Consider the following 72,089-nt stretch of genomic DNA (forward strand, 5'->3'; position numbering starts at 1 on the left):
TGTAGGTTACGTGGCTTCAGTAAAACAAAAATGTTAATAGTCCCTAGTGTGCAGGATAGGGCTAGTGTAAGGGGATTGCTGGTAGGTGCAGGTTCAGTGGGCCAAAGGGCCTGTTTCGCGCTGTATCTCTTAGCTAAACTAAACACACACTGGGAGAACACTGCCTGCTGGAGAGAGATAGACAGAGAGAACAACTGGGACCCCAAAAACAAAGAAATGCAGTGAATAGAGTCACATGATCAACACATGAGTTGTCAAAGAGAGAAAGCTGGTAGAAAGACGTACAGGGATGGGACCAGAACAGGCGAGTGATAGGTGGATTAACGCGAGGAGCGATGATTAGCAGATGCATGGAGGTACTTATTCACAAAATGCTAGAGTAACTCAACAGGTCAGGCAGCATCTCGGGAGAGAAGGAATGGGTGACGTTTTGGGTCGAGACCCTTCTTCAGTCTGAAAAAGGGTCTCGACCCGAAACGTCACCCGTTCCTTCTCTCCCGAGATGCTGCCTGACCTGCTGAGTTACTCCAGAATTTTGTCAATAACTACCTTCGATTTATACCAGCATCTGCAGTTATTTTCTTACAGCAGATGCATGGAGAAAGTAGCAAAGGCTAGAAACGAAATGGAGGCATAAGAAACTGCAGAGGTGCAATCAGATAAGGAAGGAAGAAGAGGAGTGGAATGTAAAACCAAAGGGATGGATGGTGTGTGGAAGCCAACTTTGTCTGTGCTTTAAATGGAACTGCTTTTCTTCTGCCTGAGCAAAGCTGGCATGTGGAAAGATTGCCCAGCCTCCGAACCGAGTGCCCTGTGGAAATGTGTCTTCATGGGGTCTCCAGTGCACAGGAGCACCCGGACAGGAGATGCTGCTGCTGCTGGCTGAAGCCCACACTAGTACCTGGCACTAGGACCTTCACGGAGATATATGGACAAGTCCCAGCAGTAGTGCTGGCAATGGATCGGAAGATCAGGGCTAATGGAGTGTCATTGCCGTAAGGGCTGGGAGTCTCTTTTCTACGAACAGATTAATTATCGTATAATTGATGCGAGGATCTTGCAACAGCTGCCATGTCCAACAGTTGTTGGACGATGAGCACATATTTAGGCTTCTGTTTGGGAAGTTTTCAACCGCATGGTAATTTGAACTTCTTAACTCGTGCAAATTGCAAAATTGGCAAATAAACCGAGGTGTGATTTTCACTGAAGGTGATTCTGCAACTGCCACTTCATCTGGTGCACCTTTTGATAAATTAGATAACTCCTGATATTTAAGGTTAGAGTGGAAATGCATTCTGTGAGAAGTTGAAATGTTAACCATTCAACGTTGGCAAAAGAATTTCAACATCTATACACTAAAACTCATTTGTTTATTTGTTCCTGAACTACAGCCAAAACGGTACACGATGGCACGACAATTTTAGGCCCACCTTACTCACCGTCGTCCCTTTGGTGCTAATGGAAGAAGTTTCATTGAAATCGGTGTCATATTTTTAAAGTTATTCACATGTTAAAGTTTAAATCTATGTCCTAGGGAGTGAGGGAGGAAAAGGGAGGTTGAGGGGGGGGGGGGGGGGGGTGGAGGGGGGTGGAGGGAGGGGGAGGGGAGGGGAGGGGAGGGAGGAGCCAACAGGTCCACTTGGTCTAGTTTCCTTATAAACAGAACCATCCCATCACCAACTAGAGAGCGGTCCTGACCTACCATCAACCTTATTGAGGATCCTCAAAATATCTTTTTATTCACAAAATGCAGGAGTAACTCAGCAGGTCAGGCAGCATCTCGGGAGAGAAGGAATGGGTGACGTTTCGGGCTTCCCCTCCTCCATAAAAGGGATGAGGTGTTTCACACTAGGGCTTCCGAGATGTCCTCGTTTTTCAGAAAACGGGGCTTCCCCTCCTCCATAAAAAAGCGCCCGGGATGAGGTGTTTCACACTAGGGCTTCCGAGATGTCCTCGTTTTTCAGAAAACGGGGCTTCCCCTCCTCCATAAAGCATGCTCACTCAAAATATCTTTACTTGGACTTTACTGGACTTCATCTTGCACTCAACGTTATTCCCATGATCCTGTTTTGTACATTATGGACGGCGTGATTGTAATCATGGATAGTCTTTCTACTGTAGTCTTTCGCACATAACAAAAAAGCTTTTCACTTTGCCTCAGTACACGTGACAATAAACAAAACTAAATTAAACTAAACCAAAAGCTGCTCCATTGCAGGTAGATCATATGGATTAATTTTCAATGCTTATGGGCAAGGCTGCAAAGGATTAGTTTACGCTTTGAAATTTCATTATACTTTCAAGATTGTCTGCAAACTGCTTAATTAAATGAAAACTCGTTTCTTTCCAGCCAACCAATATGTCTTGCGGAAAATCGAGGAGAGGAGGTGATATGGTTGAAAGACTTCAAGGCGGATTGACTGCTGTGTCATTACAGGTCGGACATTTAAAATGAATATCCTGAGTAGCAGACAGGGGCTCTCAGTGTCAGGTGCTGAGAGCAGGTGAAAAGTTGTCTATCTAGGGGGCATTTGTTACCTGATTCGGTCAACCTGATGACTGGCTTCAGAAGCTCTGATGTTGCTGGGTGATTTTATTGCCACTGGGGTCCATTTGAAACATTCTATCTCTCAATACAACAGCCTGATTGTTCTGTTTGATGGAGGATCAATGCCTTCTATCTGTTTGTTAATTGCCAACCATTGCAGCTCTTTATAGACAATAGACAATAGGTGCAGGAGGAGGCCATTCAGCCCTTCGAGCCAGCACCGCCATTCAATGTGATCATGGCTGGTCATTCTCAATCAGTACCCCGTTCCTGCCTTCTCCCTATACCCCCTGACGCCGCTATCCTTAAGAGCGCTATCCAGCTCTCTCTTGAATGCATTCACAGAATTGGCCTCCACTGCCTTCTGAGGCAGAGAATTCCACAGATTCACAACTCTCTGACTGAAAAAGTTTTTCCTCATCTCAGTTCTAAATGGCCTACCCCTTATTCTTAAACTGTGGCCCCTTGCTCTGAAAACTTGTTTCTTTCCAGCCAACCAATATGTCTTGCGGAAAATCTAGGAGAGGAGATTGTCTGTCTTTCTGTCTGACTTAGCTCCCCCCTTCTCTGCTGTATCTCATTCGCAGCTAGCATATAGGCACGTGTGCAGAGATACAGTGAAATGCTTGTTCCACATGCTATCAAGTCAAATCATACTCTACACATATACAATAGTACTCGTACCCATTCCTTCTCTCAAGGCTACCCGAAACGTCCCCCATTCCTTCTCTCCAGAGATGCTGCCTGTCCCGCTGAGTTACTCCAGCATTTTTTGTCTATCTTTGGTTTAAACCAGCATCTGCAGTTCCTTCATGTGCTATAGATCCTCTTCTGGAACAGCAAGGCAGGGTGTTGCCACACTCCAGCGCCAACTTCCAAGCCATCGAAAAGTCCGATCTTGGTCCAAGAATATGTGCAACGTCTTATTTTCTCACTTTAAAGCCCGGTGTCCTGGCGGCACTGGATCGATGAGGAAGGGGCCGGCCCTCCTTCACCTGATGCCTCTCCTCCCCATTTGCTGCAGCTCTCTCCCACTGCTGTAGTCTCCTGCTGCCCTCTGCATCTTTCCAACATCTGCTACAATGGTCCCCTGCCTAATGCATCTCTTCCTGTTTGATGGAGCCATTCCCATCTCTCCCTGTGTAGGAACGGACTGCAGATGCTGGTTTAAACCAAAGATAGGCACACAAATGAAATGAAAGATATGCAAATGTTATTGTAACTCGTCTTCATCTAGTCCACAGCTAACAATGGACTGCTTTCCTTATTATTGGTTCCTTTTTTTGCATATCTTTCATTCATTTGTTCTATATTTCTCTTTATCACAAATAGACACAAAATGCTGGAGTAACTCAGCAGGACAGGCAGCGTCTCTGGAGAGAAGGAATGGGTGACGTTTCGGGTCGAGACCCTTCTTCAGGCTGAAAGTCAGGGGGAAAGAGAAACGAGAGATATATATGATGATGTAGAGAGATATTAAAAAAATTGAATTGGCCTGGTAAATGTAAAAATTGGCCCTATTGTGTGTAGGATAGTGTTAATGTGTGGGGATCGCTGGTCGGCACGGGCCCGGTGGGCCGAAGGGCCTGTTTCCGCGCTGTATCTCTGAACTGAACTAAAATAAACTTAAGTGATGAATGTCTTTGAGTCAGAAGAAGGGTCTCAACCCGAAACGTCACCCATCCTTTATCTCCGGCATTGCTGCCTGACCCATTGAGTTACTCCAGCACTTTATGTCTATCTTCTGCATTTCATCCAAGTCTTTTGGTGATGCATTGATAGGCGGGTAAGCAAGAGGTCAGGAGGAAAGTTAACGTTTGGAGAGGGCTGTGGGGAGGTAAAACCTAGAGTTAATTTACACCAATGGAGCATCACAACACCATGGACTAAATGTCACAGTTTAACTCAAGAATGAGTGGGCAAAGAACAAAAGACGCCAGTCCACCTCCATTCTTGCTGCTCCCTACAGACACTATTCCTTCTTAGGTACCTGTGTTCGATCCCTTCACCTGCCAGGTTTGCTAGTTGTTTTTTGCTTGGTACCTTTTCATTAATTCACATTGTATCTTGCCATTGTAACTCTGCTCTGATGCCACTGTGGGCAGTGGGCGGGTGCTATAGACCTGCAGGGGAAGGTAGGCGATCCCGCCCCCACGAGTCTCGGGCAGATGAGGCTCGTCAGCCTGGGAAGGCAGTCCATCCAGGAGAGGGAAACCCCTGATCTAAAACCTCCACTGCCTTGTGGCCATATCCAGTCACGGAAAAGGCTTCAGGAGTAAACCTCAAGAAAAATCCAGTCCCTAAGGCAGTTCGTCGTTGTCTGCAACCTGGTTCTGGCAGCTCCTGCGATGGTGCTGGTTCCAAACTGTAACGGCTCTGCTGTTCCTTTGGATCGATCAGCGACGTGGAGAGGGGGGACGTACTGCATGGGCAACAGCCTGTCCTTCACATGACATCGCCCAGGCTTGCATCCGACCACACATCACTGCAAACCTACACCTAAGGAGGATACCACTGTCCAGGGCTCCAGACACCCTTATCCCACAACAAAGACTGGAGCGACTAGGCTTGTATACACTGGAATTTAGAAGGATGAGAGGGGATCTTATCGAAACATATAAGATTATTAAGGGGTTAGACACGTTAGAGGCAGGAAACATGTTCCCAATGTTGGGGGAGTCCAGAACAAGGGGCCACAGTTTAAGAATAAGGGGTAGGCCATTTAGAACGGAGATGAGGAAAAACATTTTCAGTCAGAGAGTTGTGAATCTGTGGAATTCTCTGTCTCAGAAGGCAGTTGAGGCCAATTCTCTGAATGCATTCAAGAGAGAGCTAGACAGAGCTCTTAAGGATAGCGGAGTCAGGGGGTATGGGGAGAAGGCAGGAACGGGGTACTGATTGAGAATGACCAGCCATGATCACATTGAATGGTGGTGCTGGCTCGAAGGGCCGAATGGCCTACTCCTGCACCTATTGTCTATTGTCTATTGTCTATAAAGCAATTAGTGTGCAATTCTTCCAGTCTGATGGATTGAATTCACCATTCATGGTGTAATCTCCTTGACACAGTTGAAAGCAAACACAAATTGGACCACTGTTGTGCCACAAACTTTTCTTCCATCTGTAAATGAGAACTTGATTCCCTCGTGGTCTTTCAGCTCGCCTCTTTTTTTCCTAATCCGACCTGCAATCAGTCACAATGGACACTTCATGGACAGGAGGATTTTATTTTACCTCCGTCCGGCCTTTCTGCAAGTTTGTGGTTTTGAGCACCAACTGTAATAACTTCAAGCCTTTGTACATATTACCAATTTCTCCCTGGCACTTCAAAAAGACGCAGTGTGGTTGACGGGCATGGGAGGGAGGTGTTGGGGGAGAGGGGGGTCGCGGGGGATGGGGGAAGGGCAAAAGGATGAAGAAAAATGCATTGAGATTTCAGTTGAAAAAACCTTTTGCAGGATTCTGCTTTTGGGCTGGGATTGGGTTGAATAAAAATTCAGTGGACTGGGACACCATTGGGAACTTGCGATGTTTTTCTCAAGGTTAATCTTTTTTAATCCTCTCCAATTTCATGTAAAATGTTCAAATTTGCAATATCACCGTTGGCTTTCATTATGACATCTGATAGCTCCAGAGAATTATCCTCCTCCATTGCTTGTCCTTTCATGCTGTGAGCCTCATGTCTATATGTCCTTGTATACAGGGCGACTGATGCTGTGTTATACCGTGACAATGTGAGTTCCGTACACTAACTCTGCCAGTGCAAATGTTTCTTTTGTGTCCTTTGAGAAGGCAGTAAAAATGTAATATAATCCTTGCCAACATACATATTCATTGCCTTTACACTTGATTCATTGATTGCTTTCCTTGCTACTGTCGCTGGTTCCACCCTTCGCAAATTTCAATTTATTCAGGCAGTTATTACATTTATTAAACTACAACAGAATCACACTAACTGGAGGGTTTGACGGCACTGGGCCTGTACTCGCTGGAGTTTAGAAGGATGAGGGGGGGACCTCATTGAAACGCACAGAATGCTGAAAGGCTTGGATAGAGCGGACGTGGAAAGGATGTTTCCACTAGTGGGAGAGTCTAGGGTGGAGGTCATAATCTCAGAATTAAAGGACGTTCTTTTAGGAAGGAGAAGTGGAGAAATTTCGTCAGACGGAGGGTGGTGAATCTGTGGAATTTTTGCCACAGAAGCTGTGGAGGCCAAGCCAGTGGATATATTTAAGATACAGTAGATGGATTCTTGATTAGTACGGGTGTCAGAGGTTACGGGGAGAAGGCAGGAGAATGGAAATTGGAGGGAGAGATAGGTCAGCCATGATTGAATGATGGAGTAGACTTGATGGGCCAAATGGCCTAATTCTGCTTCTTAGGCTCTTAAGAACGACAAACCTACCTCAGCCCCAATCCACTATAGACTGGTTTGAGTGTACCACATTCTTCGGTTTTCCACTATTATGGTCTGGTTACCTAGTATTAGATGTTCATAGATTCACAAGTTCTAGTAGCAGAATTAGGCCATTCAGCCCATCAAGTCTTTTCCGCCATTCAATCATGGCTGTTCTATCTTCCCCTCTCAACCCCTTTCTCCTGCCTTCACCTCATAACCCCAGCCAATTAAAATCAGTATTTTACTTAACAAAGGTGAGAATTTCATTTAAATTATTTTTATTATGTCTTACATTTGTCAAGAAGTACCACTTGGGCCCAGAAAAGATATGTTTGGTTAGAAGACACTTATTGACAGTATCGTGCATTAGGCAAGCTTGTGTGGGAGTCTCAACCTGCCATGTTTCATAGCTCATGGATGAAGATCTTGTTCTGATACAACAATGGAGGAAATAAAAATGGGAGTAGGCCATTCAATCCTTCACACCTACGCCGCCATTCTGTGAAATCAGAGCCACTTTGTTGTACAGCATAGGATCAAGCCCTCAGCTCACAATGTCCATGCTATGTTACTCTCCTCTGTCTAGCCCATGATCCATATCCCACCTTTACCGACATATCTGATAACGTATGAACTTGTAAGCTTATGAAATCCCACAGTTTGCTTTGCCTGTTTTCACGAAATAATGGGACACATAAAATTGACCAAAATGGAGGCAAACGTCTTGGATGAGCTCGATGTGGTATTGACATTTGGTACTGGTTTATTATCGCCATGTTGTACTGATTTACGTTTAAAAAAACCTTTTGTTTGCCTGCTATCCAATCAAATTAGATAATACAATACAATACAATACAATATATCTTTATTGTCATTGTACAGGGGTACAACGAGATTGGGAATGCGCCTCCCATACGATGCAATAATTTAATTAGCTAGTCAGTATTAATTTGAACAACAACAACCCAACAAAACAGGTTGTAACAGTTTTAAGACAGATTGCATAATGCTATAATACATGAATGCAATCAAACCATACAGATATACAGCAGGGAGAGAAAAGAAAAAAATACCAGTGTGTTGAAAATAGTTTCTCAGCATTGTAGCTTTACAGTTCCAGGTAATAGTCAAATGTCCGCAATGAAGCAGGTTGTAAAATAGGGACTGTGCTCTGGCTTACAGAAGGCCCAGAGCGAAGTCTGATAACAGAAAAGAAGAAGCTGTTCTACCTGATCTCCCGGTTGCCAAACACTTTAGTTCCCTTTCCCATTCCCACACTGACCTCTCTGTCCTGGGCCTCCTCCATTGTCAGAGTGAGGCCAAATGCAAATTGGAGGAACAGCACCTCATATTTTGCTTGGGCAGCTCACACGTCCACAGTATAACTATTGATCTCTCTAACTTCAAGTAACCCTTGCATCCCCTCTCTCTCCGTCCCTCCCTGACACAAGTAGTTGTACTGCCTTCAAAGTCATCTTGTTGAGTCTCATTGTCTGTAACTCATTTTGATCTAACGCACAGCAAACAATGGCCTTTCCCCTTTATCATCGTTTCATTCATTTGTTCTATATCTTTCTATATCACTGTCCATACCACTTGTTTCCCTTTTCCCAGACTCTCAGCCTGAAGAAGCACCTCGACCCGAAATGTAACCTATTCCTTTTCTCCAGAGATGCTGCCTGACCCGTTGAGTTACTCCAGCTTTTTGTGTCTATGCTGTTCTTGCGTCTGGTTTAGTTTAGAGCTACAGTGTGGAAACAGGCCCTTCGGCCCACCGAATCCGCACCGACCAGCGATCCCCATACATTAATACTATGTGATAACACTATATTCACACACTAAGGACAATTTACATTTATACCAAGCCAATCAACCTACAAACTTGGATGTCTTTGGAGTGTGGGATGAACCTGAAGATCTCGGAGAAAACCCACGCGGTCACGGGGAAAACATACAAACTCCATGCAGACAGCACCCGTGGTTGGGATTGAACCTGGGTCTCTGGAGCTGCAAGCTCTGTAAGGCAGCAAGTCTGTCGCTGTGCCACCGTCTGGTGGCACATGATGTCTGCGGCACGGTGGCGCAGCGGTAGTGTTGCTGCCTTACAGCGAATGCAGCGCCGGAGACTCAGGTTCGATCCTGACTACGGGCGTCGTCTCTACGGAGTTTGTTCGTTCTCCCCGTGACCAGCGTGGGTTTTCTCCGAGATCTTCGGTTTCCTCCCACACTCTAAAGACATACTGGTATGTAGGTTAATTGGCTGGGCAAATGTTAAAAAAAAATTAAAAATTGTCCCTAGTGTGTGTAGGATAGTGTTAATGTGCGGGGATCACTGGGCAGCGCCGACCCGGTGGGCCGAAGGGCCTGTTTCCGCGCTGTATCTCTAAATTTAAACGTTCAGAATATAAGGGTGAGATCTGAGTACAGAAACTAGGCAATGGAACAATGACAAACTTCTTCAATGTTCTGTTGGGAGAATCTAGCAGAATGCACTCACAATATCCACACAAAGGAATAATCTCTTGGGGCAGGCAACTGTGTTCTGAGCGGTCCAGAGAAAGGATTTTGTTGTGTACCTGTTCTCCTTTAATTGACAGATGAGATGAGGTTGATTTAAGTTACAAATCAATGCAGGTATCTGACACAGTTGTTGAAAAGTGAAATGAAGAGAAACGCTGCAAGTAGTGAGGTCAAATCAGATGGGAGAATGAGTGAGAGGGTTGTGAAGGATATTCCAAGAAGTCATATTTCAGCATGATGCTGTGATCAGCCTAAAGAGGCAACAGGAAAGAACAATTCACTGCCAGAACTGTCAAGGAGAGAGAAAGATGGAGCCAGAATGGGAGTGAGATGATATAGCCACAGCAAAGATAGTTTCTCTGCTCCATCAGCTAATTGGTAAACAATTCACTTGATCCAAGTTTGATTGTAATTGTCCAGAAACCATTTAATTATTTGTCAATCATTTGGGTAACCCGTGAGCTTTGAGAAAAGTTAAAATCACTCTCAACCGTCCAGATAGTCAAGTGTTGATCTCTACAGCACTATTACATGGATAGGACAGGTTTGGAGGGATATGGACCAAACGCGGGCAGGTGGGACTAGTGTAGCTGGGACATGTTGGCCGGTGTGGGCAAGTTGGGCTGAAGGGCCTGTTTTGCACATTGTATCACTCGACGACTCTATGACTCTATTGGCATGTAATAAAACGTTCGTTTCATGCAGTCTCATTACATTGTGATGTAATGTTGAAATTGTACAGGGCATTGGTGAGGCCGAATCTGGAGTATGGTGTGCAGTTCTGGTCGCCAAATTATAGGAAAGATGTCGACAAAATGGAGAGGGTGCAGAGGAGATTTACTAGAATGTTGCCTGGGTTTCAGCACTTAAGCTACAGAGAGAGGTTGAACAGGTTGGGTCTTTATTCTTTGGAGCGTAGAAGGTTGAGGGGGGACTTGATAGAGGTTTTTAAAATTTTAAGAGAGACGGACAGAGTTGACGTGGGTAGGCTTTTCCCTTTGAGAGTGGGGAAGATTCCAACAAGGGGACATAACTTCAGAATTAAGGGACAAAAGTTTAGGGGTAACATGAGGGGTAACTTCTTTACTCAGAGGGTGGTGGCTGTGTGGAATGAGCTTCCGGTGGAAGTGGTGGAGGCAGGCTCGATTTTATTATTTAAGAGTAAATTGGATAGGTATATGGATGGGAGGGGATTGGAGGGTTATGGTCTGAGAGCAGGTAGATGAGACTAGGTCAGAGAAAGTGGTCGGCGTGGACTGGTAGGGCTGAACGGGCCTGTTTCCGTGCTGTAATTGTTATATGGTTATTGTGTAGAATCAAGTAACTGCAGATGCTCGTTTACAAAAAATAGGGTACAAAGTGCTGGAGTAACTCAGTGGCATGTCAAGAGAACATGGACAAGTGATAATTAGACCCAAACCGAAACCTCATGTGACCATGTTTTCAAGGGATGCTTGCCAGACCCACTGAGATATCCCAGCACTCTGTGTTCTCTTTGTTATATTATATCAATTTCACAATTCAGATATATCAAGAGTGAAAGGGAAGCAAGTGTGGACTTTAGACCACTAGAAAATGACATTGGAGAAGTACTAATGGGGAATAAAGAAATGGCAGACATATTGAATTCATTTTTTGCATCAGTCTTCACAACGGAGGACAACAGCCAGAAATTCAAGGGAGGCATGGGGCAGAAGTTAGTGGCGTTGCTATGACTAAGGAGAAGGTGCTCGGGAAGCTGATGGTCTCAAGATGGATAAGTCACCTGGACCAAATTAACTATGCTCCAGGGTTCTGAAAGAGGTAGCTTTGAAGATTGTGGAGGCATGTTAAGAATCTGTTAAGAATCACTTGAGTCAAGAGCAGTTCAGAAGACTGGATAATCGCAAATGTCACTCCACTGTTCAAGAACGGCGGCACAGTGGCGCAGCGGTAGAGTTGCTGCCTTACAGCGAATGCAGCGCCGGAGACTCAGGTTCGATCCTGACTACGGGCGCCGTCTGTACGGAGTTTGTACGTTCTCCCCGTGACCTGCGTGGGTTTTCTCCAAGATCTTCGGTTTTCTCCCACACTCCAAAGACGTACAGGTATGTAGGTTAATTGACTGGGTAAATGTAAAAATTGTCCCTAGTGTGTATAGGTTAGTGTGCAGGGATCGCTGGGCGGCGCGGACTCGGTGGGCCGAAGGGCCTGTTTCCGCGCTGTATCTCTAAAAAAAAAGTTTTTTTAAAAGAAGGAAGCAAGGCAAAAGAGGGGAAACTGTAGGCTGATTAGCCTGACTTACGTGCTTGGTAATATTTTAGATTCCTTTATTCAGGATTATGCTTCCGGGAACTTTGAAGTATATCATTCTGCAAGAATCTGTTGGATTTCATTGAGGGAGATGCAGGGAGGTAATGCTGATGCTTTATTGGGCTCTAGCCAGAATGCATTTGAAGTATTGTGGGCAGTTTTTGGCCCCATATCTGAGAAGGGATGTGCTGGCATGGGAGAAGACCCAGAAGAGGTTTACGAGAATGGGCCCAGGGATGATTTCGATGAGGTATGATGGGCGTTTGACGGCTTTGGACCTGTACTCGATGGGGTTTAGAAGGATGAGAGGGGATCTCATTAAAACGTACCCAATAACGAAAGGCCTGGATAGAGTGGATGTGGAGAGAATGTTTCCAATGGTGGGAGACTCTAAGACCAGAGGGCACAGCCTCAGAATAAAAGAACGTACCTTTAGAAAGGAGATGAGGAGGAACATCTTTACCCAGAAGGTAGTGAATCTGTGGAATTCATTGCCAAAGATGGCTGAGGAGGCCATGTCTTTGAATATTTTTAAAGCGGAGATTGATGGGTCTGAAGAAGGGTCTCGACCCGAAACGTCACCCATTCCTTCTCTCCCGAGATGCTGCCTGACCTGCTGAGTTACTCCAGCATTTTGTGAATAAATCGATTTGTACCAGCAACTGCAGTTATTTTCTTACACTACTTGATGGGTTCTTGATTTGTAAGGATGTCAAAGGATACGCGAGGAAAGCAAGTGATTGGGGGTGAGAAGGAAAGAGAGATCAGCTATGATTGAATGGCAGAGTAGACTCGATGGGCTGTGTTCTAATTCTGCTCCAATGTCTCATGACCCTGTGTCCCTTCTACAGATTCCTCTCTTTCAAAGTCTTTAGATCTGTAGACAATTTTTGTTAGATCTGTAAATTGTCATGAAAGAAGTCAATGGGGTAAACAAAGTTTTTTAAACACCTACAAAAAAATGAACCCAGGGAAAGATTTGGGAGTACAAATTGGCACAGGTTGGCGTGTTTGTTTAACGTGTTTAGAGGAGAGAATTGAAATGATTCAGCTTGAACAACTTAGTCTTCTCTGAATGTATTTTGTAATTCAGTTCAATGATTTTCCATTTTCTTGGAAAATAATTCCAGTTATACTTTGGTAGTAGGGAGTGGAAATATCATTCATAACTCTATGATATGCTATAATAGTCTTTTTTTGATGTACTTATTCATTCACAGGGTGAGAATGTTGCTGGCAGTGTCTATATTTATTGCCCGTTTATAATTACCCCTGAATGGAGGAGGGAACCAGGAAGCAAAAACTGCAGCTGCTGTAAATCGAATATCTATGTACTAAAACTCTCGTTTGTTTGTTTGTTTGTTTGTTCCTGAACTACAGCCAAAACGGTGCCCGATAGCGGGACAATTTTAGGCCCAACTTATTCACCGTCGTCCCTTTGGTGCTAATGGAAGAAGTTTCATTGAAATCGGTGTTATATTTTTTAAGTTATTCACATTTTAAAGTTTAAATCTATCTCCTAGGGAGGGAGGGAGGGAGGGAGGGAGGGAAGGAGGGAGGAGGGAGGGAGGGGGGGAGGAGGGAGGATAAAGGGGTTGAGGGGAATGGAGTGGGGGGGGAAGGGGGGAGGAGGGGGAGTGAGGGGAGAGGGAGGGGGATGGGGATGGGGGAGTGAGGGAGTGAGGGGAGGGGGGGGAGGAGAGGGTGCTGCACCAATGCAGGAGAGGTTTGGGCCCAACGGGTCCACTTGGTCTAGTTAAAACATCAACAGTTCAGGCAGCTTCCGAGGAGAGTGAAAATGGAGCTAACATTACAGGTTAGTTATCTTTCTTCGGAACTGGCCTATTCTGATGCAAAGCAGAAAGCGAGCTACCTGAATTTGTGGAATCCCCATAGTAACACTGCACCTGGAAGATATAAATGTGAGCTGGGTGTCAGGCTTCATTAGAAAGAGGCAAGAAAGGGAGGATCTCGAGTGGGAGTGGGATGGAGCATTCAATTGACAGGTGTACCTGGTAACTGCAGATGCAGGTTTAAACTGAAGATGGACACAAAATGATGGAGTAACTCTGCAGGACAGGCAGCATCTCTGGAGAGAAGGAATGGGTGACGTTTCGGAAGAAGGGTCTCGACCCGAAACATCACCCATTCTTTCTCTCCAGAGATGCTGCCTGTCCCGCTGAGTGACTCCAGCTTTCTGTGTCTATCTTCAATTGATAGGTATTTAGAAATTCAGGTCTACCCTCCTGGAATGAATGGAGGTGCAGTGGAAAGCGCTCACTGAATCTGCATTTGGATTGGCCACATCATGAGCACTGGATGCAGTACACCAGAATGAAGAAGTGCTCGGGAAAAACTGTCCCCCCCCCCCTGTTATAGACAATAGACAATAGACAATAGGTGCAGGAGGAGGCCATTCGGCCCTTCGAGCCAACACCGCCATTCAATGTGATCATGGCTGATCATTCTCAATCAGTATCCCGTTCTTGCCTTCTCCCCATACCCCCTGACTCCGCTATCCTTAAGAGCTCTATCCAGCTCTCTCTTGAATGCATTCGGAGAATTGGGCTGCTTGGCCTCAGGGCAACAAAATGATGGCTTTTGCTCTCTAAAACGTTATAAAGAAGTATCAGGGTATCGGGTATCAAACGAGCACCCAACACCACTACCCCCTGTATGTACCAGACTTCCAAAATAGTAACAAAATCACAAGCGTATTCAATTATCACTGATGGACAGAGTGAACCATCAGCTTCTATACGTGAAAAATAGGCACAAAGTGCTGGAGTAACTTAGTGGGTCAGGCAGATCAAATGCTGCCTGACCCATTAAGTTACTCCAGCACTTTATGACTATCTTTGGTGTAAATCAGCAGCTGCATTTCTTTCTTTTACATGTCTTTCATTGCTCTGCAGACCTGAAAGCGTTCTCAATCCTATTAAGAGTGAAATTGTCATCATACCATGATGTGGTATTGGTCTATCATTGTCACATGTATTGGGATAGAGTGGAACACTTCGTTAATAGCACCAAAGATGGAGAATGTGTTGGACACCAAACGCGCAGAATAAGGAATAATAACACGGTAGCGCAGGGGGCAGCTCGGTGGCACAGCGGTAAAGGTGCTGCCTTACAGTGCCAGACACCTGGGTTCGATCCCGACCACGGATGCTATCCGTACAGAGTTTGCACTTTCTCCCCGTGACCTGCGTGGATTTTCTCCGGGATCTCCGGTTTCCTCCCACACTCCAAAGACACACAGGTTTGTAGGTTAATTGGTTTGGTATAATTGTCAGGATAGTGTTAGTGTGCGGCGATCGCTGGTCGGCGCTGACTCGATGGGCCGAAGGGCCTGTTTCCACGCTGTATCTAAAGACTTCTTTAAAACATTCGGGTCTCGACCCGAAACGTCACCCATTCCTTCTCTCCAGAAATGCTGCCTGTCCCGCTGAGTTACTCCAGCATTTTGTGTCTATCTTCGGTTTAAACCAGCATCTGCACTTCTTTGAGGCAGTCTCTCGTTTAGATGCTCGATGTTGGAGGGGAGGGTTTTGTCCATGATAGACCCTCCACAGCCTCTTGTGTTCCTGTGCATCGTAATTCCCATAACAGGCCATGATAGATAAAAACTAAGCAAGTTTTGAGTGGTGATTTTATTTTCATTGGATAAAGAAATAGCAAAGACGGTTCGGGAAGTTCATATCACATTAATTATCAGCACAATATACCTGGCTGAATAAATTGCACACTCTGCTAATCATAAACCTTGAATTATTGATAAGCGTAAAAAAGAATCTGGTCAATAGACAATAGACAATTGGTGCAGGAGAAGGCCATTCGGCCCTTCGAGCCAGCACTGCCATTCAATGTGATCATGGCTGAGCATTCTCAATCAGTACCCCGTTCCTGCCTTCTCCCCATACCCCCTGACTCCGCTATCCTTAAGAGCTCTATCCAGCTCTCTCTTGAATGCATTCAGAGAATTGGCCTCCACTGCCTTTTGAGGCAGAGAATTCCACAGATTCACAACTCTCTGACTAAAAAGGTTTTTCCTCATCTCTGTTCTAAATGGCCTACCCCTTATTCTTAAACTGTGGCCCCTTGTTCTGGACTCCCCCAATGTTGGGAACATGTTTCCTGCCTCTAACGTGTCCAACCCCTTAATAATTTTATACGTTTCGATAAGATCCCCTCTCATCCTTCTAAATTCCAGTATATACAAACCTAGTCGCTCCAGTTACATATGAGAGAAAAAATTGGTGCCTGAAAAGTTGGACTTTCTAAGTTAATTAGCAGATTTTTGATATTACCCTAAGTAGGTGAACAGTAAATTGAACTCTACCAATGTGGTGTAGGGCAAAAGGCCCTGTGTAGATATGCATGTCTAGAAGACACATTCATTGAATTCCTTGGTTGTGGTGAGCACAGCTTGAATGTTAAATGATGTGAGAAAACGAGGAAGTTAACTTTGGAGATAGTTCTACATCATGGGTAATGGACTAAAATCACAAACGTATTCAATTATTACTGATGGACAGAGTAGGCCAACAGCTTCTACATGTGTTTTGATGCTCTGCAGACATGAAACTATTTTGAAATGTATCAAGAGCGAAAATCTCATTATACATTGATGTGGTGATGGGCTATTATTGCCACGTGTATTGAGATAGAATGATACACTGTGTTTTGTGTGCTATCCAGGCCACCCACACCATACATGTGTGCTAAGGGTAAATGTGAAAGAGAAATTTAACAGAGTGCAGAATATAGTGTTACAGCTATGGGGAAAATGCAGATTTTTTTAAAAAAAGTGCAAAAGCTTCAATGAGGTAGATTGGAGGATTGGTATTACACACTTAACAGATGAGAGGACCATTCAAGAGTCTGAAAATAGCAGGGAAGAAGCTGTTTGTGAATCTGGTGATATTTAGTATCAAGCTCTGTTTCTTCCAGCTGACGGGAGAGGATAGAAGAGAGAATGACCAGAGTGTGAGCAGTCCTTGATAATGTTGGTTGCTTTCCTGAGGCAACATGGAGTCGATGGGGAGGAATTAGCTTGCATGATAGACTGGGCTGCATGCTCGACTCCCTGCAGTTTCTTGCTGGGCAGAGCAGCTGCCTTACCAAACTGTGATCCATCCTGATGAGATGCTTTCTACGGTACATCTACAGAACTGGGTCAGAGTTATTGGGGACGTCAAACTCCTTAGGATTCAGGATTCAGGATATATTTATTTGTCATCCAAAAAACAAGTCTTTTGGACGAGATTTCGTCACCCGCAGTCCAACAATAAGAGCAATAAAATAAGCAAATTACACAACCCCAACCAACACAAAACACACAACAACAAAAAAGAAACCTCCATCACAGTGAGTCTCCTCCAGTCACCTCCTCACTGTGATGGAAGGCCAGAATGTCTTTTCTCTTCCCCTGCCGTCTTCTCCCGCGGTCAGGCTGTTGAGGTTGCCACGTTCCAGGCCGCGCCGGACGGTGAAAGGTCCGCAGCGGGCCGACCCATGCCCCACGATCCGGGGCGGGCGAAGACGCTGTCGCTGCCGCTGCCGCTGCTGCTGCACGTCGGGGCGGTCGTGGCTCCCAACATTGAAGCTTTGTGTGCTTTGTCCCCCCCACTGTGGTGGGGAATTTTGAGGAAGGTGAATAGGTGATAGTTTGGCTCACCCTGGAGCTTACATAGAGCTGTTCTCGGTCACTGTGTTTAGCAGGCAAGTCTCCCAAGGGTTAACGATACCATACGATAGAACTTTGGCAGCACGGTGGCGCAGCGGTAGAGTTGCTGCCTTACAGCGAATGCAGCGCCGGAGACTCAGGTTCGATCCTGACTACGGGCGCCGTCTGTACGGAGTTTGTACGTTCTCCCCGTGACCTGCGTGGGTTTTCTCCGAGATCTTCGGTTTCCTTCCACACTCCAAAGACGTATAGGTATGTAGGTTAATTGGCTGGGCAAATGTTTAAAAAAATTGTCCCTAGTGGGTGTAGGATAGTGTTAGTGTGCGGGGATCGCTGGGCGGCGCGGACCCGGTGGGCCGAAAGGCCTGTTTCTGCGCTGTATTTCTAAATCTAAATCTAAATCTAAAATCTATTTATCCCAGGAGGGAAATTGATCTGCCAACAGTCATAAAACACAAAATACATGAAACATGAAACTAAAGTGACAAGTGGAAGGGCTTGGGGGGTGTGCAAGGATTGGGGAGGGGAGTCAGTCTCGGTCGACCCCACGACAGAAGGGGGAGGAGTTGTACAGTTTGATAGCCACAGGGAAGAAGGATCTCCTGTGGCGTTCGTTCTGTGCAGCATCTTGATGGAACCAGTCTGTTGCTGAAGGTGCTCCTCAGGTTGACCAGTGTGTCTTGGAGGGGGTGAGCTGTATTGTCCAGGATGGTCTGCAGTTTGAGGAACATCTTCCCCTCCAACACCACATCCCGTGAATCCAACTGCGCCCCCAGCCTTCCTGATGAGTATGTTGATCCTATTAGCGTCCACAGCCTTATCCAAAAATTGTGTGGGAAAGAACTGCAGATGCTGGTTTAAATCGAAGGTAGACACAAAATGCTGGAGTAACTCAGCATGGAATGGGTGACGTTTCGGGTTGAGACCCTTCTCCAGAGATGCTGCCTGTCCCACTGAGTTACTCCAGCATTTTGTGTCTACCTTTGCCTTAACAAAACAACGTCTTTTACGAGGGGACTCTGCTTGGCGAGTAGAATCAGGATATTTATGGTATCTACATGTTAGATAAATGGGAGGGAGATTTCTAAACAGCAAGAAATGCAAGATTAAAGTCAACTTTAGGGAAAGACAAAGATAAAAGAACACAAGAACGCAAGAAAATAGGAGCAGGAGTAGGCCAACCAGCCCCTCGAGCCCGCTCCGCCATTCAATACAATCATGGCTGATCCTACCCCAACCCCCTTCCCACTATCGCTCTTCTTCCCACCCAAAAGAACCGTGTGATCTCCTGGGAGAGGCGAAAAAACGGATAAAAACCCAGGCCAATTTGGGGAAAAAAAAAAGAAAAAGAAAAAAGGTTACAGAGGCATTGATTAATGATGGTTTATTTCAACTCCGCAAGTAACCATTGTGTCATGAGGATATAAAAATCCTACTGTTTCCCGATGTACATCTCTGAGGTCTTCATTAAACTGACTTGTTCGGTTGACTCACCATTGATCTATGAGTTGTTTTATTTTGTGTCTGTGCCCATCTGAGTAAAGTCTGATATAGGGTACGGGCAAAGTACAAAATTCACTCCTACAATAGGCGGCCACGGTGGCGCAGCGGTAGAGTTGCCGCCTTACAGCGCTTGCAGCGCCGGAGACGCGGGTTCAATCCCAACTACGGGCGCCGTCTGTACGGAGTTTGTACGTTCTCCCCATGACCCCAGTGGGTTTTCTCCGAGATCTTTGGTTTCCTCCCACGCTCCAAAGACGTACAGGTATGCAGGTTAATTGGCTTGGTGTATGTGTAAATTGCCCCTCGTGTGCAGGATGGTGCTAATGTGCGGGGATCGCTGGTGGGTGCGGACTCGGTGGGCCGAAGGGCCTGTTTCCGCCCTGTATCTTTAAACTAAACTAAACTAAAACTAAACTAAACTAAAACAATCACCATGGCAGAAAATGAGAGGGGAGTTAGCTACCTTGTTGTGTAGTCACACTGACAGTATTCACCTGCCATGCTTGACCTAGTCTGTGCTTATTCAGCAATGCGGCTGCTAAAGTCGCTGAGGTGCTGCATTGTGGAACAGAAGATGGCCCCTGCTCATGGATTACCATGATGGCTTTTTGGCAGCTTCGAGTATACTTCTATCGCACCATCTCAGTGTTAAGGATGATCCCAGGAATACATAGAGCAATTGATATGAACTTGAAACAAGATAAATTATTTAAAAAAACAAAATTATAGATGGAAATGCATTATATTTAAAAGCACTTTTCGCTGATTAAATCAATTGAAAACTTTAACGTGCGAGTCTAAGAAAATCAAACCACTTCACCTACTTTTGTAATGACTGCCAGACACGCTGTGTGAATGAATGGGCAGGGTGTATATGCTGGTGGACTCTTATGATGGAGTATAAGGTTAGATATGCTACACAGAAGGAAACCTCCACGGCTTGTTGACACAAGCACTTCAGGTTGCCAGCAGATCTCTGTTGAATCACAGTTAGTGCAACCTAGCTCCACATCATTGGGAGTTACCAAGGTATTAGGCTGGAATAGTGCATTAGACGTGATTATTCCCAGATCATATCTCCCACCATCTGCGCAGTGCCATTTATGTGGACGTGCCAATGAGGAAATATCTGTGTTTCCTAACTTTTCAAGTTAGGAAAAGGGGACGTACAACGAGATCTGGGTGTCCTAGTGCATCAGTCACTGAAAGGAAGCATGCACGTACAGCAGGCAGTGAAGAAAGCCAATGGAATGTTGGCCTTCATAACAAGAGGAGTTGAGTATAGGAGCAAAGAGGTCCTTCTGCAGTTGTACAGGGCCCTAGTGAGACCGCACCTGGAGTACTGTGTGCAGTTTTGGTCTCCAAATTTGAGGAAGGATATTCTTGCTATTGAGGGCGTGCAGCGTAGGTTTACTAGGTTGATTCCCGGAATGGCAGGACTGTCATATGTTGAAAGACGAGCGACTAGGCTTGTATACATTGGAATTTAGAAGGATGAGAGGGGATCTTATCGAAACATATAAAATTATTAAGGGGTTGGACACGTTAGAGGCAGGAAACATGTTCCCAATGTTGGGGGAGTCCAGAACCAGGGGCCACAGTTTAAGAATAAGGGGTAGGCCATTTAGAACAGAGATGAGGAAAAACTTTTGCAGTCAGAGAGTTGTAAGTCTGTGGAATTCTCTGCCTCAGAAGGCAGTGGAGGCCAATTCTCTGAATGCATTCAAGAGAGAGCTAGATAAGGATAGCGGAGTCAGGGGGTATGGGGAGAAGGCAGGAACGGGATACTGATTGAGAATGATCAGCCATGATCACATGGAATGGTGGTGCTGGCTCAAAGGGCCGAATGGCCTCCTGCACCTATTGTCTATTGTCTATTGTTTATTATTTGTCAAAAAGATTTAAGGAGAAAACCAAAGAACATTATAGGTGAAATTGACTGTGGGGGAAGTAAGCAGAGTAGAGTGGCACGGTGGCATGGCGGTAGAGTTGCTGCCTTACTAGCGCTTACAACGCCAGAGGCCCAGGTATGATCTTGGCCACGGGTGCTGTCCATGCGGAGTTTGTATGTTCTCCCCGTGACCAGCATGGGTTATCTCCGAGAACTTCGGTTTCCTCCCACACTCCAAATGCGGACTCGGTGGGCCGAAGGGACTGTTTCCACACTGTATTTCTAAGCATAACTATACGAAACTAAAAAAATTAAGATGCCTGATTTAACATGAGGAGGCTTTTGTGTACTGAAATATCTTTTGCCTTTGGGGGGACTCTGGTCCCAAAATGGTGTCTGTACCTCTGTTCACTCTCCTTAAAACTTCTGTTTCCATCATTAGATGCCTAACATCTCACGGGATAGAAACAGAAAATAGGTGCAGGAGTAAGGCCATTCGGCCCTTCGAGCCAGTACCGCCATTCGATATGATCATGGCTGATCATCTAAAATCAGTACCCCGTTCCTGCTTTTTCTCCACATCCCTTGATTCCATTTTCCCTAAGAGCTAAATCTAACCCTCCCTTGAAAACATCCAGTGAATCGGCCTCCACTGCCTTCTGTGGCAGAGAATTCCACAGATTCACAACTCTCTGGGTGAAATTTTTTTTCCTCATCTCCGTTCTAAATGGCCTACCCCTTATTCTTAAACTGTGACCCCTGGTTCTGGACTCCCCCGACATGGGGAACATTTTTCTTGCGTCTAGCCTGTCCAATCCTTTAAGAATTTTATATGTTCCTATAAGGTGCCTGGAAGTGGTGTTCACAGCTCACTGTTGAAAAAGACGTAACTAAAACTCTACTGTTGAGTTATTGCCCATGGAGAAGATAGCTCAATAAGGGCATCCTCCAGTGACGTTGAAGATTAGGCATGCAAAATAACTCCATCTGCTCGTCGGCATTTAGTTTTCTGACCTGTTGTTTTTATATACTTATTGGGAATCCTTTATTTTTAAACACTGTTGGTAAGATTAACAATTCTCTAATCAGTGGTGAAACACAACAGTGATCAGTTTAAAAAATAACACAAGTGCTCCCTTTTGACATATATAAGTCGGAATGCTATAAAACCTACTGCTGTTGCTCTGAATCTTCCAATGTGATTACATTGGAATGTGCCTACAATGAATATACAGCATACTTGTGTAGCAAAAAGAACTGATTTATTTTCAGGGGGGGAGAGTTTAGAGTAAGTAAGTGGAAAACTTGAGGCCGTTGATGTCCCGCCGGTAGTTGGAAATGAAAAGGTCTAAAGAAGGCCTGAAGAAGGGTCACGACCCCAAAAGGTCGCCCGTTCCTTCTCTCCAGAGATGCTGCCTGGTCCGCTGAGTTACTCCAGCATTTTGCGCCTACCTATGAAGAAATACGGTTGCTCCCAGGGCCCTCCAGTTAAAAAAATAGGAAATGCTCCACAAGTCAGGAGGACCAACAGACAGAGAAATCAGATTTGAATTTCGGGGAAGTGATTGAACCTTCGATGAACAGTGCTAATGTCTCAGTTTGTGTAAGCGTACTGTTTCTCTTCCTTTGAAGGCCTCCTGACCTATTGGGCATCTCCAACGGTTCTCTGCTGCAAATTTCAGATTTGACTGCACGTCAAGTCAAGTCAAGTTTATTTGTCACATACACATACACGATATGCAGTGAAATGAAAGTGGCAATGCCTGCGGATTGCGCAACAACAAAAAAAGAATTACAGTTACAGCATATAAATTAAAGTTAATGCAGAGAAGACAAAATTTAGTCTTCACATCGTCTTCCCAGTTAAATAAATTGTTGTCACATTTGTGAAATTACAGTTTGAAGTACCAAACTTGGAATCATTTTGAAGCGTGTGGAAGCTTTGCAGAATGTCCAGAGGACGTTTACTGGAATGCTGAAGTTATACACAAAAGGCTGGAGTAACTCGGCAGGTCAGGCAGCATCTCCGGAGAAAAGGGAATGGGTGACGTTTCGGATCGGGTCCCTTGCTGTTTGATAAAACAGTCTTTATTCATCAAAAGGAATGGAGATTCTCTTGTAGATTGGCTCGGTAGAATCTCCAAATTCAAAGTACATTGCGGTTTTATATTTTTTAAACACAAAGACAACAATTAATGAGGAACCAGTTTCAATGGCTATAGTATAAGAAAATAACTGCAGATGCTGGTACAAATCGAAGGTATTTATCCACAAAATGCTGGAGTAACTCAGCAGGTCAGGCAACATCTCGGGAGAACGTCACCCATTCCTTCTCTCCCGAGATGCTGCCTCAATGGCTATCGTTATCTACTTTGCTTTACTTTTGACTGTGGAGAGGTAACTTTACAGAATTACATGTTTACAGTGGGGCACTGTAACGGCCAAACCTGTCTGAATATTCAAACAGCTTTGCTGAGACAAAATCATTCAAATGGATGGACTAGAAGCTTCTGAGCACAGAACCCAGATACCTAAAATAAGCCTCTTTTGTTACAGTGTTGTGGGTACTCCCTGGGTACGCAGACAGCAGAATGTTAAATGACCAGATTAGTTGTGCATTAAAGAGCAGGGAAATGCATTTGCCGATATATTATTGCACAAGATGGCCGCACAATGATCTCATTGTGGAGGTTTCAATGAGGGCCAAATAACGTGAGCATTCATTTATTGTCCCCAAAGGTACAGATCAGAACGTCCCATACCCAATGACTAGATTCAACAGTGTTACAGTATCCCTGCTGGTGGTTGGAGAACATTGAAGAGTTATAGGAGATGTGCAGATTATATGGATAGGAGAAGGCCCAGAAACCTTGCTTCTAATGCAGACATGTTGGTGAGCATCATGGCTTGCCTGCTGTCTTGAAGGGTCGCTTGGCACCTCCAGGGATGCTGCCTGGCCCGCTGGTAACCCACCCGAAGGCCTATCGGGGCCCACCCAAAGGCTCATCGGTCTGCGGAACGGGGAATCCGCCCGAAAGGCCCATGGGTCGGCGGGACCAAGAACCCACTCGAACGCTCGTTGGTCGGCAGAACCGGTAAACCTGCCCCCCCCCCCCACCACCCCCTGAAGGCTCATCGGGACCGGGAGGGAGATGGAGACATGGGACGCGAGGAGCGAGCCGGTAGGTGGGTGAACTGGGGTAATGCTTCCAGCACCTTCAGGTCAGCTACAGGAGACGCCCCAGGACACAAAGATGGCTGGGAGAGGAGAGGAGAGGAGAGGGACATACGTTCATGGGAATAATTCGAGTACTCCGAGCGCACGATCCGACCGGACTTTGAACTTTGAATAATGGCCCCAAAAATGGTGGCATGTGTAATATATGCAAAAATAATTTCACTGCGGAGTTGCACAAATAAAGCACCACTGACCTATTGAGATTACCGTCAGCAGTGGTAGGATGTTTCACATACTCTACTGCTAGATGCACAGAGTCTTTTGCCCAGAGTAGGGGAATCGAGGCCCAGAGGACATAGGTTCAAGGTGAAGAGGAAAAGATTTAATAGGAATCCGAGGGGTAACTTTTTCACACAAAGGCTGGTGGGTGTATGGAACAAGCTGCCAGAGGAGATAGTTGAGGCTGGGACTATCCCATCGTTGAAGAAACAGTTGGACAGGGACATGGATAGGACAGGTTTGGAGGGTTATGGACCAAGCGCGGGCAAGTGGGACCGGGGTAGCTGGGACATTGTTGGCCGGTGTGGGCGGGTTGGGCCAAAGGGCCTGTTTCCACACTCTGTGACTCTACGGAATGAATGGGGTTGGTGAAGTAAAATCTACTGGTGCTGCTCCTTCCATTGCCTAGTGCAGACACTGAAATGGAAGATAGACACAAAATGCTGGAGTAACTCAGCGGGACAGGCAGCATCTCTGGAGAGAAGGAATGGGTGACGTTTCGGGTCGAGACCCTTGTTCACACTGAAATGATGAAAATAATTTAACCTTCCTTCAACAGCTGCTAAAGTGGAGGATAAATGTATTGGGAGGGGAGGCTACAGGATTTGTCAGAAACCAACAAGCACGTTATGATTGCAAGTGTTGGGGCTCTTTTAAAAGCAGTCAAATTTAAATTCCTCTGCACGAGAAATCCAGAGGACTTGCGATAAAATGCACCCCTCTTCTCTTTCACCCCTTTGTTCTGTTTTCTTTAGTTCATTATTTTGTCTTGTTGATCCTTAATTTGTTGGTTGATTTTGTTCTCGGCGTGGCCTGACACCGACCGGAACACCGGAGAGTCTCGCAAATGTGCCGCTGGTTGGGAACGTTCAGATGCTTTCAGGCTGTGCCTCATCTCCCTTTTTCTTTTAATTACAAATACTTTATTCCAAAAAAAACAAGACAAACGTACAAAGTGGCAAATGTGATCAGATCAAAAGCCCCGCCTGTATCGGCAGTGTACAAAACACAACAAATATCAAATTAAGGGTTTTTATTCACAAAATGCTGGAGTAACTCAGCAGGTCAGTCAGCATCTCGGGAGAGAAGGAATGGGTGACGTTTCGGGTCGAGACCCTTCTTCAGACTGAAGAAGGGTCTCGACCCGAAACGTCACCCATTCCTTCTCTCCCGAGATGCTGCCTGACCTACTGAGTTATTCCAGCATTTTGTGAAATAATTACCTTTGATTTGTACCAGCATCTGCAGTTATCTTCTTATACTAAATATCAAATTAAAATCCCTCAACTTTGTCAAGAAAACATTCGACCCCCCGCGGCGACCGGCGTTCACGGAAGGCCTCCAGAGTCCCCATGGACACCGCGTGATCCCTCTCCAGGGACACACGGGCACGGACGTAAGCCCCGAAAAGGGGTAGGCAGCCGACCTCTGTGAGGCCGTCGACTACCCGCTGCCTGGACCCGCGGATGGCCATCTTGGCCAGGCCGAGGAGCAGACCGACAGGGAGACCCCCTCCTCCCTCCCTACCCTCCCCCCTCTGTACCGGGTGCCCAAAAATCAGCAGCGTAGGGCTAAAATGGAGCCAGAACTTGAGGAGCAGCCCCTTAATATACTGGAACAGGGGCTGTAACCTCACGCACTCTATATACAAATGGTACACGGTCTCCTCCTCGCTGCAGAAGTGACAGGCGGCAGACGATACCATGAACCGGCTCAAGTACCTGTTACAGGCCACGGCTTTAGTGCCTCATCTCCCTGGGAGCCACCGATTTTGCAGAATTCAACGCGGCAGGGAAATCCACTTGCTCTTGCCCAAGCTGTGCTGAAGCTGATTTCCACTGCACCGAGTCTTGGAAAATGTACTTGTTATTCACTTTAGGAGGACAGAGGTCCTCGCAGTGACACACCTGGTGATTCAGCAAGCTTGATTTCATCCGGCAATTTGATGTTGCCATGGATTTGCAGCTATTTCTTGCAGCCTGTTTCTTTCTCCCTTCCCTTGCCCTTTAAACTCTTCTCTGATCTTCGTGCTTGTCAGGCCTATCTGAATTCCACATAGCGCCAGTGAATGTGGATGAATACGGTCATGGGTTGGCCAGTTGTCTGACTTTAGCGCTCAAAGGTTCAATGGCACTTTATTGTCACATGTACCTAGGGACAGAGATATTCCTTTTTTGCATACAATTCAGTTTAATCTCACATCATGAGCACAATCATGTAGAAACAAGCAGCTAGTTTACACAAAAGGATACATATCTTGATTAGTGCAGCTGTCAGAGGTTGTGGGGAGAAGGCAGGAGAATGGGGTTAGGAGGGAGAGATAGATGTTTTTGTTTAGTTTAGAGATACAGCGCGGAAACAGCCCCTTCGGCCCACCGGGTCCCTGCCGACCAGCGATCCCCGCACATTAACACTATTCTAAACACACACACTCGGGACAATTTTTACATTTACCAAGCCAATTTACTTGTACGTCTTTGGAGCATGGGAAGAAACCGAAAATCTCGGAGAACGCCCAAGCAGGTCATGGGGAGAACGTACAAAGTCCGTACAGACAGCACCCGTGGTCGGTATTTATTTCACAAAATGCTGGAGTAACTCAGCAGGTCAGGCAGCATCTCAGGAGAGAAGGAATGGGTGACGTTTCGGGTCGAGACCCTTCTTCAGACTGAAGAAGGGTCTCGACCCGAAACGTCACCCATTCCTTCTCTCCTGAGATGCTGCCTGACCTGCTGAGTTACTCCAGCATTTTGTGAAATAAATACCTTCGATTTGTACCAGCATCTGCAGTTATTTTCTTACAGCACCCGTGGGTCGGGATTGAACCTGGATCTGTGGTGTTTCAAGCACTGTAAGGCAGCAACTCTACCGCTGCGCCACCTTGATTGAATGGCGGAGTAGACTTCATTGGTTGAATGGCCTAATTTTACTCCTATTCCTTATGCCCTTATGACCAAAGTGCTGGAGTAAACTCAGAGGGCCGGGCAGAATCTCTGGAGAACATAGATAGGTGATATTTCAGGTCCCGAAATGTCACCCCTCCATGTTCTCCACAGATGCTGCCTGACCCGCTGAGTTACTCCAGTACTTTAAGTCCATGTTTGTAAGTGTAGACATACCTAATTACAAGAGTGTAAGAATAGTAGTTTACACTGAGGCAGTGCCATAAGAGTCACCATGTTTCCAGCGCCATCTTGTATCCTTGACATTTCAAAGTTCTTAAAAGTATCGAGTCTTAACTTGGCCTTCAAGGCCCGGTTGCATTTGAACGGTCGGCCTGGCTTGGTGATGATGGTGTCCTCCACCACTGCTCCATGCTGCTGCAGACCGTGTCTCATCCAGGCCCCACTCCAATCTCTGTCGGGCCTCCAGAGATACCTGATCCACCCAGTCTCCCAGCTACTGCTGAGCCTGCAGCAGCCCAGTCCACAAGACACATCACGTTGCAGTTAGGTAGGACAAATCATTCGTATAGTTTATCATAGAAAGTGAGTGTTCATGGAAAATAGGCTTCCAGGGAATCTAGCACCACTGTTGGCTCGGATAAAATACAGCGTAACAGGAACAGGAACAAACCAGTCACGAGAAATCCTGAGGATTGGCTTTATAATTTTTTCTTGTTTAGTTGTGGGATACAGCGCAGAAACAGGCCCACCGGGTCTGCACCGACCAGCAATCCCCGCGCACTAACACCATCCTACACACATTTGGGGAAAATTTACACTTCTACCAAGCTAATTAACCTACAAACCTGTAGGTCTTTGGAGTGTGGGAGGAAGCCGAAGATCTCGGAGAAAACCCACGCGGTCACGGAGAGAACGTGCAAACTCCGCACAGACAGCACCCGTGGTCGGGATCGAACCTGGCAGCAAGGCAGCAACTCTACCGCTGCGCCACCGTGCAGATAGAGCTGTTAAGGATAGTGGAGTCAGGGGGTATGGGGAGAAGGCAGGAATGGGGTACTGATTGAGAATGATCAGCCATGATCACATTGAATGGCGGTGTTGGCTCAAAGGGCCGAATGGCCTCCTCCTGCACCTATTGTCTATTGCGCCACACGAAACGTGGTACTGTGAGTTAGAATATCACTATTGAAGCCACATAGATGTTTCAAAAACAAATCTGGAAGACAAACCTGTTATCAATAATGTGACTGTGTAACTATGAGGTTGGCATGAACCATTTGCTTCATCAATGTTCTTCAGCAATAGAAACCTGCGGAAATCCTCCATTGTTTCCTGGCCTAACAAGTATGTGACCTGTAGAGGCCTGCAGAGAACTGATGGAGTTAGTTTATTAAAAAAAGACCGGGAACTGCTTGGGAACAGGATTGCTAAACACAGCAGCAAAGAACAACTGTGTAGGAAGGAACTGCAGGTGCTGGTTCAAACCGAAGGTAGACATAAAAAGCTGGAATAACTCAGCGGGCCAGACAGCGTCTCTGGAGAAAAGGGTTAGGTGACATTTCGGGTCGAGACCCTTCGTCAGATTCTTCAGAGTCTCAACCAGGCCTACCGGGAGGAGGTGGCTGACTTGGCATTCTGGTGTCAGGACAATAGCCTCCTCTTGAATGTCACTAAAACTAAGGAGCTGATTGTGGACTTTAGAAGGGCTAAACATCCAAGGACGTACACGGCACTGGAGATAAATGGGTCTACTGTGGATAGGGTGAGCAATTTTAAATACTTGGGAGTCCACATCAAAGAGGATCTGACATGGGCAACGCACATTGCTGCACTGGTGGGTAAGGCAAAGCAGTGCCTTTACCACCTTAGACAGCTGAGGAAATTTAGAGTGTCTCTGAGGATCCTTCATTGCTTCTACTCTGGGGCTGTAGAGAGCATCCTGTCCGGCAACATTACAGTCTGGTTTGGGAACAGCTCTGCCCAGGACAGGATGGCCCTACACTCGTCCCCCTGCAGGACCTATACATCAGGAGGTGCAGATCCAGAGCAAGTAAGATTATGAGGGACCCCTACCACCCCAGCAACGGACTGTTCCAGATGCTACGGTCAGGCAAACACCTCCGCTGTCACGCTGTGAAAACGGAGAGGATGAGACGGAGTTTCTTCCCACAGGCCATCAGGACTGTCAACTTTTATAACTCCAGAGACTAAATTTTTGTGTACACTATAGTAACTTATTAACTTTATTTATATGCTGTAACTGAAATTCTTTTTTGTGCACAATCCGCAGGCATTGCCACTTTCATTTCACTGCACATCGTGTATGTGTATGTTACAAATAGACTTGACAGAAACATCACCAATTCCTTTTCTGCTGTCTGACCCGCTGAGTTACTCCAGCATTTTGTGTCTATCTTCGGCAAGGAACAACTTGTGAACTCAAGGTTGCAACTGATGAGAACCTAGAACAATGGTCCCTTCACAGTGTGAGGGCGCTCAGAACGTCCTAAGCACCATATGTAGATAAGGAAGCCTATCGTTCACCAAGATGCATTCAGTCTTTAGTCTTTTTGTTGCAGTTCCACAGTTTTTTTCTTGTGTTAGTTAGGATATGTTCAGTTTTTAGTGAAGGTCTGCAGATATTGCAATGCTTTGCTCTGATGCCGTATAATGAAAAACAAGCTTCAAACGCTGCTACTGGACTCAGCACATCATTGAGCATTCAGTGATCTTACAATCGTGGCGTCGTCAGCAGGATGGCTGGATGAATAACCCCGAGAACACCGGACACCGCACGTACATCAGAGGTGAGGACTCCTCTTTGTTAAAAGTCCTCGGACGCTGTCCATCCCCCCCCCCCCGCCCCCCCCCGATGTGCCTCCACATGATCTTTAAAGAAACTCCAGCTGAGTAGCCATCTTGGGGTCAACGACTCGAGAGCCCAGCAGCTTCGGAGTCCACCTGGTGAATAGGTCCACAGCTGAAGACCCCATCAAACCTTTATGACAACATCATGGCAGGTAAAGGAAATGAGCAACTGCCCACCACGGCGAAGGGGGGACGTGCCCCACCAGATGTAACTGATGGCGAGATTTCCGACAGATTGGACGAGTTCATCGAACAACAATTCAACCTGCGAAAGACGCGTGCGGACATTGAACAAAAGTACGGCACCTCCAAAGGACAGTGGTCGTTGGAAGATATGAAACGAGTGTGGGGAAAGACCACTCGCTTGAAGAATAAGGACAGAGTTAGATGGTCCTTAGCTCTGATGAGACAAGTCCGCCAAAGGCAGGCGATGGTGGGATGGTCGCAGCAGAACCATGATTTGGCCAATGCAGAAAATCAGATTAACGCCCTCTACGTGCAGCTGCAAAAAGCTAAAGCGGACAATGAAATGCTGAAGCGAAAACTGGAAGATGAACGTTGTTGTAAACCGCCTGTTGTGGTTGGACCTCGGCCAGATAACCTCTACCCTAGTCTGCAGGCTATCGAACGAGAACAGCGTTGGGCTCAGTACGCCGAGGCAGGAGTGATGCTACCAGAGATACCTGGTGAAGTTCGTGACACTGAGACTGATGAAGAACTACCCCTCACGCGGCTCACCCCACTGGAACCAGAGCACAACAAGGTTAGAAAGCAAACGACCAGAAGCACGGACGGAAGCTCGTCCTCTACAGCCCAGTGTGCTAAGACGTGGCTGTATGTTCCAGCCGACCCTGACAACATCGGCAAATGGTCCAAAGGGCTCCCTCAACCTAAGAAGGGAGAGCTGAAAGCACAGGAAACCGCTTTACGAGTTTTCGCAAGGCAAGGTGGTGGACGAATGTCAGACACCAGTTATAGAAGACCTGGTAAATGTCATCACTGTGGAGAAGGACATTGGGCAAAGACATGTAGAGCAAAATGGGGAGATACAGGTCAGCAGACCACGAAATCAACCACATTCACTGACGACCACAAGCTTTTGGAAGAATTTCAGCATCTGTCTACGGAACAAAAACAACGATTGCTCAGTGCAGCAAAAAAATAGATGTGCCTTCCTTCACCCTAGCTGCTCCTCTGTTGGCACTGATACAACACTGGAGTGCCGGGGTGTATGTAAGTGCGAGAGTGGGCGGCCAAGATGTTGACCTGCCCCTGGGGACACGCGGGCTGAGTTAACCTGCTTACCTCGACGAGATAGAAATGCTGTACCCTATGACCAGCAGTGTGGATATGCCTATGAGGTTGGCGGCAATGGACCAGTTATAAGGGAAACTAAGCCCTTACCCATTTGCTTCGGTCCTCGTGAATCGTTAACGCAAGGACGCGCGGAATGGACCTCCTCACTCAGTCAAACTCCTCACTGCATTTTGAGAACGGACAAACTAGTTTAGTCTATTCAGAGGCTGAAGGAGGAGGAATTACAGGACCATCCAACTTGGGCAGGAATGAAAATGATGCAGACTTTTGTGAATGAAACCAGCAACGCTCACTGGAAGAACACCTCACTGCACTAAAACAATGCCCTATTATAGACAATAGACAATAGGTGCAGGAGGAGGCCATTCGGCCCTTCAGGCCAGCACCACCATTCAATGTGATCATGGCTGATCATTCTCAATCAGTACTCCGTTCCTGCCTTCTCCACATACCCCCTGACTCTGCTATCCTTAAGAGCTCTATCTAGCTTTCTCTTGAATGCATTCAGAGAATTGGCCTCCACTGCACTTAGCCTGTTACAGAGAAGTTGGAAGAAAGGGGTGCTGTTGTTAAAACACACAGTCCTCGACCCAAAACGTCACCCATTCCTTCTCTCCAGAGATGCTGCCTGTCCCGTTCAGTTACTCCAGCATTTTGTGTCTATCTTCGTCGTTCTTCTAACAGTCAGGTTAGAACCAAAGAGAACTGTTTTTTTGTTGTTGTTTTTGTAACAATGACTACTTCCTTTATTGTGTCATGTGTTCTGGTCTCTTTTTATTTTCCCCACGACCCAGGCCCCCGGTTATTGGCGTTTACCCAGAGAGCCACATGTTAACACTTTCCTGTACTTGACCTATTCGCATGCCGAAGAAAATAATCGTTCCAGCTGATGGGTGTGTGCGCACACATCCACTTTCACCCAATGGAGTTCCTTAAATGCCTATATCCCGCTTCCGAAACAGAAGGATGTTATTTGTCCCAAAATTATTCCGACCCTCCACCTGGATAGACAGGTTCACAGGGATATGGGCCAGACACAGGCAGGTGGGAATAGTGCACATGGGACATGTCATATGGTCATAAGGTCCTGCATAATAATAATAATAATAATAATAATAATAATAATAATAATAATAATAATAATAATAATAATAATAATAATAATAATAATAATAATAATAATAATAATAATAATAATAATAATAATAATAATAATAATAATAATAATAATAATAATAATAATAATAATAATAATAATAATAATTCTTTATTCGTCCCACAACGGGGAAATTTGCAGCAAAGTGGATCGCAAAAATAAATAAGCATTCATTAAAAAATAAAATAACATTAATTATCTTTATTTACTGGTCTGCTGGGAGCAGTGCTGGTTGTGTAGTCTGACGGCAGCAGGAAGGAAGGACCTCCTATATCTCTCCTTCACACACTTGGGGTGAAGAAGTCTGACACTGAAGGAGCTGCTCAGTGCAGTGACAGTGTTCTGCATGGGGTGGGAGTCGTTGTCCAGCAGCGATGTTAGCTTTGCCATCATCCTCCTCTCTTCCAATACAATACAATACAATACAATATATCTTTATTGTCATTGTACCCAGGGGTACAACGAGATTGGGAATGCGCCTCCCATACGATGCAATAATTTAATTAATTTAGACAACAGCAACCCAACAAAACAATTGTAACAGTTTTAGACAGGATAAAGTGCAAGTTGATCTGTGCCGGATCACTATGCATTGTGACCATCCGGCTCAGCAGGACCGGTTCATTGCAGCTATGGTCCTGGGGATGAAGCTGTACCTGAGTCTGGAGGTGCGGGCGTAGAAGGCCTTGTATCGTCTGCCCGATGGAAGGAGTTCGAACAGACTGTTGCAGGGGTGTGAAGAGTCTTTGTGGATGCTGGTGGCTTTTCTGAGGCATCGTGTGTTGTAGATGCCCTCCAAGGCTGGTAGCTGTGTTCCGATGGTCCTCTGAGCTCTATGGACTACCCGCTGTAAAGCTTTCCTCTCTGCCTCCGTGCAGCTGAGGTACCACACAGGGATGCCATGCATTAGGATGCTCTCTATGGTGCAGCGGTAGAAGGTCGTCAGCAGCTGTTGGGGTAGACCAGACTTTTTCAGTGTTCTTAGGTAGAACAGTCGTTGCTGTGCCTTCTTGACCAGCGCAGCAGTGTTAGTGGACCATGTTAGGTCCTCCGAAATGTGAGTGCCCAGAAACTTGAAGCTGGACACTTTCTCCACACTGTCCCCGTTGATAAAGATCGGGGCGTATTCCCCGTTATGTGACCTACGGAAGTTGATGATCAGCTCCTTGGTCTTGGTGGTATTTAGGGACAGGTTGTTATCAGAGCACCAGTCCGCCAGGTTCTGCACCTCCACTCTGTATTTTGTTTCATCACCGTTGGTGATAAGCTTGATCACTGAGTCGAGGGGACAACCCAGGACAGAGCTGGCCTTCCAGACCAGTTTATCAAGTCTCTTCCTGTCATCAGTTGAGATGCTGCTGCTCCAGCAGACCACTCCATAGAAAATGGCTGATGCCACCACAGTGTCGAAGAAGGTCCTCAGGAGTGCCCCCTGCACTCCAAAGGACCCGAGTCTCCTCAGCAGGTACAGTCTGCTCTGGCCTTTCTTATACTGTGCATTGATATGATCAGTCCAGGACAGGTTTACAGGGATGTGGGCCAAACGCAGGCAGGTAGGACTAGTGTAGATGGGACATGTCATAAGGCCATTCGGCCCATCAAGTCTACTCCACCATTCAATCATGGCTGATCTATCTCTCCCTCCCAACCCCATTCTCCTGCCTTCTCTCCATAACCTCTGACACCTATACTAATCAAGAATCTATCTATCTCTGCCTTAAAGATATCCACTGACTTGGCCTTTTGTGGCAAAGACTTCCCCAGATTCACCACCCCCTGACTAAAGAAATCTCTCCTCATCTCCTTCCTAAAAGAACGTCCTTTAATTCTGAGGCTGTGACCTCTAGTTCTAGACTCTCCCACTAATGGAAACTATTAATGTTGGCCGGTGTTGGCATGTTGGGATGGGGGTCCAGTTTCCACGCTGTTAGACTCTATGACTCTATGGCCTGGTGGAGCAGGGTTATGGGATGGCTCAGTCTCCTTGGCAACCTCTTTGGCTCACGGCCAGATCATGGTATTTTTTTAAATCTTTTTTAGTTTGTATTGTGTTTCAATGCTCATTAAGTATTGTTGCAAACAAATGATAGAAGCCCCAGCTCACATTAGATCTCTCCTGGCTTCCAGCCACCACTCCTCGCACCAGTAAAGCGCTTCTTATATTTAGAGAATCTTAGATTTATTAAGGTTTACCCATCAGAGGTATTGGAGGCTGTCTCTAAAATATGGAGACCATTACAATGTCTAATGAGGTGTGATTGTATTACCTTCCATTTAAATTCTTATTTTGATGACTAATTTTCTCTGGTAGTGATCAAAGAATCAAAAGGATGAGGGGGGATCACTGGGTCTTGCTGAGTTTATTTTAAAAAGGCCATTAACTTCTTGGGAACAGGTTTGCTAAACACAGTAGCAAAGAACAGCTAGTGAACTCAAGGTTGCAACTGATAAGAACCTAGAACAATGATGGGTGATGGTTCAGGCCGAGACCCTTCTCCAGACTTAATTCTTCAGTCTGAAGAAAGGTCTCGACCAGAAACGTCACCCATTCCTCTCTCCAGAGGTGCTGCCTGTCCCGCTAAGGTACTCCAGCTTTTTGTGTCTATCCTCCATTTCAGTGCCTGCGCCAGGCAATGTAAGGAGTAGTACCAGTAGATTTTACTTCACCAACCCCATTCACTCCATGGACTCACAGAGTGATACAGTGTGGAAACAGGCCCTTCGGCCCAACTCGCCCACACCGGCCAACAATGTCCCAGCCACCCTGGTCCCACTTGCCTGCGCTTGGTCCATATCCCTCCAAACCTGTCCTATCCATGTCCCCGTCCAACTGTTTCTTCAATGATGGGATAGTCCCAGCCTCAACTACCTCTTCTGGCAGCTTGTTCCATACACCCACCACCCTCTGTGTGAAAAAGTTACCCCTCAGATTCCTATTAATTTTTTTCCCCTTCACCTTGAACCTATGTCCTCTGGGCCTCGATTCCCCTACTCTGGGCAAAAGACTCCATGTATCTATCTTCGGTTTAAACCAGCATCTGCAGTTCCTTCCCACACAGAAGCTAGAACAATGGTCCCTTCATGGTACGAAGATGCTTGGTATATCCTAATCATCCTATATAGATCCTGATTCATTTTACTATTTGTGTGCCTCGTTGTCAACTTCCTCTCAGCCATCAATGAACCACGCTACATTTCCTTGATCATCGTCTGCCTTACTCATCCATATCTCTAGTCTCCCTCTTCCCAACTCTCAGTCTGAAGAAGGGTCTCGACCCGAAACGTCACCCATTCCTTCTCTCCAGAGACGCTGCCTGACCCGCTGAGTTGCTCCAGCATTTTGTGTCTATCTTAGATAAGGAAGACTGTTTTTCAGCGGTGTGTTTAGTGTGAAAGTTGTTATATCCCAGGTCTCTGCGGCTATCCAGAGTGAATATCCAGGGACTTTAAATATTTAGTCTTTTAACTGTCATTCCATAGGTTTTTTTTTTCTTTTGTTAGTTATAGCCAATAGCCAATAGGTGCAGGAGGAGGCCATTCGGCCCTTCGAGCCAGCACCACCATTCAATGTGATCATGGCTGATCATTCTCAATCTGTACCCCGTTCCTGCCTTCTCCCCATACCCCTTGACTCCGCTATCCTTATGAGCTCTATTCAGCTCTCTCTTGAATGCATTCAGAGAATTGGCCTCCACTGCCTTCTGAGGCAGAGAATTCCACAGATTCACAACTCTCTGACTGAAAAAGTTTTTCCTCATCTCAGTTCTAAATGGCCTACCCCTTATTCTTAAACTGTGGCCCCTTGTTCTGGACTCCCCCAACATTGGGAACATGTTTCCTGCCTCTAACGTGTCCAACCCCTTAATAATCTTATACGTTTCGATAAGATCTCCTCTCATCCTTCTAAATTCCAGTGTATACAAGCCTAGTCGCTCCAGTCTTTCAACATATGATAGTCCCGCCATTCCGGGAATTAACCTAGTAAACCTACGCTGCACGCCCTCAATAGCAAGAATATCCTTCCTCAAATTTGGAGACCAAAACTGCGCACAGTACTCCAGGTGTGGTCTCACTAGGGCCCTGTACAACTGCAGAAGGACCTCTTTGCTCCTATACGCAACTCCTCTTGTTATGAAGGCCAACATTCCATTGGCTTTCTTCACTGCCTGCTGTACCTGCATGCTTCCTTTCAGTGACTGATGCCACTGTCCAGTTTTTGTTTAAGGTCTGCAGATATTGTAATGCTTTGCTCTGATGCCGTGTAACCATTGTGCATGAATAAAAATGTTTTAAATGCTACGACTGAACTCGGCAACTCATTGAGATTTCAGTGATCCTACATGACTCTAGACCCATGACTGACTGCCCTCTGAAAACGAGGACCAATGAAGTGGGTTTAAAGACCAAGGAAAGATGTGTAATACATGTTGGTTTTGCCAGCAATATCCACATCCAATGACTGAATACTGCGGGATTTTGGTCTAAACCAATGCCACGTGCAAAGTTGGGCCCTACTCCAGCAAAATGACGGTTATGTCTTTGTGGAAAAATGTGTTATATACTTAGGTTTAGTTTTAGGTTTAAGGTTTATTATTGTCAAATGACTGGTGTATGGTGAAGAGCTTTGTCTTGCATGCTATTGAAGGAGATCAGATATACTATACATTGATACAATCAGTTCAAACTCTCTCAATGTCAGCAAAACTAAAGAGATGATCGTAGACTACAGGAGACAGCGAGGGAGTGGACACATCCCCATCCACATCGGTGATGCTGAGGTTGAAAGGGTCAGCAGCTTTAAGTTCCTCGGTGTGCACATCACTGAGGACCTTTCCTGGACACTGCACACGGACACAATAACAAAGAAGGCCCACCAGCGGCTCTTTTTCCTGAGAAGACTGAGGAAGTTTGGCATGAACGGCCAGCATCCTCACAAACTTCTACAGATGCACCATCGAGAGCCTGCTGACAGGCTGCATTACAGTCTGGTACGGGAACTGTTCTGCCCACAGCCACAAATCACTACAGAGAGTGGTGAAGACGGCACAACACATCACTGGCAACTGTCTCCCGGCCATTCAGGACATTTTCTACCGGCGGTGCCTGCGGAAGGCACGCAGCATCATCAAGGACCACAGCCACCCAGCACGCAGGCTGTTCTCCTTGTTACCGTCAGGCAGACGATACAGGAGTATGGCTGCGTGTACCACCAGACTTAAGAACAGTTTCTACCATCAGGCCATCAGGCTTCTGAACTCATAAACACATTTCAAATCATATATGTTGATTATTTTTAATATTGTCTTTTTAACTATTTTTAATATTGTCTTTTTACTTTACTAATGTCATTTTTTTAATCTTATTTATCCTTGGAATATTACTGCTGAGGTGACCCGTTGTCTTGTCAAATACATTTCATTGTAGTGTTGACCCTGTGCCAACCTACATATTACAAATACAATTTAATATTATTATTATTATAAACCCAAGTACAATAGATAGAGCAAAGGAGAAGATATGGAGTGCTGAAATTAGTTCTCAGCATTGTAGTGCACCGGTTCCATAGACAAAGCCTACTGTCCTCAATGGGGTAGAGGTGAATCGAGCAGTACCCTAGCTTATGGAAGGGGATTGAACAGTATCCTAGCTTGCCCAGCTCTCGAGCATGGTAAGTGACCATTAGACCCTAAGTGGCCGTGGCGGCACGGTGGCGCAGTGGTAGAGTTGCTGCCTTACAGCGAATGCAGCGCCGGAGACTCAGGTTCGATTCTGACTATGGGTGCTGTCTGTACGGAGTTTGTACGTTCTCCCCGTGACCTGCGTGGGTTTTCTCCGTGATCTTCGGTTTCCTCCCACACTCCAAAGACGTACAGGTATGTAGGTTAATTGACTGGGTAAATGTAAAAATTGTCCCTAGTGGGTGTAGGATGGTGTTAATGTGCGGGGATCGCTGGGCGGCGCGGACTCGGTGGGCCGAAGGGCCTGTTTCCGCGCTGTATCTCTAAATCTAAATCTAAATCTAAACCCTGTCGTCGTATTTATACACTCACAATTTTTTATCTTTTCCATTCATTATGTCGTCAGGTGAGTGATGTCGCACTGCACTGGGATAACAGTGCAGAAGGCTACACTGCACGGTTTCACAGTTGGCAGAGTTGCTGCTTTACAGCCCCAGAGACCCGGGTTTAATCTTGACTACGAGTGCTGTCTGTACGTAGTTTGTATGTTCTCCCTGTGACTGTGTGGGTTTTCTCCAGGTGCCCTGGTTTCCTCCCACATCCCAAAGTCTTGCAGGCTCGTAGTTTAATTGGTTTCTGTAAACTGCCCCAAAATCGTAAGACACAACTAGTGTATGGGTGATCGCTAGTCGGCATGGCTTCAGTTGGCTGAAGGACTTGTTTCCACATTGTATTTCTAAACTAAAAAAAGCCTACAAGCCAGCATCTGCTGTTCCTTCCTGCACTTAAAACAGTGGACAAAAAAATTATCGCAAAAAATGAAAATTGTGGAAATCTGAAATAAACCCGAAATTACTCTCAAATCTCAGTAGTATGGGTAGCTTCCATGGAGAGAGAAGTGGAGTTGGTGTTTCGAGTCGTTGATCTTTCAGAGTATAGGTACCCAGTAAGTACTGCTTTAAAATATTAATGAGAGAAAGACATCTTCGATGCTCCTGTCCCTTTAAATTATTTTCTTGATTGTAAGATGAAGAAGAAATGCCTGAAAGATCTAAGGGCCTTTGTAATATGATCAAACTAGGTGCCAAACAAATTGGAAAATGACTATGGGGAAATCAGGCAAATCTAGTGACGGTAACTTAGTGTAAGAAAATAACTGCAGATGCTGGTACAAATCGAAGGTATTTATTCACAAAATGCTGGAGTAACTCAGCAGGTCAGGCAGCATCTCAGGAGAGAAGGAATGGGCGACGTTTCGGGTCAAGACCCTTCTTCAGACTAAGGTAACTTAGTGATCACATTAGAAGAGGCAGCAAATAGTTCAGGGAATCGTTTAGATTTATAAGGCATCGCTAGCTGGAGCAACGATAGAGATGCAGAAGTTATCAGGTAGATTTAAGTGCAAAAGTATTGGTCATGAGATAAGAAGGGTCATGATAGAAAGATATGACCATAATTTATAGCACCCATTTACAGAGGAAATGATAAGAAGAATGGGAAAGGAAGACATGTCCCAGCTGTCAAACAGATAGAAGCAACACCCACAGAGAGAAACAAAGAACAAATATTCCAAAACTAAGTAGGTTACTGCTGATTTAGATTCATAGATACAGTGTGGAAACATGCCCTTCGGCCCAACTTGCCCACACTGGCCAACGTGTCACATCTACATTAGTCCCACCTGCCTCCAAACCTGTCCTATCCATGTACCTGTCTAACTGTTTATTAAATGTTGGGATAGTCCCAGCCTCAACTACCTCCTTTGGCAGCTTGTTCCATACACCCACTGCCCTTTTTTGTGAAAAAGTGACCCCTCAGATTCCTATTAAATCTTTTCCACTTCGCCTTAAACCTATGTCCTCTGATCCTCGATTCACCTACTCTGGACAAGAGATTCTGTACATTGATTATGAAAATGTGAAAATCTGTATGTAAGCATTGTATCGCGAATACTATAAATTGCTGGAGGTTTTTGGAATTAGTGAAGTATCTTTTAGCCGTAACTTGAAGTACTTCCCCAGTGCACACGATAACAAGGCCTGGTGGCGCAGCGGTAGTTGCTGCCTTACAGCGAATGCAGTGCCGGAGACTCAGGTTCGATCCTGACTACGGGCGCCGTCTGTATGGAGTTTGTACGTTCTCCCTGTGACCTGCGTGGGTTTTCTCCAAGATCTTCAGTTTCCTCCCACATTCCAAAGACGTACAGGTATGTAGGTTAATTGGCTGGGCAAATGTAAAAAATTGTCCCTAGTGTGTGTAGGATAGTGTTAATGTGCGGGGATCGCTGGGCGGCGCGGACCCGGTGGGCCGAAGAGCCTGTTTCCGCGCTGTATCTCTAAATCTAAATCTAAATAAACAAATTTATTTGAGAAACTTACCACGGTTGTATGAGATTTTCTCTGTGCGCTGTTCCGATCTGAGCCGTGATTAAGAGGGTGACTAGGCCCCACACAAAACCCAGATTCAGTGTGCAGGTCCAACAAAAAAAAAACCCTGGATAGGACTTTATGTAACTTTAGCTTTTGGCTCACACTGAAACTTGGGCTGCATTTCAACCTATTGAGTTTTAACCAATGTTTCGGGCAGACTAAGTGATTTTCTATTGCATTTAAACCACTGATAAATAGACAGGATAACCATGACTCTATACCAGTTACAGCAAATCAGCAAGATCTTATTAGCACCAGCATCAATCAACAAACTATTAAGCTGTTCGGGATTGAGAAAAGCTTTTTACTGCCTCATCATTTATTTTCATTTAGTGTTACTTAATATTATTGTGCGTTACAAAGAACAAATTGACAGAGCTTTTTCTTTGCATTTACAGTGCAAATAAGTTAAAGAAAATCTAAAGATATTTTATTAAAGAGCACTAAAGGCACAGACCATCTGTGCTAAATCTCAATTAAATTTAAGAAAAAAAGATCATAATTGTTGGAATTAGATAACTGGTCATGTAGCTGTGAAGAACGTTTGTGAACAGTCTGTTAGCCTCCATGATCATAAGGTCATAAGGTCATAAGTAATAGGAGCAGTATTAGGCCATTCAGCCCATCAAGTCTACTCCGCCATTCAATCATGGCTGATCTATCTCTCTCCTCCTAACCCCATTCTCCTGCCTTCTCCCCATAACCTCTGACATCCGTACCAATCAAGAATCTATCTATGTGTAGGAAAGAACTGCAGATGCTGGTTTAAATCGAAGATAGACACAAAATGCTGGAGTAACTCAATGGGGCAGGCAGCATCTCTGGAGAGAAGGAATGGGTGACGTTTTGGGACAAGACCCTTCGGACTGTCTATCCCTGTCTTAAAATTATCTATCGACGGTCTCCACAGCCTTCTGTGGCAAAGAATTCTGCAGATTCACCACCCTCTGGCTAGAGAAATTCCTTCTCATCTCCTTACTAAAGGAATGTCTGAGGAAATTCAGAGTGTCTCTGAGGATCCTTCATTGTTTCTACTCTGGGGCTGTAGAGAGCATCCTGTCCGGCAACATCACAGTCTGGTTTGGGAACAGCTCTGCCCAGGACAGGAAGGCCCTGCAGAGAGTAGTGCGTTCGGCAGAACGCACCATGGGAACTACACTCGCCCCCCTGCAGGACCTATACATCAGGAGGTGCAGATCCAGAGCAAGCAAGATCATGAGGGACCCCTACCACCCCAGCAACGGACTTCCAGATGCTACGGTCAGGCAAACGCCTCCGCTGTCATGCTGTGAAAACGGAGTTTCTTCCCACAGGCCATCAGGACTGTTAACTTTTATAACTCCAGGGTCTAAATTTTGTCTTCTCTATATTAACTTATTAACTTTATTTATATGATGTAACTGCAATTCTTTTATGTGCACAATCCGCAGGCATTGCCACTTTGATTTCACTGCACATCGTGTGTGTGTATGTGACAAATAAACTTGACTTGACTTGACTTGACTTGACTTGACCTTTGATGCTATGACCTCTAGTCCTAGACTCTCCCAATAGTGGAAAAATCCTCTCCACATCCACTCTATCCAAGGCTTTCGCTACACGGTAACAATGTCATCGAAAAACTGGCAAACGGCTCATTTGGAAGTGACCCAACAACAGTTCGCACTGCAGCCCCGGCGCTCTGTTTCTCAGTGGCAGAATATACAAGCCCCGTCTGGGGCCGCTCTAAACATGCACGCAAGGTGGACACTGCATTAAACACTGCCCGCAGGAACTTCACAGGATGCCTGAAGCCGACAAAGGTTGAACATCTGTACGAGTTGGCTGGCATCGACGAACCATCTCGAAGACGAGATTGGGCAGCTGCAGTAGAACGCTTCAATGCGGACACAGACCCCCGTCACCCCTTGCACCATCACCAACACGCCAAGAAACGCTTGAAGAGTCGGAACAGCTTCATGGAACTAGAGCCAACCGTGCCAGGTACCAAAACCAAACAACAGTCTGAAGAAGGGTCTCGACCCGAAACGTTACCCATTCCTTCTCTCCTGAGATGCTGCCTGACCTGCTGAGTTACTGCAGCATTTTGTGAATAGAAAAACCAAACAACAGATGGCACCAGGACCTGCCTTATACCACCTGCAAAGCCCTAAACCGCCTCCGCATTGGAGCGGGACGTTGCGGACTCAACCTGAAGAAATGGGGCTTCTCGGACTCTGACAAATGCAACTGTGGAGAGGTACAGACAGGCCCACCTACTGACTGGCGGCAGAGAGGCATGCACTGCGGACAATCTCCGCAGAGGCACAGATGTGGCACTGGCTGTGGCAAAGCGATGGCACAACGTCGTCTGACACACGAGCAAACTATACGGTACGTTTCAATGAGGTCCCCCCATCACTCTAGTAAACTCCAGCGAGTACAGGCCCATTGCCGTCAAGTGCTCATCATAACTTAACCCACTCATTCCTGGGATCATTCTCTACACCTCCTCTGTACCCCCTCAAGGGGCGGCATACATGGATACTCTGCAGATAAGGCCTCTCAGACCTGCGAACCGAAAGACTGGAAAATCAATCTAATATTTGGGGTACATAAAACTAGGTTGACATCTGGTGTGATGCCAGCGAGTGCCATGTCATTGAATGCCATGATTAATCAAGATCCAGTTTGTTTGTTCTGTTGTGTGAAAATGATTTACCTGCTTCTGCCCAGAGAGGAGAAAGAAATGATGCTGGTGAACATTTCTCCCCGAATTAGCATCACACAGAATAAAACGGAGTGACTGGTCATTTATCTCAGTTGCTGTTTCTTGGGCTTTGTGGCACTTCTTCACAAAGGAACAAAAGCTGCCAGAACCTGCTTCATTGTAGCTTGGAAGCTGAAGGTTTGGGATCAGTAATCCTTGTCCTTAAAATGTTCATCACGTGAAGAATTTAACCGACGCTCTGCAGAACAAAAATCTAGGCAGTTCAGCTGGGTCAACTGATAATTTATTTACAGCTTGAGTTATCAGATATGTTTGTTTAGCAAAAATTGCCAATTATCTACTTAATGAAACATTTCCACTTCAGTCACTTTGATACTTTTGTTTACACAGAGGCTGATCACTTTTGCTAATTGGTCGTTCTTCTCTCAGAACAATGTCTGGCCTTGTAAAAACGACACAAAGTGCTCGAGTGACTCAGAAGGTCAGGTATCATGTCTGGAGAACATGGATAGGTGATAGAGTCATAGGGTGATACAGTGTGGAAACAGGCCCTTCGGCCCAACTTGCCCACATCGGCCAACATGTCCCAGCTGCATTAGTCCCACCTGCCTGCGCTTGGTCCATATCCCTCCAAACCTGTCCCATCCATGTACCTGTCTAACTGTTTCTTAAAGGTTGGGATAGTCCCAGCCTCAACTACCTCCTCTGGCAGCTTGTTCCACACACCCACCGCCCTTCTTCAGACTGAGGGAACCCGACCTGAAACATCGCCTATCCACATTTTCCAGAGATGCTGCCTGACCTGCTGAGTTCCTCCAGCACGTTGTGTCATTTAATTTGTAAACCGGCATCTGCAGTTCCTTATTTCTAACGGAACCCAAAAAGAGAGGCCGAGAATGTGGAGACGCAAGGAGCGAGAGATGCTGGATCATGAGCAAAAGACAAAGTGCTGGAGGAACTCAGCGGGTCAGGCAGCATCTCAAGAGGGAATGAATGGACAGGCGACATTTCAGGTCGGCACCCTTCTTCAAACAATTTGCATATCTGCCAATCGAACCCACCCCCTCACCTGTATCCACCTATCACTCATTGGAGGAACAGCACCTCATATTTCGCTAGGGCAGCTAACAGCCCAGCGGTATGAACATTGACTTCTCTAACTTTAGATAGTTCCTCTGTCCCTCTCTTCCCCTCCCCCTTCCCAGTTCTCCCACTGTCTTCCTGTCTCCACCTATATCCTTTCTTTGTCCCTCCCCCCCCCCGACATCAGTCTGAAGAAGGGTCTCGACCCGAAAAGTCACCCATTCCTTCTCTCCTGACCCGCCTGACCCTCTGAGATACTCTAGTATTTTGTGACACCTATCACTTAATGTAGACACCAAATGCTGGAGTATAATAAGTGTAAGAAAATAACTGCAGATGCTGGTACAAATCGAAGGTATTTATTCACAAAATGCTGGAGTAACTCAGCAGGTCAGGCAGCATCTCAGGAGAGAAGGAATGGGTGACGTTTCGGGTCGAGACTGATGTCAGGGGGGCGGGACAAAGGAAGGATATAGGTGGAGACAGGAAGGTAGAGGGAGATCTGGGAAGGGTGAGGGGAAGAGAGGGACAGAGGAGCTATCTAAAGTTGGAGAAGTCAATGTTCATACCACTGGGCTGCAAGCTGCCCAGGCGAAATATGAGGTGCTGCTCCTCCAATTTCCGGTGGGCCTCACTAAGGCACTGGAGTAACTCAGCGGGACAGTGAAAAGACGCGTGGCTGTGGTAGCGAGTCTGGGTTAAAACGTGTTCGTAGAGCCGGAGATCAGGGGGAATCACAGAGGGGGAGCACGTTGCAGAACACTCATCAGAAAGAACCTCTTCAAAGTAGGCATACCTTGAGGATGTGCAGGGAAACAACTGCAGATGCTGGTTTAAATCGAAGGTAGACACAAATTGCTGGGGTAACTCAGCGGGTCAGGCAGCATCTCAGGAGAGAAGGAATGGGTGACATTTCGGCCTGAAGAAGGGTCTCGACCCGAAACGTCACCCATTCCTTCTCTCCTGAGATGCTGCCTGACGCGCTGAGTTACTCCAGCATCTTGTATCTATCTACCTTCCGTACCTTGAGGAGATTTCACAGTGGAGCAGGCACAATGTTTATGAAGGATCTGCAGATGCCGGTTCCAGCATCCAGAACCCAACATCTGCAGTTCCTCCCTATACATTCCACCTATCACTTGCCGCACTTTGTCCTACCCCACCTCTCTTTTCCAGTATTCCGCCCCCCATGGTCTCACATGGTCACACACCAAGGTTGTTCCTTTTAAATATTGAGGACCCCAGACCCTCAGTGGCATTACATACTGTGGAGTCATAGAGTAATATAGTCTGGAAACAGGCCCCTCGGCCCTACTTGCCCCCCCCCCCACCTGCTACAATCAGTCTGAAGAGTCCTGACCCAAAATGTCACCCATCCTTTCTCCCCCCCCCCCCCCCCCCCCCCCCCCCACCAGATATGTCTGACTAACCTGCTGCGTTAATCCAGCACTTTGTGTTTTGGCCTGAGAATGCGCTGAGATTCATATCTCTAGTTTCCCCCTCCCTTGACCCTCAGCCTGAAGAAGGAACTTGACCGAAAACGTGATCTATTCCTTTTCTCCAGAGATGCTGCCTAAACCCGTTGAGTTACCCCAGCACGTTGTGCCTGTCTTCATGAACAAAACATCATGACAAGGAAATACACCAACGTTCCCGCATTGTCACTGGAAATACTTCCTGGATCTCCCTGCAGGAGGCCCTTCACCAGAGGTCTGCAGCAGTTTGAGAAGGTGGTTCATCAACGCCTTCTGATGGATGATGAATCCATGCTGGTACGTAGGAAGGAACTGCAGATGCTGGTTTAAACTGAAGAGAGACACAAAATGCTGGAGTAACTCAACGGGACTGGCAGCATCATCCAAGCTGGTCATGTCAAAAATCCCCAATGGCTGAAAATGAACACGTTTTTTTAAAAAACTGCATGAAATATTGGCGATTGTTCTGAATCTTTTTCCAAACATATTTAGCCTCAAGGAAGTGGTCAAGAAATGGCGATAACAGACAAGGCTGCATTACAGTCTGGTACGGGAACTGTTGTGCCCACAGCCACAAATCACCACAGAGAGTGGTGAAGTCGGCACAGCACATCACTGGCAACTGTCTCCCGGCCATTCAGGACATTCTCTACCGGCGGTGCCTGCGGAAGGCACGCAGCATCATCAAGGACCACAGCCACCCAGCACTCAGGCTGTTCTTGTTACCGTCAGGCAGACGATACAGGAGTATGGCTGCACGTACCACCAGACTTAAGAACAGTTTCTACCATCAGGCCATCAGGCTTCTGAACTCATAAACACATTTCAAATCATATATGTTGATTATTTTTAATATTGTCTTTTTACCTATTTTTAATATTGTCTTTTTACCTTACTAATGCCATTTTTAAAATCTTATTTATCCTTGGAATATTACTGCTGAGGTGACCCGTTGTCTTGTCAAATACATTTCATTGTAGCGTTGACCCTGTGCCAACCTACATATGACATATAAAATTTATTATTATTATTTATTATTATTATTATAAATATGTTTTACTCCCTTGGCTGTCCAAAGCCATTGTGATTGTAATTAATTTTATTGGTAGTTTATGTTTCCTGATTAGCCCGTGGCATATAAATTAGAAGCAGTATTATTATTCCTCTGGAATTTAAAGTTAGGGCTATGTTGCTGGCACTTATAATCTACTTCCGGTAGCTATTGCCAACGATAGAAGAATGGTACAGTATGGAACAGAAGCTGAGGATTAAAATATCTGACTCAGATCTATTTTGTTGGATACTTAGCTTGTTACTACCACACCACATTTACTAGTTAATGTTCTACAGCACTGTAAAATAATCTTGTCAGAAAGTTATGATAAGTATACAGAGACACTCACTAAAATGTGCACGGGATTGATTGTTAATTCTCACATGGTCACAGACCAAGGTTGTGCATATAAATATTGAGGATCCCAGATCTTCAGTGGCATTACATACTGTGGAGTCATAGAGTAATATAGTATGGAAACAGGCCCCTTGGCCCAACTTGCCCACACCAGCCAACATGTCCCAGCTACACAACCACCTGCCCGCGTTTGGTCCATAGCCCTCCAAACCTGTCCTATCTATGTACCTCTCTAACTGTTTCTGAAATGTTGGGATAGTCCTTGCCTCAACTACCTCCTCTGGAAGCTTGTTCCATACAACCCACCACCCTTTGTGAGAAAAAGTTACCCCTCAGATTCCTATTAAATCTTTCCCCCTTCACCTTAAACCTATGTCCCCTGGTCCTCGATTCACCCACTCTGGGCAAGAGACTCTGTGCATCTACCCGGTTTACTCCTCTCATGATTTTATACACCACAATAAGATCAGCCCTCATCCTCCTGCACTCCAAGGAAAAGGGTCCAGCCTACCCAACCTCCCCCTATAGCTCGGACATAAGACAGAAGTCACAAGTAAATGCTGACTTACGTGCCATAGATAGAACTATTACCATGACATTTCCCAGTGGAATCACTTGCTCAAGAAGAGCAGTTGAATTGGGGTCATGACGTCAGGAGAGGCAAGATGGAACAAAACATAGCATTAAAAAGATATCAAGAGTCAAGAGTCAAGCGTGCTTTATTGTCATCTGTCCCCAAATGGAACAATTAAATTCTTACTTGCAGCAACACAACAGATATGTAAATATAGCAATAAACAGCAAAAAAAGTTCAGTATCTGTAAACAAACAATAATAGATCAAAGACACAAAATCAATGTCCCAAGTCTCTGTAGTTCAAAGCTTAATTGGAGGTGTAGTGTTTATTAGTTAGTTAGTTCATTGGTTTGTTAGTTAGTTAGTTAGTTAGTTAGTTAGTTAGTTAGTTAGTTAGTTAGTTAGTTAGTTAGTTAGCCAGTTAGTTAGTTAGGTTAATAGCTGATGGATGTTGAGTAGCAGCTGTTCCTGAACCTGGGCATTACAGTTTTCAGGCTCCTATACCTTCTACCCAATGGCAGGAGTGAAATGAGAATGTGGCCAGGATTGTGTCGGTCTCAGATGATCATGGCTGCCTTTTTGAAGCAGTGACTCCTGTAGATCCCTTCGATGGTGGGGCGGTCAGCATCCAAGATGGACCGGGAGGTGTCCACCACTTGTTACAAGCTTCTTTATTCCTGGGCGTTCGAGTTACCAAACCAGGCCGTGAAGCAACCAGTCAATATGCTCTCTACTGTACACCCATAGAAGTTTAAGAGAGTATTTGTCAACATACCCTGCCCTGTGATGGCAAATGTCACAGAGCGATGGTGATCTTAAAGGGCCTGTCCCACTTAGGCGATTTTAAGGCGACTGCCAGCAACTAGGCTGTCGCCGACAGTTCGCCGGGTGTCGCGGGCATGATCGTGAGGAGTCTTCCAAAAATCGTAGTGGATCTCAGCGCGTCGCTGAGAAATCATCCGGTTTGAAATTTCTCGCCGGCAGCTGGCTTGTCGCCTGGTATCGTTGCTTATTGCGGGCGCTGTCGCATGCTGTCCCCATGTTTGCTAGGTTCTCAGATGCATTTAGAAGCACATAATATTAAAATAAGTAAAGTCATTTCAAAATACCATAAAATGCTTGTGTTTAACCAATTTATTTGACATTTGATAGGTAGATTGGAGGCGACAGTTTGACGGTCAGGTAAGCGTGGGAATTTTCGCGATGTTTATGGCCATCAGTCATTACATTTAAAGTGGGCACCCAATCCAGATATGCAACCCAGAAACCAAATATGCATCTCCCTTACATTTTCAAAGAATGCCCACACACTTTTCACAAAAATCCTCTCAACCACTTTTTAAATTATTTTTGTTAATACAGCTATCAGTAAACTGGAAGCAAATCCAGTTTATGCCTTGTTACAGTGAAGCTTGGTTTTTAAGTAACCCATGCAAGATGTTATAGTTCAAAACTCTCAAGTACTTACCGACTTGTCAGTGATTTCAGCGAAAATTAGGGCGCCGGAGAAGCATTGTCAGCGTGGGGATTTTTGCGATGTTTCCGAAGACGCTGTAATCTCGACCTGACTCGGCATTGTCGTGGTCATTGTCGTCGGGTAAAAGAAAATTTTGCCGATCTGCTACGACTTTGACAGTCACCGGCAGTCGCCAAAAAAATCGCCTAAGTGGGACAGGCCCTTTAATAGCACAAAGTGACATCAAGTGACGAATCTATGGCAATTTTTAATGATAGATTCCCTGACAGTGAGTCGAGTAATGGCCTCTTTAATCCAGCCTGAGAATGTCTTTATCATATGTGGTCAGAGCATATCCCAACAGAATCAACAAGCCCATCAGGAAAGCTGGCTCCGTCCTGGGAGTGGAGTTGGATTCATGGGAAGGTGGTCTCGGAATGGAGGATGCTCCTCAAACTGCGGAGCATCTTGGACAATACATCTCACCCTCTCCATGACACACTGGTCAACCTGAGGAACACCTTCAGCAACAGACTGGTCCCACCAAGGTGCAGCACAAAAACACTGCAAGAGATCCTTTTTCCCTGTGGCTATCAAACTGTACAACTCCTCCCCCTTCTGTCATGGGGTAGATTGACTCCCCCCACCCCTCCCCACCCCCCGCCTCCCCATCTTTGCACGGCCCTCATCCTGGAGCTTTGCACTCGATAATTTAATTTCGCGTTTGTGCAATATTGCGTATGTGCTGTGCAATAACTGGTCAGTTAAATTTCATTATTATTATCATGCACGTGACACTTTCAATGCCTTGCAACTGTATCATTTGACTGGTTGCAGACCAGTTCTCCTCTGGGATAAATAAAGTGGTATCGTATCGTGTCGTACCGTATTTCCTCAGCACTATTTTTAATTTAATTTTAATTTATTTTAATTTAATTAATTTAATTAATTTAATTTATTTTTTATTTTTTATTTTTTTATTTTATTATTATGTTCTATTATTTAGTTATTTATCTACTTATTTATTGATCTATCTATCTATCTATCTATCTATCTATCTATCTATCAATAAATAGACGGGTAGATAGATATAGATAGATAGATAGATAGATAGATAGATAGATAGATAGATAGATAGATAGATAGATAGATAGATAGATAGATAGATAGATAGATAGATAGATAGATAGATAGATGAATAAATAAGTAGATAAATAAATAGATAGATAAATAGATAAATAATAGAACATAATAATAATTTAAAATTAAAATAAAAAAAATAAAAAAATTTAAATTAAAAGAAATTAAAATTAAATTAAATTTTAAAAAGTGCTGAGGAAATACGGTGGTACACGATGCGATACCACTTTATTTATCTATCTGTCTATCTGTTTATTTATTTAATTATTATTATTATTAGTTTTTTTAAAAAAAATTATTCCGCACATATGCACATCCAGCAGTGACTGCTCGAGCGATACCAACCCAGTTTGCATCTCCGGGCCGTATTAGCACACCAGGAGGCCTCTAAGTCGGCCACACTGGGGCAAGCAAACTTTACACAGCGTGCTGTGAAGACATGTTTTCCTTGTCCACAAATCATGGTCACTTTTACAAGCCAATCAATCATGTAGTGCATTAGCAAATAAAACCAAGCAGACTTCCGAGCTATAGTTTCATCTTCATCCAGATATTATAACATTGTGACGCATTTAACTTGAAAGGAGAAAGTACAGGGAGTGTAAACACAGGGAAAGCTCTTTGATAAAGCCAGCAGGTACACAGAGTTTTTATCTTTGAACCAAATAAATCAAATCAACAACCATATCTTTCCGTGAAGTTCTTGTATGTCCTTTCTCAGCAGTGCAACTGGAATGGACATTAGAGAAGGTCTAAGATAGACACAAAATGTCTATTTGCTGCGGCTCACCGGCAGTCTCTCTGTCTTTTTTTTGTTTTTTGTCTATTGTCATCGTTTAATGTACGTTTTGTTCTATTTTTAAGTCTGTGTATGTGGGGGGGGGGGGGTGGTGGGGGGGGTTGGGGGAAACCTTTTTTCTAATCTCTTCCTCAACGGAGATGCGACCTTTACCGTGTCGTATCTCCGTTCGCGCTACGGCCTAACATCGTGGAGTTGGCGGCCTCCAGCTGGGATCGACCTTGAAGACTCCGGTCGCAGGGCCTGGACTTACCATCTCGGAGGCTTCGGCCGTGGGCCCTGCAGACCGCAACATCGGAAGTTCGCAGGTCCCTGGCTGGCGACCGGTTTTTGGGAGCTCCAGCCGTAGCAGCTTCGACCGCCCCGAAGCGCGAGGTACGATCGACCCGCTCGCAGGCCCCTCATCGCCCTGCATGGCTCGGCCGCAGCACTTTCCTTCGCCCAGTGGGGGCTCAGGACTTTCATCGGCCTGCTCGGCTCGGCCCTGGGACTTTCCATCGCCCAGTGGGGGCTCAGGACTTTCATCGGCCTGCTCGGCTCGGCCCTGGGACTTTCCATCGCCTGGTGGGGGCTTCAAAAAGTTGGGAGCCTCGATCACCTCGTGGCACCACGGGAGAAGAATGAGGAGGAGATAAGACTTTGCCTTCCATCACAGTGAGGATGTGCCTAGAGCAATCACTGTGATGGCTGTTTGTGTAAAAATTGTATCTGTGTGTCCTGTGCTTTTTGTTGTCTACTGCCGGACCCTGACGTGAGAGGACGCTGGCGTTGTTTATTCGCCGCTTTTCCGTTAGGATAGTTTGTCTGTTTGTTTTTATGTTGATTGTTTTTGTAAAGCGCTTTGAGCACCCGATAAGGCGCTATATAAAATAAATGCTTATTATTATTATTAAAATGCTGGAGTAACTCAGCGGGGCAGGCAGCATCTCTGGAGAGAAGGAATGGGTGGCGTTTTGGTGTCGAGACCCTTCTTCAGACTGATGTCAGGGGAGTGGATGGTACAGAGATAGAATGTATTCGGAGACAGTAAGACTGGTGGGAGATCTGGGAAGGGGAGGGAATGGAGAGAGAGGGAAAGCAAGGGCTACTTGAAGTTAGAGAAGTCAATGTTCATACCGCTGGGGTGTAAGCTACCCAAGCGAAATATGAGGTGCTGTTCCTCCAATTCACGCTGGGCCTCACTCTGACAATGGAGGAGGCCCAGGACAGAGAGGTCAGTGTGGGTATGGGAGGGGGAGTTAAGGTGTTGAGCAACCGGGAGATCAGGTAGGTTTAGGCGGACCGAGTGGAGGTATTCCGCGAAATGATCACCGAGCCTGCGCTTGGTCTCGCCGATATACAGGAGTCCACACCTGGAACAGCGGATACAGTAGATGAGTAGAGAAGGTCTAGGCATGTTGTATCATTCAGCAGTTATAGATTAGTTAGCCTTTGTGTCATTCCAGATTCAGAATATTGCTTACAAGCACCATTTTGCTTATGGTGGAAAATCCTACCTAGTAAAAAGCCTTCTCTTTGTATGGTTACATATTTAAAAAATTTAGCTGTCATTGACATTAACAATTTCATAGATGTAATGAATTCCATTTGATTAGCTCAATATTGACCCTGAATCAACCCTCGACAGTTAACAACCAAATTCTGCAGGAGCCAGTGTTTTGGACCTGCTGAGAAATTGTCACAATTTTTACACATACTGTAATTTTGCAATTTTAGTTCTTTGATGCCTGGATCTGAACTATACACCGTCACAGCTTCCTTTCAGGTGACTAATAAGCATAAGGCAACTTGAAGCAATTCAAGCATCTCATCGGAGACACATGGAACCACAAATGCTGCAAACTGGAGCAAAACTCAAAGTGCGGGGGGAACTCAGTGGGTCAGGCAGAATCTGTGGAAACATAGAAACATAGAAAATAGATGCAGGAGTAGGCCATTCGGCCCTTCGAGCCTGCACCGCCATTCAATATGATCATGGCTGATCATCCAACTCAGTATCCTGTACCTGCCTTCTCTCCATACCCCCTGATCCCTTTAGCCACAAGGGCCACATCTAACTCCCTCTTAAATATAGCCAATGAACTGGCCTCAACTACCCTCTGTGGCAGAGAATTCCACAGATTCACCACTGTATGAAAAAAACTTTCTCATCTCGGTCCTAAAAGACTTCCCCCTTATCCTTAAACTGTGACCCCCTGTTCTGGACTTCCCCAACATCGGGAACAATCTTCCTGCATCTAGCCTGTCCAACCCCTTAAGAATGTTGTAAGTTTCTATAAGATCAAGTGGAGGGAATGGGCAGGTGACACTTTGGGTCGGGACCTTTCTTCAGACTGATGAAGGGTCCCAACCTGAAACATCGCCTGTCCATTACTTCCACAGATGCTGCTTGACCCACTGAGTTGCTCCAGCACTTTCTCTTTGGCTCCAGCATCTTATAGCATTTTGTCTATAAATTCCCTCCACAGATGCTGCCTGACTCATTAAGTTCCTCCAGCGCTTGTGTCTGCTTATTATATTTTCACTTTAGGAGCATCTCTAAGTTGTTTGCTCGGTCCCCTTGTCTACACTCGCGATATCCATGAGTGTAGCCAAACACATGTCCAATGCCTTCCTGAAATTCACCGACGACATCACCGTTGTTGTATGAATAATGGGTAATGGTGAGTCAGCGTACAGCAGCGTAATTGATAATCTGATTGAATGGTGCCAGAACAACTTTCTTCCTGTCAATGTTGGCCACACCAAAGAACTGATTGTGGATTTCAGGAAGAGAAAGCCAGGGATTCATCAACCCATCTTCATCAATGGGACAGGACTGAAGAGGCAACAGCTTCAGGTTCCAGGGTGTGCTTCTTTCTGATGACCTGTCCTGAGCCCAGCACATTGATGAAATCACAGAGAAAGTTCATCGATGCCTCCATTTCCTTCAACGATTGAGGAGATTCGGAAGGTCACCCACTATTCTGTCGAACGTTTCCAGGTGTACAGTGGAGAACATGCTGACCGAATGCATCATCAGTTGGTTCGGTAACTTGGATGCTTAAGGAATGATGGAAGCTCCAGAGGGTGTTGGACATTGCACAGTCCATCACAGATGATGACCTCCTCACCATCAAAGGAATCTATGGAAGGCAGTGCTTCAGAAAGGCATGCCAGTATCATCAAAGACCCACACCACCCTGGCCACACTCTCATTTTGGTGCAATCACCATGAAGAAGGCAATGAAGGTAATGGTCATCAGTCAGGGTATTGAGTATAGAATTTGGGAGGTCATGTTGCAGTTGTATAAGACGTTGGTGAGACCGCATTTGGTGCATCGTGTGCAGTTCTGAACACCATGTTATAGGAAAGATATTGTCAAGCTTGAAAGGGTACGGAAAAGATTTACGAGGATGTTGCCAGGACTAGAGGGTCTGAGCTATAGGGAGAGGTTGAGTAGACTGGTCTCCATTCCTTAGAGTGCAGGAGGATGAGAGGTGATCTTATAGAGGTGCATAAAATCATGAGAGGAATAGATCGGGTAGATGCACAGAATCTTTTGCCCAGAGTAGGGGAATCGAGGACCAAAAGACATAGGTTCAATGTGAATGGAAAAAGATTTAATAGGAATCTGAGGGGTAACTTTTTCACACAGAGGGTGGTGGGTGTATGGAACAAGCTGCCTGCGGAGGTAGTTGAGGCTGAGACTATCCCATCATTTAAGAAACAGTTAGACAGGTACATGGATAGGACAGGTTTGGAGGGATACGGACCAAGTGCTGGCAGGTGGGACTGGTGCAGCTGGGACATGTTGGCCGGTGTGAGCAAGTTGGGCTGAAGGGCTTGTTTCCACACTGTATCACTCTATGACTCTATGACTCTGTCAAAAACCGTCAGCCTGGTTCAAGAACAGCTGCTTCCTGGGAACCATCATGGTCATTGCTCAACACTAGCCACTACCTCAACAACTACAGTCTTCTTTGGACTGTGTGTTTTTGGTTGTACAATGGAGTTTTGTTGAACATTATTATGCTTGCCTACTATTACTGCTATTAAATTATTGATCATTATTTGTGCATTATTGCATTAATGGGCTTGTTAAACTGCAGCACGTGATAATTTCCCTGTACTGTTCCCCGTTCATACAACAATTAAACTCTCTTGACTCATGAATCTTATAGAATTTTTCGAGGATGTAACTAGTAGAGTGGATAAGGGAGAACCAGTCGATGTGTTATATCTGGACTTTCAGAAGGCCTTCGACAAGGTCCCACATAGGAGATTGGTGTATAAACTTAAAGCACACGGTATTGAGGGTTCAGTGTTGAGGTGGATAGAAAATTGGTTGGCGGACAGGAAGCAAAGAGTAGGAATAAACGGGTCCTTTTCAGAATGGCAGGCAGTGACTAGTGGGGTACCACAAGGCTCAGTGCTGGGACCCCAGTTATTTACAGTGTATATTAATGATTTGGACGAGGGAATTGAATGCAACATCTCTAAGTTTGCGGATGACACGAAGCTGGGTGGCAGTGTTAGCTGCGAGGAGGATGCTAGGAGGCTGCAGAGTGACTTGGATAGATTAGGCGAGTGGGCAAATGCATGGCAGATGCAATATAATGTGGATAAATGTGAGGTTATCCACTTTGGCGGCAAGAACAGGAAAGCAGAGTATTACCTGAATGGTGACCGATTGGGAAAAGGGGAGATGCAACGTGACCTGGGTGTCATGGTGCACCAGTCATTGAAAGCAAGCATGCAGGTGCAGCAGGCAGAGAAGAAAGCGAATGGTATGTTATCATATCATATATCATATCATATATATACAGCCGGAAACAGGCCTTTTCGGCCTACCAAGTCCGTGCCGCCCAGCGATCCCCGCACATTAACACTATCCTACACCCACTAGGGACAATTTTTACATTTACCCAGCCAATTAACCTACATACCTGTTGGCATTCATAGCAAGAGGATTTGAGTTTAGGAGCAGGGAGGTTCTGCTGCAGTTGTACAGGGCCTTGGTGAGACCGCACCTGGAGTATTGTGTGCAGTTTTGGTCTCCTAACCTGAGGAAAGACGTTCTTGCCTTAGAGGGAGTACAGAGAAGGTTCACCAGATTGATCCCTGGGATGGCGGGACTTACATATGAGGAAAGACTAGATAGACTGGGCTTGTACTCGCTGGAATTTAGAAGACTGAGGGGGGATCTTATAGAAACATATAAAATTCTTAAGGGATTGGAGAGGCTAGATGCGGGAAGATTGTTCCCGATGTTGGGGGAGTCCAGAACCAGGGGTCACAGCTTAAGGATAAGGGGGAAGTCTTTTAGGACCGAGATGAGAAAACATTTCTTCACACAGAGAGTGGTGAGTCTGTGGAATTCTCTGCCACAGAAGGTAGTTGAGGCCAGTTCATTGGCTATATTTAAGAGGGAGTTAGATGTGGCCCTTTTTGCTAAAGGGATCAGGAGGTATGGAGAGAAGGCAGGTACAGGTTACTGAGCTGGATGATCAGCCATGATCATATTGAATGGCGGTGCAGGCTCGAAGGGCCGAATGGCCTCCTCCTGCACCTATTTTCTATGTTTCTATGTTTCAATGTCTTGTTGAATTCTTCCAGTAGTTTGCTTTTTGCTCCAGTTTTTACCATCTGTGGTATTTTGTATCTCCATCGAAAAACAAAGACTTACTCGTCAAAGGTTTACTTGCCCACACAAACTGTCCCCACAAAAGAATTTAAACCAACTCACCAAAAAACCATGTTGTCTTCAGGGAGAAGTAAATAAGTTGGCAACGATCAGTCTGAAGAAGGATCCCTATCTGAAACATTCACTCTACAGATGCTGCCAAACCCGCTGAGTTTCTCCGATACTCCTTTGTGTTTTGCTCAAGATTCCAGCATCTCAGTTTCTTGTGTTTCCAAATGTAAAGGTACGGTCATTTGAGGGGAATAAAATGTGGAAAATAGTTTCTTGACACCTTTGGGAAATTGAAACCAGTCCGTTATTCACAGTATTGTGGACAGTTCTGGTCGACCCCAAACAGGAAGGAGGTAAAAGCTTAAGGGTGCAGAATGTGTTTATGTAATGGATGCAGAAGAGGTTTACCAGAATGATGACTGGGCTAGTGGGTTGTACAAGGAGAGGTTGGACAAACTAGGACTGTTTTCTCTGGACACCGGAGGTTGTGGGAAGACCTGATGGAAATATCTAAAATTATGAGAGGCAGAGATAGGGTAGACAGTCAGAACCTTTTTTTCTCGGAAAAAAGTGGCAAAGGCAAGAAGGCACAGCCTTACGTTGAGAGGAGCAAAGTTTCAAGGAGATGAGCAGGGCAAACTTTTCACTCGGAGGATGGTGGGCATCTGAAACACACTGCCGTGGGTAGTGGTGTGGGCAGATGTAACTGTGGCATTAAGAGGTGTGTAGATAGGGATACGGATATCCACAGAATGCAGGTCCACGGATTATGTGATGGTAGATAAAAGTTGGTCATGGCATTATGTTCGGCACAGACATTGTGGGCTGAAGGGCCTGCTCCTATTCTCTACAGTTCTATGTTCGATAAGTCTACTCTGGGTCTGAAATTTGTACCGTAACATCTGGTGGTCAAAAAGCATGAGTGTATTTTTACATACATATATATATATATTATACTGTGGATGTACCATTCCTGTATATGTTTTATTAGTTTAGTTTAGGGATGCAGCATGGAAGTAGGGCCTTTGTCCACCCAGTCCTGGCTAACCATCGATCTCCATTTACACTGGTTCCATGTTATCCCACACAGTGCGGGAGACCCGGTTTTAATCCTGATCTTGGGAGCTGCCTAGATGGAGTTTGCACATTCTCCCTGCAACCACATGGGTTTCATTCAGGTGCTCGGGTTTCCTCCCATATCCCAAAGATGTGTCGGGTTGTAGGTTAATTGGCCTCCGTAAATTGCCCCTGGTCTGTCGGGAGTGGATGCCGAAGTGGGATAGCATAATACTAGTGTGAACAGGTGATGGATGGTAGGTATGGATTTGGTGGGCCGAATGGTCTGTTTTCATGCTGTATCTCTAAACAAAACGAAACGCTTTCTCATCCACTCCTGGCACATTAGCAGCTATTGTATGGCTGCCAATTAACCTACAAACCCGCATGTCTTTGAGATGTGGGAAGAAACCAGAGCCCCCAAAGATAATCAACACAGTCACAGGGGGATCCTTCAAATTCCACACAGACAGCACCTGAGGTCAGGATTGAACCCAGGTCTCTGGTGCTGTGAGGCAGCAGCCATGGCACTCTGCTGCCCCAGTACGATCTCCTGTTGCCAAGCAAATATCAGCAGCCTGTTGCTATGTATTTAACTGTAGTTCTCGAAGGGCCATATACAAATCCAAAACTCAACCTGCAAGTTAAGAACTGAGATAGGTCCTTAAAGTGCACGTGAACAAACTGCAGGTAAAGATTGACGATAGACACCGAATGCTGGAGTAACTCAGCGGGACAGGCAGCATCTCTGGAGAGAAGGAACGGGTGATAGTTCAGGTCGAAACTCTTCTTCAAACAGGTAAAGATTTATTTACATTTAGATTCTCTAGATGGCTTATTGGAAATACTTTTTTCACGCAGAGAGTTGTGAATCTGTGGAATTCTCTGCCACAGAAGGCAGTGGAGGCCAATTCACTGGTTAAATTCAAAAGAGAGTTAGATATAGCTCTTAGGGCTAATGGAATCAAGGGATATGGGGGGAAAGCAGGAACGGGGTACTGATTTTGGATGATCAGCCATGATCATATTGAATGGCGGTGCTGGCTCGAAGGGCCGAATGGCCTACTCCTACACCTATTTTCTATGTCACCCTTCATGTTTCGACTCATTTTCACCACATTGTGTCAATTCTATTAACAAAGGTCAGCATTTGTTAATGTGTTTGGTATTTTTCATATTATCTGTGCCAACATTGAACTGAGGCTCATCTCGTTGTCCTGAAATGTAGTCCCGATTCATTTCAACAGTTATAAATACCACCTTCCAGTGCCATGACACAGTGGCAGAAGATTAGCTTCTATTTATTTATTTTCTAAAGAGGATTATCAACATTCTCCTTCCAAAATGTCCACATGTTTATTCTTAGCAATGATTGGAATTGAATTCAGCCAAATGATTCACCTTTGCTTTGTGATTCATCAATCAGCCGGATTAAATGTATGTCAGCATTAGCCAAGCATCATTGCAGGAGGTGGAGGCTTTAAATGTCATTTTATTCTCTATAGATGTGTAAAATAGGCCATTAAGGATATGTCTGCTAAGTGCACATGTAGTGTAGAGGAACATATTGCCATTTCACAGTGGCAAAATGGAGCTAATATTCAGTAGTTAAAAGGTGGGAGTGAGTCTCAAAGGACATAAGAATACATAAATTCATAAGTATTAACAGGCGTTTGAAAAGAAATAAATAAAAGCTAAGTCCTAAAAACTCTTCTACGTGAAATGGTCTAGAAATTACAGTATTGAGTTAGTTAGGTGGCGCAGCGGTAGAGTTGCTGCCTTACAGCGCAAGAGACCCGGGTTCGATCCTGACTACGGGTGCTTGTCTGTCCGGAGTTTGTACGTTCTCCCCGTGACTTGCGTGGGTTTTCTCCGAGATCTTTGGTTTCCTCCCACACTCCAAAGACACACAGGTTTGTAGGTTAATTGGCTTGGCGTAAATGTAAAATAAAATTGTCCGTAGTCTGTGCAGGGTAGAATGTGCTGGGATCACTGGTCGGTGCGGACTCGGTGGGCCGAAGGGCATGTTTCCACGTTGTATCTCCAAACTAAACTAAAGGCATCAAGATAGAGGAATTCGTTGAGAGTCAGATTGGAGCACTGTGACAGTCCAGTCTATCCCTGTGTGACTCTTGATCGATCTCTGACCTACAAAGCACATATCACCAAGCTTAAAGGAAACGTCAGTTCCTCAAATGATCTTCTCAGCAAGCTGAGTACCTCAAAATGGGGAGCAAATTCTAAAACCATTCGATCAACAGCTCTGGCTCTCTGTTTCTCCACTGCCGAGTCTGCCTGCTCAGTGTGGGAGCGCTCAGCTCATGCAAGGAAGATTGATCCTGTGCTAAACACAAGCTGTCACTGCATCAGTGGATGCATGAAACCTACCAAGACTGACAACATCGACCTACTCTCTGGCATTGCACCTCCTGGAATCAGAAGAGCTGTAGCCAGTCAAAAAGAACGCCTCAGACAATCAGAGGATGAAAGACACCCCCTACATGACCACCCTTTGCTACCTCAGCGTTTTTGAAATCATGCAGAAGTTTCCTCTCTTCTGTCCATCCCCTGGACCGCAGTGCATCGTCCAGAAGGGTCAAACTCTGGGAAGAGAGACTAGAGAAATCTCCGGAAGACATTCACATGGCAATCGATCCCTCTGAGAAACTCCCACCAGGTTCCGGCCAACCGTGGATAACCTGGCGCAGTCTCAACAGACTGGGGACAGGCATGGGGAGGAGCAAATCGAACATGCTGAAGTGGGGATGTACTGAAGATGCGGCAGACTGCGAGTGGGGACGGGGCCTCAAGACTGTGGAACATCTCCTGAGCTGTGACATGCTGCATGACACACGCACTGTAAAGGATCTTGCAGAGGCCAACCACATGGCACTAAAGTTTGCTCGCTGTTGGCAAACAGCTGTGTGATGACACGAATAAATAAATAAATTGCAAAAATGTGATTGTTAACTTTTCTAGGGCTTTCACATGTTGACATGTGGAACGCTGAGATACCTTTTGCTCCTCTCAGAGTCAAAGGGCTTGGGAATATTCCAAGCAAGGGAGATAGTGTCATTCCTATTGCTTGGGCTTGAAGCATGCAGAGAATTAGGGGCTCTTTCTATGGCGAAGGTTTATAATTTGCAGTGGTATAATTAGTTCTTTAAAATAATTTGAAGACAAAAGAGACTGCAGGTGCTGGAATCTCGAACAGAAACCAAACGCAAGACGATTTCAGCAAGTCCATAGTCACAATGCTACGTGATTGCTGAGTTATGATACGATATGATACGATAGAACTTCATTTATCTCAGGAGCTAATAAATTGATCTGCCAACAGTCATAAAAACACAAAATACACAAAACACAAAATATGAAACATGAAGTTAAAGTGACAAGTGGAAAGGCTTGGGGGATGTGCAAAGATTGTGGGGGGGAGGGGGGGAGGGGGGGGGAGTCAGTCTAAGTCTACCCCAGACAGCAGGGGGAGGAGTTGTAAAGTTTGATAGCCACAGGGAAGAAGGATCTCCTGTCCTGCCTCTTGGTGGACCATTTATTCACAAAATGCTGGAGTAACTCAGCAGGTCAGGCAGCATCTCGAGAGAGAGAGAGAAGGAATGGGTGACGTTTCGGGTCGAGACCCTTCTTCAGACTGATGTCAGGGGGGCGGGACAAAGGAAGGATATAGGTGGAGACAGGAAGATAGAGGGAGATCTGGGAAGGAGGAGGGGAAGAGAGGGACAGAGGAACTATCTAAAGTTGGAGAAGTCGACGTTCATACCACTGGGCTGCAAACTGCCCAGGCGAAATATGAGGTGCTGTTCCTCCAATTTCCGGTGGGCTTCACTATGGCACTGGAGGAGGCCCATGACAGAAAGGTCAGACTGGGAATGGGAGGGGGAGTTGAAGTGCTCGGCCACCGGGAGATCAGGTTGGTGGAACCAGTCTGTTGCTGAAGGTACTCCTCAAGTTCTCCTCAGCATTCTGTTTTAAATAAATTAAAATTATTGGGCAGTCTTGTAACAGGAGGTCCAGGATCTTCGATATGAAACCTCCACTATGAAATAATGCCTTTAGATTGGATAGTGGACGCATGCTTTCTACAGGAGCAATTAAATTGTTCGAGTAGATTATCAAAATGCTCAGGTGGTAAATAAGGTGTTTAAATTGCAGATGTGGAGATAATCCATGTAACCGGAAGATTTATCGGTATTAGTTACCACAGTCTTAATTGATTGTGACTTTTGGGACAGAGAGATACTCCTGAGAGGTTTCTTGTCCTTAACTCGCCTGAGATTTTATCTATTGTTTGCCTTTGCCTGATAATTTCATGATTAGGGGACGTTGATAGTGCATGTCTAATTAGGATTAGATGGACGGATCTGACTTCTTTGGATATTTTGCATGACTCACATCATGGAGTGGAGCAAACGCTCACCAAATCCACCCAAAACTTCATCCTCAATATTGATGGTCTCCCAGTATCCACCTCCCCTCACATCCGGAATCTTGGTATCATCTTTGATCAAACCCTCTCCTTCGACAAACACATCAAACACATCACAAAGACAGCCTTCTTCCACCTCAAAAACATTGCCCGTCTCCGTCCATGCCTCTCCTCCACAGCTGCAGAAACCCTCATCCACGCCTTCATCACCTCCCGTCTGGACTACTGCAACAGCCTCCTCTATGGTGCACCCTCAAAAATCATCAGTAAACTTCAATACATTCAAAACTCCGCTGCCCGTCTGCTCACCCACACCCCGATCCGTGACCATATCACCCCCGTCCTTTACAAACTCCACTGGCTCCCCATCCCCCAAAGAATCCAGTACAAAATCCTCCTCATGACCTACAAAGCCCTCCATAACCTGGCCCCATCCTACCTGACCGACCTCCTCCACAGGCACACTCCCACCTGCACCCTCCGCTCTGCTACTGCCAATCTCCTATCCCCCCACATCCGGACCAAACTCAGATCCTGGGGGGACAGGGCTTTCTCCATCGCTGCTCCCACCCTATGGAACTCACTACCTCAAACCGTCAGAGACTCCTCCACACTCACCACATTCAAAACATCACTGAAGTCTCACCTATTCAGTACTGCCTTCAACCACTGAAGGTCACCCCACCTTCTGTCTCCTTTCTCTGTTCGTTTACTTATTTATCTATTTATTCACTTCCCTATGTTCTCTAAATCCCTGTAAAGCGTCTTTGAGTATATGAAAAGCGCTATATAAATGTAATGTATTATTATTATTATTATTATAATTGCAGTCTCTTGTGTTTCATCCGGTTTAGGCTGAATTCTTTAATCAGCTGGGTGACAAATCTCCCAACATCTATCTCTCCAACACAGCAGATGTTCAGTCATTGAATATACCGGGCACACTGCAGCCTCCAGTAGAGGCATTGTCTCACAGATGCAGAGTCCCACCCGGGTTGAATCCTCACCTCGGGAGCTGTTTGGGTGGAGTTTGAACATTCTCCATGTGACTATTTAGGCTTCCTTCTAGTTTGCTCCCTCATCCCCAAGACGTGCATGAAGGTGGATTCATTAGATTTTAGATTTCGATTTTTTAGATTTAGAGATACAGCGCAGAAACAGGCCCTTCGGCCCACCGGGTCCGCGCCGCACAGCGATCCCCGCACATTAACACTATCCCACAATTTTTACATTTGCCCAGCCAATTAACCTACAAACCTGTACGTCTTTGGAGTGTGGGAGGAAACCGAAGATCTCGGAGAAAACCCACGCAGGTCACGGGGAGAACGTACAAACTCCATACAATACAGCACCCGTAGTCAGGATCGAACCTGAGTCTCCGGCGCTGCATTCGCTGTAAGGCAGCAACTCTACCGCTGTGCCACCGTGCCGAATTTACAATGAGCTATTGTAAATTCTCCTTAGCAAGTTGGTGGATGGTGGAATCCAGGGGGAAATGATGAGCTGGGAGAAGGAAAAATGGGATCAACGTATGCTTGCCATTATCGGTCGAGGCATTGAGTATAAGAGTCAAAAGGTCCTGTTGCAGCTTTATGAAACTTTGTTTAACCACATTTAGTCAGCCCATTGCAGGAGTAATGTACAGGTTCTGGAGAGGGTACAGAAAAGGTTTAATTGGATGCTGCCTGGATTAGAGGGTATTAGCTATAAGGAGAGTTTGGATTGCTTTCTCAGGAGCACCAGAAGCTGACAGAAGTTTATAAAATTACGAGAAGAATAGATAGGGCAGAGAGTCAGAAATCTTTTTTCCTCGAGCGGAGATGTCAAATACGAGAGGGCATAGCTTTGAGGTACAAAGGTTAGAGATGCGTAGGGCAAGTGTTTTACAGAGAGAATTGTAGGTGCCTAGAATGTGCTGTCAGGGGTAGTGGTGGAAGCACATACGATAGTAACATTTGAGAGGTTTTTAGATAGGCACATAAATGCGCGAGGAATGGAGGGATTTGGAACACAGCCAGACATGGTGGGCCAAAAGGCATGTTTCTATGCTGCAGTGCTCTAAGCTCTAGAATTAGTATAAATGGGTGGTTGACTGTGGGCACAGACTCGGTGGACTAAAAGGCCTGTTTCTGTGCTGTATCTCTATAACACTAAATTCTAGGCTGAGATCGGTATGTTTAAGGCACCTGGGAACCAAGGGAAATGGGGATAGACGCAAAAAGCTGGAGTACCTCAGCGGGACAGGCAGCATCTCCGGAGAGAAGGAATGGGTGGTGTTTCACGTCGAGACCCTTCTTCTCGACACAAAAAGTCACCCATCTCTTCTCTCCAGAGATGCTGCCTGTCCTACTGAGTAACTCCAGCATTTTGTGTCTATCTTCGGTTTAAACCAGCATCTGCAGTTCCTTCCTACACAAGGGAAATGGGGATCAGGTAGGGAAGTGAATTAGAGATACGGAACCATCCATGACTTATGAAGGACTGAAGTAGTCTCAAGGACCTATGTGACATTCTCCTAATCCTATTTCTAATGTCTTCAACATACCTTCGAGGATAACTTATCTTACTTGAGACAGATTTCGCTCTGCTCGTGAAATATATGCACACCTGCAATTCATTCAAGTCTGATTCGGACATTTAATGTTCATGAGCTTGTGCACAAATCTGCTGTAACTGGGAGATGGTAAGTGACACCTAAGCTTCTACCGGGCACCTGGCAAACTTGTGAACGTGGAAAGCAAACAGATGTCTCCTCTATTATAAGCCAGATCAGAGAGTTGTTACTGTATAGTACAGTATTGGAACTTGGAAGTGCCAATAAAGCATTTAGTCATAGAGTGATACAGTGTGGAAACAGGCCCTTCGGCCCAACTTGCCCACACCGGCCAACATGCCCCAGCTACACTAGTCCCACCTGCCCGCATTTGGTACATATCCATCCAAACCTGTCCTATCCATGTACCTGTCTAACTGTTTCTTAAATGTTGGGATAGTCCCAGCCTCAACCACCTCCTCTGACAGCTTGTTCCATACACCCACCACCCTTTCTGTGAAAAGGTTACACCTCAGATTCCTATTAAATCTTTCCCCCTTCTCCTCAAACCTATGTCCTCTGGTCCTCCATTCACCTACTCTGGGCAATAGATTGTGTACATATGCCCGATCTACCCAAAGTAGTATGCTTTTAGTCAACGTTCAATCAGGTACAGAAAATATAGAGAGGATAAGAAAGATTAAATTAATTGGGAAAGAAAATCAGAATCTCGGACAGTGATTATTAACTGAAGGTGTAAGATAACTGCAGATGCTGGTACAAATCGAATGTATTTATTCACAAAATGCTGGAGTAACTCAGCAGGTCAGGCAGCATCTCAGGGGAGAAGGAACGGGCGACGTTTCGGGTCGAGACCCTTCTTCAGACTGATGTCAGGGGGGCGGGATAAAGGAAGGATATAGGTGGAGACAGAAAGACAGTAGGAGATCTGGGAAGGGGAGGGGAAGAGAGGGACAGAGGAACTACCTAAAGTTGGAGAAGTCAATGTTCATACCACTGGGCTGCAAGCTGCCCAGGCGAAATATGAGGTGCTGTTCCTCCAATTTCCGGTGGGACTCACTATGGCACTGGAGGAGGCCCATGACAGAAAGGTCAGACTGGGAGTGGGAGAGGGAATTGAAGTGCTCAGCCACCGGGAGATCAGATTGGTTAAAGCGGACTGAGCGCAGGTGTTGAGCGAAGCGATCGCCGAGCCTGCATTTGGTTTCGCCGATGTAAATAAATTGACATCTGGAGCAGCAGATGCAATAGATGAGGTTGGAGGAGGTGGAGGTGAACCTCTGTCTCACCTGGAAAGACTGTTTGGTTCCTTGGGTGGAGTTGAGGGGGGAGGTAAAGGAATGAAACTCAACATTAATAAACGTGAAGTTTCTGTGTTGGGGCCATTGTTTCACAGTAAATGACTTTTATTACAAGGGTTAAAAAGGATGCATTCTGAATGGACAAATCCTAGCTTTCTACAGCAAATTACATTCATGTTTTCTGCACGAGTCCAGGAACCTTGTGCCTCTTGGTGACAATATATTTCTGTGACAATGCTGTTTCTGCAAAGATAGCACAGGTTCAGCAGATCAAAAGCTGCAAGGATTAGAGCTTTTGTATTGAAGACTGTAATTGGCCTTGCCAAATTGCTGTACAATTGATGCATAAATAACCGTGAGTGCCATTAACCTCGCTGTTACATTGACCACACATTTTGGCCTTACACATTCTAATCTTGTGATTCATCAAAGGCACTGCAGCTTTTGCTTGAAATACTTGCATTTTTTTTTTCAATGGTCCCTGACATTTTAACTTCACAGAAGACCTGGCAGATGTAAAAGAGAATCATTTGCATGCCGGGTTACATCAGTGGATTGTACATTCAGACTGTGTAAACAACAAAGGGGAGTGTGCAAACGTAAAATACTGATGGAGTTGGGGGACCTGAACTGAAAACAGAGAATGCTGATGCCATCTGCAGTGAAAGAAACAAGAGACAATACTTTGGGGGCAATGACCTTCAGTCAGAAATAATCATTGCCGGGAATTGGATTTCACCTTTTCCGATGCATTAATCTCCCATGTGGAACCTTGCAAAAAAGATGGCAAAAAAGGGTAAGAACAACGTCCCATATTTGCGATTAAATGTTTCATGCATGGTTCTGGGTGGGAGCAGTTTAAAGAGCTTAGTCCCAGGGACTGTACCATACACGTGCAGGCCACATCTGCCGGCCTACCATAAAGTACCAGGCCTACCATAATGTACCAGGCCTACCACAAAGTACCAGGCCTAACATAAAGTACCAGGCCTAACATAAAGTACCAGGCCTACCATAAAGTACCAGGCCTAACATAAAGTACCAGGCCTACCATAATGTACCAGGCCTAACATAAAGTACCAGGCCTAACATAAAGTACCAGGCCTAACATAAAGTACCAGGCCTAACATAAAGTACCAGGCCTAACATAAAGTACCAGGACTAACATAAAGTACCAGGCCAGTCAGAGAGTTGTGAATCTGTGGAATTCTCTGCCTCAGAGGGCAGTGGAGGCCAATTCTCTGAATACATTCAAGAGAGAGCTAGATGGAGCTCTTAAGGATAGCGGAGTCAGGGGGTATGGGGAGAAGGCAGGAACGGGGTACTGATTGGGAATGATCAGCCATGATCTCATTGAATGGCGGTGCTGGCTCGAAGGGCCGAATGGCCTCCTCCTGCACCTATTGTCTATTGTCCTCTTCAGTCTGACATCCATTTGCACTTTTTCATTTCCAGTCTTTGTCCACCCATCTGCTAATTTAAAAACCCCTTATCTGTGACCATTTATCACTTGCCAGGCTATCTCCTGCCCCCAATTTCATTTCCAGCTTTCTTCCCCCACTGCCACAATCAATCTGACCCGAAATGGTACCTGTCATTCCTTCCATATATACTGCCTGCCCCTCTGAGTTTCTCCAGTGCTTTGCGCTTTGCTCAGATTCCAGCATCTGCAAAGGGACACAAAGTGCTGGAGTAACTCAATGGATCGGGGTGGGGGGGGGGGGGGGGGGGGGGGGGAGAGGTTGTTAGAGGTTACCTAAAATTGGAGAATTCAATATTCATGCCATTGGGTTGTAAGCTACCCAACTGGAATATGAGGTGCTGTTCCTCCAGTTTGTGTGTGTCCTCACTCTGGCAATGGAGGAGGCTCAGGATATAATAGACAGAATGGGAATGGTAAGTGGAGTTGAAATGGTTAGCAGCAGAGAGATGCAGTAGGTCTTGGTGGACTGAGCGCAAGTGTTCAGTGAAACGGTCATGGAGTCTATGCTTGGTCTCGCCGATGAACAGGTGGCCACAGTGGGCACACCGGATGCAGTAGACGAGGTTAGAGGAGGTGCACATGAACTTCTGTCTCACCTGAAAGGACTGCTGGGGTCCCAATAGACAATAGGCGCAGGAGGAGGCCATTCGGCCCTTCGAGCCAGCACCGCCATTCAATGTGATCATGGCTGATCATTCTCAATCAGTACCCCGTTCCTGCCTTCTCCCCATACCCCCTGACTCCGCTATCCTTAAGAGCTCTATCTAGCTCTCTATTGAATGCATTCAGAGAATTGGCCTCCACTGCCTTCCGAGGCAGAGAATTCCACAGATTCACAACTCTCTGACTGAAAATGTTTTTCCTCGTCTCAGTTTTAAATGGCCTACCCCTTATTCTTAAACTGTGGCCCCTTGTTCTGGACCCCCAACATTGGGAACATGTTTCCTGCCTCTAACGTGTCCAATCCCTTAATAATCTTATACGTTTCGATAAGATCCCCTCTCATCCTTCTAAATTCCAGTGTATACAAGCCTAGTCGCTCCAGTCTTTCAACATATGACAGTCCCTCCATTCCGGGAATGAACCTAGTAAACCTACGCTGCATGCCCTCAATAGCAAGAATATCCTTCCTCAAATTTGGAGACCAAAACTGCACACAGTATTCCAGGTGCGGTCTCACTAGGGCCCTGTTCAACTGCGAGGGAGGAGGTGCGCTAAGAGGTATTCCATCTCCTGCGGTTGAAGGGGAAAGTAACTGGGGAGGGAGGTGTTTGGGTGGGAGAGTATGAGTGAAACAAGGAGTTGCTGAGGGAGTGGTCTCTGCACAAGGTGGAAAGGGGTGGAGATGGGAAGACGTGATTGGTGGTGGGATCGCGTTGAAAGTGACAGAAATGTCGGAGGATTGCATCTTGGATACAAAGCCTGGTGGGTTGGAAGGTCCAGCATCTGTATCTCCTCACGTCCCCTGCTTGCATCATTTGTTCTTGCAACAGTCACTGAATTGAATAAATTTTATTAGCCAAGTATGTATACATACAAGGAATTTGCCTTGGTGCTTTGCTCGCAAATAACAACATGACATACACTAAACAATTGAGAATAAAACATTATAATTTACATGTGAAGAATGAAATAAAATACCAGAGCAAAAGGAGGCTACCGACGTATGGTTGTTGAGCAGAGCTACTGCTCGTGGAAAAGTGATGTTTTTATGTCTGGCTGTGGCTACTTTGACAGTCCGCAGTCGCCTTCCAGAGGGAAGTGCTTCAAAGAGTTTGTGGTCAGGGTGAGAGGGGTCAGAGATGATCTTGCCCGCTCGCTTCCTGGCCCTTGCAGTGGTCAGGGAAGTACTTTGCATACTGCAGGAATTCGAAAGCTATAGAACAACTGCAAAAATAAAAGACTGTCATGGACATCTCAAAAAGTGTTAGGGAGGGCAATACTGTAACTCATTGAGTGTGTGGACTGTCTCCAGGCAATCACTGTGTCCAAAGCTATAATTGGCTTCATGCCATTGCAAGGTATGAAAAGATCAATGAGGCAGAAATGGTAGCATGTAGCTCTGATGTGAATAGATCAAAACGATGGCAATTACTGATGGAACCAGTAATGAGATTTTAAATATCCTAAGCTTTGAAAATTGAAGCTGGCAGATCTCCACATAAGATATCAATGTCATATTACCGATCGTTTAATTGGTATACTGTTGACAATCTCAGTGCGATGTGCTGCTAGCTTTATTTTTGATTGGCTAACAAAGTTTGTAGGATGCACGCAGAGTTGGCAATTTCTGAGTAATTTGGAGTATTTGACCGACAATGTTATTCGGCGTGTGACTGGTGTGTTAGGACCATGTCATTCATGCTAAGGTGATTCACACATGGAGTCACAGGTCCAGTTTTTGCAAGGGGCACAATTTGTTGCGGCACGGTGGCGCAAGCAATAGAGTTGCTGCCTTACAGCAGCGGCTTACAGCGCCGGAGACCCGGGTTCGATCCCAACTACTGGTGCTGTCTGCAAGGAGTTTGTCCGTCCTCCCCGTAACCAGGTGGGTTTCCTCCGAGATCTTCGGTTTCCTCCCACACTCAAAAGACGTACAGGTTTGTAGGTTAATTGGCTTGGTATGAATGTAAATTGTCCCTTGTGTGTGTAGGATCGTGTTAATGCGAGGGGATCGCTGGTCGGTATGGACTCGGTGGGCCGAAGGGCCTGTTTGCATGCTGTATCTCTCAACTAAACTAAACTAAACTAAACTAAATAAACACTAAAAGATCTAACTCGAGTAAAATGACTGTATGCAATAACCATACATGAAAATTGAATGTTAGTGTATTTGCTATTGTGGTGATTTTGCTATTCCTGATGAAAACATAGCTTGTCCCTCTTTGGGGGGGGGGGGGGGGGTGGACTCTTCGACAAACATGTAAAGTGTTTCTCCAGTGTGTTTATGAGCTATTATCATGGCTTAAAATTAAAGCATTATATATTTATAGAATTGAATATCCTTCAAAAGCCATGCTGGCAATTTGAATGCAATGTAAGTGCCATGTTCTAGCTGTGGTTGAATCACCAGTGGGAATCAATGTAATTTTCAGGTTGAATTCCTATTTCCATTATTTTCTTCCCTTTAGATACCTGTAAGTTTCTCAAAAGTACAAATATGGTCAATAAGCTGCTGCAATATGACTGCTTCAATTAAATTGCAGTGAGTCAACACAAATCGAATGAATGAACTGGATTGCTAAAACGATAGCAGTGATCCATTAAACTTCTCATCAAATGACACTATTAAATTGCATAAAAGGTTCTCTAAAGTGTAGAATAATGAATAGGCGGGTGAAATACAAAATGGTATACAGTCCCAAGGTGGTAACCAGACCATTACCTGTGCAATTGATGCAACTCTGAAATCACAAGGCTTCCAATTTCCCTCAGATGTTCATCCCCTGATTGTCAGTTATTAATCTGTAGGGTTATCAACCTGTATAAACTTGCTTCCTTCATCGGGCGGCATGGTGGTGTAGTGATAAAGTTGCTGCCTTACATCTTCAGAGACCCGGGTTCGATCCTGACTACAGGTGCTGTCTGTACAGAGTTTGTATGTTGGCCCCGTGACCTGCGTGGGTTTTCTCTGGGATCTCCAGCTTCCTCCCACATCCAAAGACGTACAGGTTTGTAGGTTAATTGGCTTGGTGTAATTGTAAACTGTCCCTAGTGGTTGTGGGATAATGTTAATGTGCAGGGATCACTGGTCGGCGTGAACTCGGTGGGCCGAAGGGCCTGTTTCCATGCTGTATCTCTAAACTAAACTAAACTAAACAAAACACTTTGTTTATGTTACAGCTAACAGCTGCTGCACAACAGGCCTTGCCTGAAAGGCAAAATGCATTATTTTATTTTTAGCTTTAGATTACGGGTAACAGATACAGGGCAACACAAGGCTGTGTGGTCATTTCCCTGCTCCACTCTCTGTCCACATGACTCCACAGACAGACTCAAAAAGCTGGAGCAACCTAGCGGGACAGGCAGCATCTCTGGAGAGAAGGAATGGGTGACGTTTGGGGTCCTCAGACTTGTGGACACACTTGCAGCCAGACACATCTCCAACACCATTTTTAGATTCACCGCGATGGATTCACTGTTGTTGGATAAGTGATGGGGAAGGGTTAGTCGGAGTATATGAGGGTGATTAACAATCTGATTGAATGGATCAGGAACAACAATGTTTGAGGAGATTTGGCATGTTACCAAATACTGGTGTTCACAT

This window comes from Rhinoraja longicauda, chromosome 8 (genome assembly GCF_053455715.1).
Source record: "Rhinoraja longicauda isolate Sanriku21f chromosome 8, sRhiLon1.1, whole genome shotgun sequence".
In the NCBI taxonomy this organism is placed as follows: domain Eukaryota; kingdom Metazoa; phylum Chordata; class Chondrichthyes; order Rajiformes; family Arhynchobatidae; genus Rhinoraja; species Rhinoraja longicauda.